The sequence below is a fragment of the Haemorhous mexicanus genome, chromosome 6 (assembly GCF_027477595.1).
Source record: "Haemorhous mexicanus isolate bHaeMex1 chromosome 6, bHaeMex1.pri, whole genome shotgun sequence".
Taxonomy (NCBI): domain Eukaryota; kingdom Metazoa; phylum Chordata; class Aves; order Passeriformes; family Fringillidae; genus Haemorhous; species Haemorhous mexicanus.
Window position 1 is genome coordinate 9858011 of NC_082346.1, and position 70103 is coordinate 9928113.

The following is a 70103-nucleotide window of genomic DNA, read 5'->3' on the forward strand; positions in this document are numbered from 1 at the left end:
AGATTCTTTAAAACTTTCCCAGAGAATAGCAGTGACCTTGCAGATCAGATAACCCATGGTCTCCAAGAGTTCAAATATGTCATCAAGACTTTATTTTACTGCTTGATGTTCCTTGGCCTAGTTGCTTCAACCAGGCTAATTGCACCACTCCCCCACCCAAAAAAACCCCTACAACAGGACTGCACAACCAGAACCAACGTCAGCAGAGCAGAGCTGGGCACATGGCAGGAACAAGGATAAATGAGACACTGTGTGGAAGGCCGGAGTTCTGCTGAGTGACTCTAATCTGATGGGTACAACATATTAAAGCCAATGGAAACATTTGATTAAAAACCTGCTAGATCTTTGCTCAGGGTCTTATCACAAAGCCCTCACAGGCAGGCAGCCAGCTAAGTGCTGAGCAGCAGCACAAATGGTCCATGATGGAAATCCACAGGCCCCCAAGTCCTTCCACAGAAAACCTGCCTGAAGAATACCTGGGCTTCTCAGACCTCTGCTGCCTTTCAGTGTGTGCAGTGAGAGACTGAGATGTGCTATCACCAGCCTTTAGAATACAGACAGCTCTGTGAGCACCCTCTGCCCCAGCCCACCTCCTCTTGGGCTGGGTCCAGGAAGCCTCAGCTTTTCCAAGAGGCCACGTGCCTTTGTGTCAGGCCAACATCCTTCAACCTGGTTTTATTCCAGAAAAATTCCAGTCAGGAATTTCAGGAGACATGGGTGAGCACCCCAAAACTCCAGCATCTCCTGCATCCCACTGAGAGGGGTAAGCACCCCAAAACTCCAGCACCTCCTGCATCCCACTGAGAGGGGTGAGCACCCCAAAACTCCAGCATCTCCTGCATCCCACTGAGAGGGGTGAGCACCCCAAAACTCCAGCATCTCCTGCATCCCATTGGGAGGGGTGAGCATCTCAAAGCACCCCGTCTGCTCTCACTTGCTTTGCAGCCAGCTTGGTTTCACTGACACATTTTCTGTGCTGCTCCCTTCCCCCTGGATATCCCTGGCAGGATGGAAGAGCCCAGGAGCACAGGAAATAAAAGCATCCCAGTCGGCGTGAGAACTGCTCCCCTCTGTTCTGTCTCCAACAGGCTGGAGCTTGTGAAATCAAACAGGGACTGCATGTTAGCACAAAAGCTGACTCCAGCCCATCTCCGTAGATTTTAGCATTAACTGAGACTTTTACTTTCATTTTTATGAGAAATGGATGCTTTTCAAAGCTGTTGAGGAAGTAGCTGTTAATGTCAACAAGCTGCATTGGTTTTTTAACAAAGATGAGCATTTCAGAGAAATCAACCAGGAGAAGAATAATCACTTTCAGCAACAGCTACTGTCTAGACTAGTTTAGACTTAACTTTAAACCACACCCTTAGGCTTCAGTTTAGCAATGCATTTAAACATATATTTAATTTTTAGGCACATGTAAGTTCCAGTGTACTTACTTATTTAAATTTAGGTACACGTTTCAGTCTTTTCCTGAATTAGCTTCTAAAACATTCACAATTTAGCCTCACTTCCATCAGTGCAAATCATTGTGCTACATCATTTGATAACTGCAGAAGTAGGAAAAAATATTCTTGGTAATTTCTTTAGAAAAATTTCCTGCTTTTATACCAACATTCTGCTGGGGGGTTCAGCTTTTTTAACCAGTTTTCTTCTCCAGCCTGAACTCAAAAGCAAAGGTGGGATTTGATGAAATACTTTGGTTGTGAAGGGGATATGCTCCAACTATACACAGATTTTAAAGAGGAGGAATAAAGTGAGGGCACAGCTTTATCGAGCATTTCAAGCAAAAATGCAGCAACTCCCCTTTTCCAGGTCCTCCTTTTTTCCAGCTCAGTATTCTGGGACATTACCTGCTCATTTTGAGGCATGCTGTGTTCAGCACTCACACCATGACACCACCAGCTTGTGGCTGGAGAAGGTCTCTGTGGGTATTTTGGGTTGATGCAGTTGTTAATCAAAATTGAAATTAATATTTTCTTTTCTTTTTTTTTTTTTACTTTAATCCTTCTGAAATGGAATGCACAGTCAGAAAGACGATTCTTTTCTTCTTCTTCTCTGAAAAGAGAAATATTCACAGTCCAAAGTTGCAAATCTGAGCAATTTGGTCAATGATGTAAACACAAATGAAAATTAACCAACAAAAGACATTCACTTGAGTTAAATAGGAGGTTATTCTCATACCTTACATCCTCTTCTGTAACTAAATGGGGAGTGAGTTAGGGTAAGAACCAGCCAGAGGGGAAAAAGCAGCTACTGCTGACACTGTGTAGTGTTCCAGACACAGCAAAAAGAATATAAAATAAATAGGATACAAAGATGTAACTCTAGATTATATGTTTCCCCAAAAATATGCTATTCCATACTCATTTTTAACCAAATCAGACTGCACCTCAAGTAAATAAGAAAACTTCAGTTGCCACAAACAGCCCAAATTGAGTATAAATATTTCTGAAGGCTTCACTAAGACTATAATCTCATCCCTCAAGGTTCTCAACTCTTCACTTCCTTTCCTGATTTCTGGAAACAAGCAGACCAGATTCCCCAAATCTTGTCACCCTGCACCATTATTTATATTTTCACCAATCACGGGTGCTACAGATTTGAAATGGCAGCACCCCAAGTCCACTCCTTTGGCACACACATAAAAGTGCACACACACACACACACACACACACACACACACACACACGAGGCTAAAGGTGGTAGAAATCTGGGCCAAGTGAGTTTATTTGATTGTACTTATTAGTGCTATACATTAAGGGTTCAATCCTGCTCCCTTTGAAGTTGGTGGTATTACTCCCACTGAATTCATGTGCTCTGAAAAATGCCTGAGTTTTGCAAATTTATCATTTTGTCATCTATGCTTCAGGTCAAAACTATAATCCAGTGTTTTAGACTTGGTTCTGAGCCAAATGATTTTTACTAAAGGTTCAAAGAATGCATATTTGTCCTTCAGAGAGATGCCAATCCACTTTACAACCAAGGAGCAGAGTGCTTGAGGATCTCAGAAAGGTCTGAGGGATGCAAACATCTTGCAGTGACCACAGCAACCCCAGCTCCCAGGGTCTGCCCAATAGCAGCACCTCACTTTAACTCAACAGAAAGGATGGGAGACCATCCTTTCTGAGAGAGCATTTATGCAGTGGGTGTGATCCACACTGATTTACTGTCATTTATGGGGAATTACACCTAAAATTGCTATAAAACATCTCCCCGTGGTTTTGTTGCTATTTCTTTTTGTTTGTTTGTTGTTTTTTAAAGAAAAAGAATAACATAGTGCTTCAAAACCTTCTAAATAAGCAATTCAACAAATTTCCAATGGTATTAATTCATGTGCCTTTGGGATGACAAGGAGTGAGTGCCAGTTTGGGAAATAGAGAAAATGTTTCTTTACATTGTAAATCAAATGTAAATGCTCTACGTGGTCAAGATGTGCCTTTTCCTACCTCACAGATCCATATCAAACCCCAGTGTCTGTGCTGGCCATTTTCATGCTGATATATTACCAAAACATACTGTCAGCTGAGCAAAACAGAAACTGTAGCTGCTGGGTACAAAATCAAAATATTCTTCACTAAAACACTTTCGCTTTAAGGATGCTGGTGCTTAAATACATTGTTTATTTCACCTTGTTACTGTCTGCCAGGCTTCCTCTGGCGCCTCTCCCTCCACTGCCTCACTTCTGGCATGGCCTAACAGGAGGTTTTCCTCGATGAAGAAACAAAACCTTGCTCCCTGCTTCTTTCTTCCCCCTTTTGCATTTTCTTACCCTCCAGGACAAATTCCATTAGCTCTGGGTCTGTCCCTGCTTTTCTGGTCCCATCAGTGACAGTTCCTCATTTTGGGACCCCCCAGCCATCCCTATCATCCATCCCACCCAGACTCATGCCTCTCCTCAGCTTGGTGATGGCTCCCTTACAGAAAACCTCTGTGAGCTTTGCTCCATCAAATTCCTCATTTCACGGGCTCCCCACGGCTGCCCTGGGGTTTTGGGCACCGCAGGTGACACTGAACAACTCCAGGTGGGTTTGGGATGTCTCCAGAGAGGGAGACCCCTGCCCTCCTTGGGCAGCTGTTCCAGAGCTCTGCCACCCTTGGTGTGAAGAAGTTCTTCCTCCCCTTGAGGTGACACTTCTCGTGTTTTGTGTTTACGGCCATTGCTCCTCATCCTGTTGCTGGGCACCCACCGAAGAGGCTGGCACCTTCCTCTGGGCACCCTTGGGAGGTTTTTACAGTCATCGATGAGATGCCCTCGCAGTCTTCCCCAAAGTAACCCCGGCTCCCTCAGTCTCTCCTCTCAGGAGAGCTGCTCCAGACCCGCCATCGTCTGCCGGACCCCCTCCAGCAGCTCCTTCTCTTTCTTGTCCAGAGGAGTCCGGAGCGGAGGGGTATTTTTTGGGGGGGAGGTGTTCTCTTTCGTGGCCGCTCTCCGCGGCGTTACGGGGGCAGCGGCACGCCAGGAATGCGCGCTCCCGCGGCGGAGCCGCGGCGGCGCGCAGCGGCGGGGGCGGGATGACATCATGAGAAAGTGGCGGCCGGCCCCAGCGCCGCCGGCAGCGGGCGGGCGCTGCGGGGAGGGGAGCGCCGGGCAGGCAGCGAGCGAGCCGGGGAGGGAGCGAGGGAGGGAGAGCGGGCAGGAAGGAAGCGCCGTCGGAAGCCCCCGGGGGCGAGAGCGGCGGAAGCGCCCGCATCCCGCATCCCGCATCCAAGGATGGGCGGCTCGGGAGCGGGGCGGGCGGCAGGGAGCGCACCCCGGGGCTCCGGAGCGGGCACGGCGGCTCGGGCAGGCAGCAGCGGGCGCGGTCCCGGCGGCTCGGGGACCGCTCGGTGCTGCCACCGGGGCGAGAGGGGGCGGCCCGGCGGCGGCTCTGGCGCTGCCGCCCGGCCCGTCCCCTTTGTGTCGGCGGGACCGGGCGAGCCTCGGCCGAGATCTGCCCGTCCCGCCCGGTAACAGCCCCGCGCCTCCATTGGCTCCCTCGCCGCCGCTTCCTGCGGCCGCACCGCCCCGCGGGGGCTCCCCGGGCCCCGCGCCAGCCCCGCCCGCCGCCGGCACCGCCCGCCCGCCGCGCAGCCCCGCGCCCCGCCGCGCAGCTTTTATGAATGAAGCGGCGGCCGCGTGCTCCGAGGGGGGAAAGGCACCTCGGAGAGCCCGTCCGACCGGCAGCCACCGGGAGGATGCCGAGGAGCGGGTGCAGCGCCGCGCAGGCAGAGGGACCCGTGTGCCTGGGCAGCGTGGCCAGGAGGAAATGTTCAGAAGGAAAGAGCTGGCACGGTCCAGGGGAATGCAGCCGGCTGCCCCAAGGGGCAGCAGCCCCTGCTTCCGCAAACCAGCTGCTCACCAGAAAGGTGTTGGGGGTGCAGAGTTGGTAATTAAATAGGGTCCCCCAGGATGTGCATGGAGGCATGTCTGATTCTGACCCAAGAGCGCGGGGTCGTGCGTGCTTCTTCATTTAATATTAAAAACTTTCCGGCCAACTAAAGTTGTGGAAACAGAAGTGGACATCCTGTGCGTGAAGCACAGTAGGTGCAGGGACAGGGGGACAGGGGATGGCTTCCTCACTGAGGGACCCTCCGGAGTCGTCCCATGGGCTATGGCGTGCAAGGGGAACTGAGAGCGTGGGGCCTCCAACATCCTCCTCCTCTTCCTGACAGACAGACAAAATGGAGACAAATGGTCAAGCAAATGAGTAAATGAGAAAAGATGGGCAGACAGTCCATGCAAAGAGATTACATAAACACACAACTGTGCAACAACATGCCCTGTGATCTTTGGCACTGCTCTCCCTGCGGGTCACGGAGGAGAGATGCTGTGTCCTCCATGGCCAGCAGCCCCTGCCACCAGCTGGAGTTTCTGCCATCAGTGTGGTACCCCTGGCAGGTATTCAGCACCCAGGTGATGCTAAAGCACCGAGGCCGAGGTTAATCCGTGCACCCCAATTTACGGCCTTCCCACTACTCCCTGCGCCACTTTGGGGCAGGACAAGTCACTTCTCCCATGCATCAGCCTCCTGTCCAGTGTTCCCCAGCAGGCCTCAAGCTGTGCTGTCAGCCCCCAGGAAAGTGAGGCCTTCGGAGATGCCCTTTTTTAACAGAAACAGCATGAAGCAGAGCGTGCTCAGGTACAGCAGTGAGTTATTTACGGCGGGGCCCCGTCACACGTGGACAGAATGTCCTGGAGACACGGATGAGGCCCCTGCAAGCTCCGGCACCTTTCTCCCTCCCCACCAGTTCGTGTCCCCATAGATGCTGGAGGGAGCCCTGACCTCCATTGTGCTGCTCCACAGAGATGTTTTTCCTGGGTGGTGGTGAGCAGTGGGGGTGGGGTGCCGAGTGTGGCCTTCACTGGAAGGCTGGATTAGCTCTCGCCCTGTCCCCTGCCACCTCCGTGCCCCTCTGGGAAGGTGAAACCTTTGAAGTGAAAGGAAAGACCTAAAAAAAAAAAAAAAAAAAGAAGAAAGGTTGGAAAAATAACCATCTTGGCAGAGCGGTGGACTCCCCAATTTTTTAAAAAATTTGGTGTGCGGTAAAACCATCCTGACTGGGAAACAGGAGAAAGGTTTTCCCTTGGGATCAGCTACAAAGAGTAGGCGTTCAGGTTGGGAGTGTGCCTTTTTAAAGGACAGCATGGCCGCTTCGTGCCAGTGACAGCAATAATAATTAATAATAATAATAATAATAATAATAATAATAATAATATTGATAGCAAATAGCGAGGCACTGGTGCTGCTCCGCTCCCCTCCCTGGCGCGCCTGTAAAATAATACAAAGTCTCCTTGCATTTTTCTCCCTGGTGTCTGTGTGTGGCCTTAGCCCCATTCATCATTTGGCTCCCAGTGCAGAACTTGCTCCATTTTTAAAATTATGCATGATCCACTGAAGAGACAATTTGGGTTTCCCCCACATCTCCCTTGCCCTTGAAGAAAGCGAGCCCTTGTCTCATTTGCATTAAAACCCTGCTCTCTATAAGCTGAGCAAAGGGGAAGGACTTGAAGCCTATGGGATGGCTTTAGGGCTCTGCCCCTTGCTTTTGGCTCTCTCTCTCTCTTTCTCATTCTCTCTCGTGCTTTGATCTCTGCTTAACAACAGTAACGTCACTGGGACTACACCAGGAGTTTTGTTGGAAGTTAGAAAGTTTTTCAGCCTCCAGAGGGCTGTAGCGGCAGTAGCAGAAGCAGCATCCAAGGGACTCCTGGAAGGGGAAGAGAGAGAGCGAGCGAGCGACTGACTCAGTCCTGCTGCAGAGAACTGACTCGAGGCGACGAAGGCAGACATGGAACATCAGCTGCTGTGCTGCGAGGTGGAGACCATCCGACGAGCCTACCTGGATGCCAACCTCCTCAATGACAGGGTGCTGCAGACAATGCTGAAGGCGGAGGAGACGTGCTCGCCCTCCGTCTCCTACTTCAAGTGCGTGCAGAAAGAAATCTTGCCATATATGAGGAAAATAGTTGCCACTTGGATGCTGGAGGTTTGTATCTTTCGGGGACTTTTTCCTTGCAAGCTCCGGCACTGAAACGAATTAATCCGGGGAGCCGCTGCCCCATCTCCTGCCCCCCCCCCCCCCAACCCTTTCCCCCGGGATCGCTTCCCCGGCGCGGCATACGTTGCCTGCCCTCGGAGACGCCCGCGTGGAACGAGGGGAAGCGGCCCGAGGTGACGGTGGCCGCCGGCTCCTCGTCCCCGCTGCTGCAGCCGGGTCCTGGCGCCGAGGGGGGGCGGACGAGCCCCCCCCCCCCGCCCGGTGTCCCCGGGGGTCGGGGGTGCCCGGCACCTTTTCCGGCCGTCGGGGCGAGGCGGTGCCGGCGCGGGGAGCCGGGGCACAGCCGGCTCGGGGCTCCCCCGGCCCGGCGGGGAGCGGCTCCGGCCCGGCCGCCGAACCCCCGGCCGCGCGGGGCCGCCGCCAGCCCCTGCCAGCCCATGTTTTCTGGGGATTTTATTTTAAATTAATATCCTTGTACACGTATGCAAGCGGCTGCCCGTGCCAGTATTATGCGCCATCTTTGTTCTTTTATTTGCAAAGCAAAAGTGTTTATTAATCGGGAGAAAAACGAAGAAAGTCCCGGGGAGCAAAGCCAAGGGTGTGTGTGTGGCGGGGGGGAGCGGGGGAAGGGGCCGAGGGAGGAAGGTCGGGGGCCGGGGGACCCCGCTGGGGCTGCGGGCAGGGGGACCGGCCGGAGGGGCTCCGGCATTTCTGGGGGGAGTTGCAGGGTGAAAGTTTCTTTGTTCAGCGTGAAGAGAGGCTGGAGCCGCGGTCACCCCTCAAAGGCACGCTTGTGCTGCGGCAGCGAGCGGCAAGGTCGCCTGGGAAAAACCAGTTGGAAAGGGCCTGGTCCCTGGCGGGACACGTCTGGGGGGGCTCCCAGAGGGAGCCCCAGGAGCTGGGCTACATTTTCATGCCTTTTCGGAAGCCCTGGGTGCCCGCGATGTATTTTTAATTAATTTTTGAAACCGCAGCGCCCTGCCTTGCTCTGGGAAATGTCGCGCCCGGCTGTGCTGCAGGGCGAGAGAGGGAGGCGGTGGATTTCACTTCGGAGGATCCTCCTGGAGCCCCCCAGCAGGACCAGAGGCACGGGGCTCGGTAAAGGACCCCCGCCGCTTCATTTTAAGCCTTTTTTGAGAGCTCGAATAATTTTTTAAATATTTTTAAATATTTTTTGAAAATATGACGTCTGGGGAAATGAGGCTGGACGCCACCTTTGTGTCTCGACCGGAGGGGAATCGGCAGCACAACGGCAATTTAGATGAAAAATAAAAGCGAAATAAATAAATCCGGGGCCGAGCCCGACTCTGCACCCCGTTACCGACCACGGGGGTTAGCATTTTCCTCCGCTTTCCTTCTTTTCTCCCCTTTTTAAAAATTTGTTCTTAGGGGCTGAAAAACTGGGCACAGACCTCTTCTTCGATTACCCTCCTCCCCTTTTGCCATGCGGGTTTCTAACGCAACATTTCCCCCCACTTTGTCACTCGTGACTTTCATTTTCTTTGATGCCGCTGCTTTTCCCATATTTATCCATTTTCCCCAACTGCGTTTCCTCCTCGTCTCCTTCAACCTTGCCCTTCAAAGCCTGGGGTTGAAGGAGGAGGGAGGGCGAGAGCAACGGAACAAGCCTGGCTTTCGCCTCAATTAAATTATTCTTCAACGATCTCTCTCCTTCTTGCAGGTTTGCGAGGAGCAGAAGTGTGAAGAGGAAGTTTTCCCCTTGGCTATGAATTATTTGGACAGATTTTTGTCGTTTGAACCCCTCAAGAAAAGCCGATTGCAATTGCTCGGAGCTACCTGCATGTTTGTGGCTTCAAAAATGAAGGAAACTATTCCTCTGACCGCAGAAAAACTGTGCATTTATACAGATAACTCCATTAGACCCGACGAATTACTGGTAATTTCACGTTCAATCACTTCCAAGAATAAAAAAAAAAAAAAAAAATCGAAACAAACATTAAAAAATATATATAAGAAATACAGAAAAAAAAAAAATAACGGCCACGCCGCACGTTCGGAAGCGGCGGGCGGGAGCTGTGGATGCGGCGGCGGGCGGGAGCTGCGGATGCGGCGGCGGGCCGGGATGGGGCCGGGATGGGATCGGGAGCGGACCGGGCTCCCCCCGCGCTGCCGGCCCGGCGCTGGGCGGCCCGCGGGCTCCCCCTGCCGGCCCCAGTGGGCTCTGCCCCGGCGCGGGGAGACCTCCGCAGCCCGCCCCGAGCCCGGCACAGCGCTGCTGCTGCGCCCCGGCACCCAGTGCGAGCGGCTCTAACCACGCTCCCCCATCCCCCTTCTTCCTCTTCTCTCCTTCCCCCTTCCTGTCCCTCTCTTCTCTTTGCAGCAAATGGAGCTGCTGCTGGTGAATAAGCTGAAATGGAATCTGGCTGCAATGACCCCCCACGATTTCATTGAACATTTCCTCACTAAAATGCCTCTGGCAGAGGACACCAAGCAGATCATCCGTAAACATGCTCAGACTTTTGTGGCTCTGTGCGCTACAGGTATGAGCCCTGCACGTTGCGCAAAGTGCGTTGCTCCCCGACACGCGCCCACCCCCTGGCTTGTAAGGCTTCCCGTAGCTGTTGGTCTCAGGCGCGCTCGCAGAGCTGCGGGAAGGTAGTTTAAGCCCCGATTATTGCCCCTTGTTTGCAGAAGGTGGATTACTTTGCCAGAGGTAAGTTTTTCTTTTCAGAAGATATTTCGCTTCTGAGTCGGAGTTTTGTGTGGATGTCAGGGAGGGAGAAGGACCCACCCCCCCATCGCTCTCTGTAGCTCAGCGTGGCGTGATTTCCTCACCTCCCCACACAGGGTTCATGTGGGGGCTGCAAAAGGCTTACTGCCCGTGCGGGGAATCCCTCCCTGTGTGGATTCATTCTTTAGGACGAGTTTTTAAAGGCAGAGGGAGATTTTCCCTATGAATGGCACTGCGTGGGGGTTTTAAACCTTCCCTCTTCAAGTTGCCTCTTCCTCCCCCCCCCCCCCCCTCGGTGGCCGGTGGATTGGAGGAGGGCCACGCGGCACAAGGCTTTTCCTGGCACAGGACCGAGCCGCTGCCATCTGCACCCTCGTGACCACGTGCTGTGCTGGAGCCATGAGCAGGGCCAGCCTCCAAAGACGCCAAGGAGCCGTGGTATCCACGCTCCGAAACCTCGGCGGGACGGACGTGCGCGGCCGGTGGCACCCACTAGTGCCGTCTAGCCTTGTTTTCCAGAGGTTGGATTTGGTATGGAAAGATTGAAGGAAGATGGCAGGCGCTCAGAAGGAACGAAAAAAAAAAAAAGTAAAAAAAAGTAAAAAAAAAAAAAAGTTTAAAAAAAAAATAAATTCACAGAACCAGCCCCACTGCGAGGCCTAAAGGTAGAACAACCAAGCCATAAAAGAGAAGTTTATAAACACTAGCATTGCTCTTCATCTTGGGCCTAAAATCAGCGTGAGGGGCAGCTCATAGGTGAGGTTGCCTGGAGAAATGCTTGGTGCTGGGAGCGCCACAACCTTCAAACCACCGGCAGCGACATTTTGGGAAAGTCCAGTGTGTCCCTCCATGCCAGGTTCTACCAGATACAAGGCTGCTGCGACTCTGGAGGCATGATTTGCTAAGTTTGGAGCTAAAAAGAACGGCCACCCGGGCTCCCCTTTGGATGTGGGGATGTTTAACCTAGGTTGTTGTGTTGGCAATGACAGGGATGAAAGCAAGAGTAGTTCAAAGGTTGGAGACTTGCTAAGAGTCCAGTACTTTGATCTACTGTTGGTGTTGTTATGTTTCTTTTAGGAAGCACATCCAGAGCCTTTATTTAACACTGCTACACACCACAGCTGGAGAATGGATCAGTAAATGAGAACCATGTTCTGGGAGTTTTACTGAGCTTTTAAAAAAAACAGTGCTTAGCTCACCATTTGGGGCCCTCTTCAGCTCCCTACTGGAGCTGGGAATATTGCCTGGGGAAGGAGCACTCAGGAAGGCTGCCACTAGGCTCTGTGTTTTTATTGTTATTTTTGGATGCCAGGGGTTTCTCTACCTTTTGCTTTTCTCATGACTTCTTTGTTGGCTAGTGAAGATCACATGTGGCTTAAGCAGCATCTGGACTTTGCTTTGCTGTTGCTGGGTTGTGCTGCATTTCCCCTTGCCAAAACGAACCTAGATGGACTGCAAATGCCTTGTGCTGCCTGGATGCTGTGGGGCCTGATCCAAAGTCCACTGGAAACACTGACAGCTCACTTAAGTGGCCTCAGGGGCAAGTGCGGTCTCTCCTCTGCCTGTGTCCTCTTCTCTAAAGGAGGTTCTCCTGTGAAGAGACTGCAAAATAATGCTTGCTTAGAAAACACTTGGCCAGTTGGCTTACCAAGGTGAAGCCTGTGGAAGTGTTGTAGATGAGTGTGTATGTGTTTGCTCCAGAAAAAGAAGGTTACGCTGCAAGGTGAAGTTGAGGGGAATTCCTCCTAGGCTCCCTCTCCAGTTGTCTGGTTAGTAGAAGTGGATTTGTTTGATTTGCTTTGGTTTTGAAAAATCCATTTTCACCAAAGGATGCCTTTGTGCTGTGGTAGGTTTGGAAGAAAAAGCTAAAAAGAAAAGAGAAAAGAAAAAAAAATTACCAGGGCTTGTTTGAAGTTAACACATAATTGAGCTTAATGAATGGGACTTTGGCATAGCAGAGCAAGGCAGGGAGAGCTCAAAAGGAAGCAGGCCTCTTTTGGCCCAAGTTGAGACCGGTGTTGAGGGAGAACTGCAGCTCTATACAAGCATAACAATGAACAGCAACAAATATTGGAGCTTCAGCATTTCATGATGTTCCTCTGGTTATCAAAACATATCAAGCTCCTTTTAATTGTTTATTATTATTATTATTATTATTACTATTATTACTATTATTACTATTATTACTATTATTATTGTTATTGCTTTGGTCCTCTCCGAAGGAGAAAGAAGGATCTCCCTTTGAAATGAGCATGTTACAATTCTCCCATTCCCTGGCCTTTATAAAATTGGAAGGCTCAAGGTATGTGACCAGTTGGAACCTGTTGCATCTTGCAGCAAGTGATTTATGTTCACAGTTTTGATTTGCTTCAATGAAAAGATTTTCATTCATAGCCCCCAGCTCTCCAGACGGATGGAATTGCTGCTCCATTTAAAAAGGAAAAGGGGTGACTCGCCTTGTTAGGAATTTTTTTAAAGCGCTGCAGCGCCTATATGCCTGCTTTGTCCTCCCTTCAGGGTGGCTGGCATTCTTCTCTCTCCTCCCCCTCCTCTCTCTCTCCCTCTCTCTCTTTTTAACAACGCTGAAGTTGTTTATTCTTTTTGGATGAAGTCTCAGATAGGCTACTGGGGATGTGTGCTTCAATTGATGGGGCCCCCTACCCCATTGTGGCTGTGTCAGGTCTAATTCATCTCACCGAAGCCCCCTTGTTCCTGAGTGCTCAATAGCGCAAGATGAGGCGATGGAGGCTGACAATGATGCCACACTCTTCACTTGGGGGCATCCAATTACAGGCGAGAGGGGCCCCCTGATTAATATGCTGAAATTAGTGGCCTCTGCCACAAATAATTCCTTGTTGAGTTGCAACAAAAAGGCAGTCCATGCTGCTTGTCTGGAGTGGTTATAGGGACAGACACAAACTGGTCATTTAAACTTCATTATCACTTTTCCACCTTGGGAAGAATGAGGGTGTGACTATGAATTCATGTTCTTGTTTACTGCTCCATTTAAAAGAAGAACACAAATATTAATCCCAAACGTGATCCTGTCAGGACGGGCTCATTAAAGTGACACATTTTGGTCATGTCCCGTTTGTGGAGCATCGTAAACAGTGTCGGGAAGGCACTGCCACTCTACCCCTCTGAGAGCAACCCCATCCTGGTGGGATCCCTGCTGGGAATCCCCCATTTCCAAAGTCCACCTGCAGTTCTGTGTCAGTATTTCAGTTCAGGACTAGCTTTGGAATGGCAGAGCATTTTTTTTTGGGGAATGACAGAAGCTTGCTAGAAGGTGGGTGTGTTTATATCTGCCTGGAAACAGGCAGGTTGGGAAAAGGGGGCAAGCCAAATTTATTTTGATGTGTTTATTTAAACATAAACAAGATGACTTTTGCTCAAGCTTGCCTTTTTGCTGGCAGTGCATCCTCAAAGCCTGGCCAGAATTTTGTGTATCAGTTTAGCTTAGGAGGTTTGCAGGATGCTGGGCCAAGTGCCCCTTTGGAGGTGGGTATTGGTCAAGGCCGCAGTGGAGTGTCAGAGGTGTCTGAATAAACATATTCAGAGCCAGGACTTCCATGGAGTCCTGAAGGCTTTAGTTCCACTGGTAAAACATTTACACAAAAGTTATTTTATCATAATAAAGGAGATGCATGATTTAATACTTAAACAGTTCCACTGAGCCCTCTAAGCTGTCCATTCCTTTGATTTCATTCAGGGGTTTGACAGATGGTTTATATTTTTCCAACCCAGAGGAAGTCGTATTCTGATAAAAGCTGAAGGAATGTATCTCAGGTTCTGGTGTGCATTGTGGTTTTTCCCTTTCTCCCTCACAAAACTGGACCTTGACTTGTGCCACTTGCTTCCTTTGTTCCCGATTCTCCTCCAAGGTGTTCACTGCCACGTATCAAATGCATTCCTGCTCAGTAGAAAAGAGTCTTATCATTAAAATGAAGACTATTATTAAAAAAACTAGAAAAACTCAAACCAAACCAAACAAACCCAAAGGAAAAACATGCTAAATGGCAGAGATAGCCCCTTAAGGGATGCTGGGAGTGGCTTTGTGGAGAGACCTACAGCAATGCAGTCTGGAAGGGGGCCCAGCCTCTTGTCAGCATGGTGTCACATCAGAATGTAACTGATTGTCCGCCAATTCTAGGGACCCCCGTCACTTAGTTATGCCACATTTACATTAAATCCCTGTTGCCAGGATGGATGGCAGCCACTGACAAGAGACTAGGTTGAGACAAAGCATTTTTAAGATGAAACCTTAATTTAAATATGGATTATCTGCTTCCTGACAGGGTTAAGCAGTCTTTCTCTTTTCTTTCTTTTTGTTGATGTTGGTGTTCATTAAAGCAATATTCCTTTGAGTGTCAGAGCAAAGGTTTCTGCTTTAAAGGGGCCCAGTACTCGTTGTTAGAGTGCACCTTGCATCTGACCATGCAAAACACTGCACAATGTGAGCAGGTTTTCTCAGATGTGCAGTGCCATTGACCCCCCTGGCATTATTCACAGGAGCAAAGTATTTAAACCTGGACAAACGGGGGCCCTGCTTATGATAAAAGTACCTCCAAGTGATGAATGGCCTCCCAGGCCCAGGGCTAGGAAGGGCCACTCTCTGCAGAGCAGTTGCTCATGTGGATAAGTGCTTGCAGGTTTGGACCTGTAAGAGTTTTACAGCAGGAGGCACCTTTCTGCTCACCATTTTCACTGTCTTTTTGGATGCAATAGTTGGCAGCTGAAAGCCATGCTGCTACAAAGAGTGTATGTGTATGGACAGGCTTCTCCTAAAGCAATCATTTCAGTCTTTTTTTTTCTTTTTTTTTCTTTTTTTTTTCTCTCCTTTCTTCATACAGATATTAAATTTATTTCAAACCCACCCTCCATGATCGCAGCTGGCAGCGTGGTAGCAGCTGTGCAAGGCCTGCATCTGGGGAACACTAACACTTTCCTCTCCTATCAATGCCTCACACATTTCCTATCACAAGTTATCAAATGTGATCCGGTAAGTGACTCTTTCTCTCAGTTGATCTCCTGCATTAAGGGTTTTTAAGAATGAATGCCTGCTTACTGCATGGGAGCTAATCTGACAGCAAATCTTGGGAAAGGTCAAGCCTCAGAGTGGGGGTTCTCCATGTGTTCTCTTGTGCCCAGCCTTCGTGTTGGCTCTTGTGATGCCCACGGTGATAATCTGTGATGCCCAGTGGGGAATGGCACATCCAGCTCTGGTGTTTTGGACAGGAGGAAGCCCTGCTCTGACTTAGGATGTGGCAGAGGCTGTCTTTGGCTGGAGCCCCTGTAAAACAAAACTTGGGGAATAAGACCAGGAAACAGTTGCTGAGACCTTGTGGTAACTCTGACCTTATCTTTGACCATTCTTGAGGCCTTTTATTGTGCCAAGTGGTGTGAAAAAACTCTTCTTAAAAGAGTTCTAATGATCTAATTTGGTTTATTACGTGCTAGACCTTCACAGTAGCTGGTATTGAATTCCTTTTTGGAACGAGTGCTTGTCCCACGACTTTCTGACAAGGTAGATGGTCCTCACAGGACCCTTCATTTTCCCCTGCAGCTTCCAGGAGATGCACATCAGTAACTAGTGAGCAATAAACCTTTCATGAGTGAATGGGCCAGGAGGGGAGCCTACAAGGAAGACCTAAAGTCAATGATCCATGTCATAATGGTGTATGAAGTTGGGGCAGAGTTGAGCTTTGTTTTGTAACAATGTGGAAGACCAATAAATAGATGCTTTAAAAAGGTTCTTGTGAGGTCTCCAAGAGCTGGACAATGAGTCAAATAAAGACAACTCTGTGGTTAGGAGCAGAATCTTGGAGATGCTGTTAAATTATTTTACATGTTAATAATTTAAATGCATAGAAAACTGTCCCAGTCCAGCCAGTGCAAAACTGGGTTTGTGTAATTGGGCTTTGTTGATGGGATTGAGAAATTTCATTGCAATTAATTATTCTCAAATGAATATTTTACTTTTGATAGGCTGCGTGAAACAATTGCTGAAAAATGCAGTATCTCACCTTATTATTTTGTGTTATCACCTGAACAGTGCCTCAGTATTGAGCACGTTCTTTTTCCACTTACATCACTGCAGCTGAAGCAATACAGTGTGGAAATGTTAAATGCTCTAAGCACCCGAAATGCTGAATACTCTGAGAAATGCTGAACTAATGGGCTGCTCAGTGTGGTATGCACCTGTGATGCTTTTAGTCAGTTTGTGAACAGTGCAGATAATTCCAGTGTAGGGTTGGCCACTGCCCAGGGTGAGATGTTTAAAGCAGGTACTGAGGGAAAATGCTTGTTATCTGTCCAGGCAGCATCTTGATTCAAGCAAGATGATTTAACCGTTCCTGATACTGGGCACTGAAGTGGATTCTCTCACATCATGCAGAACAGCAGCCTGTCCTTATGTGACTTGACTTAGTTGATGACAGAGCTCTTGAAAAAGAAAACAAAGTTGCTTTAGCAAGAAAAGAGGATTTTTTTTTTATTATTTAATTTTAATTGTCCTGAGTCATTGCAAGACCACAGTCTGTTTGACCTGGGCTTGGTTAACAGCTTGAAAAGGGAGTAACTCTCCTCCAGCTTCCAGTGTTAAATATATTCACGTGTTAGGTAGAAATAAGGATTTTGTATGGATTGCTACAGAAAATTAGCATCACAAAGTTCTGTGAATGTGCAGGTATATTGTTGTGTTTGGAGTGGAATAAGGGAACAGCAACTTCCACTGCAGTTGTTCTGGGAGAGGAATCTGCTTGGTTTCATACAGAGCATGATTCCCCTGCAGGGAGACTTTCCCAAAATACCTGTCTGCGTAACCCATGGTATCAAATGCCACTCCTGCTATCCCATTTCACTAGGATTTGTATGGAACCAGTGATGGCTCCCCTTGTCAGGGAACAGGTTTTATATTGGATAGTTTTGGAATGTTAAGAACAGGGCTGGTATTCCCCCTGATGATCTGTTAGCTGGAGCACAAGTCTGTAGGATTTCAGGTTACATAATTACACTTTTTTACCTTTAGTCTCAAAAAGAGCTGAATTTAAAGTAAAATGAATATCACCTGATTGGAATTCCTTTATGGTTCATGTTTATATCTTGGTAGGAGTCCAATTTCCCATTTTGCCTTTGATCAGGGGTAATTAGAAGTCAGATAATCACAATTAGACGTCTTGGGCTGTCTTCCATCATTCTATTCTTGACCCCATCATCCAAACAGATGGAATTTTACCTGACATTCATTTCCAGGCCAGAAATTTGCTGAACTAGATTAGATTGGGTCTCCATGCTGTCTGTTAGTGCACTGGAATTCGCCTCCTGCCTGCCCCTTCTCAGAGGCACCTTCAAACATGTGCTTGTTATCCAGAACGGGTCAAACAGGAACAAAGGATTTCCAAGCAGTTCCTTTTTTGTTGTTGTTTGTTTCCTTTCCTGTGTGACCCTGGAGTCTGATCATGTCCACTGTGTCTTAAAGGTATTTGACCACATCAGTTAAGCTAGCAAGTCTTTTTTTTTTCTTTTTCTTTTTTTTCTTTTTTTTTTTTTTTTTTTCACTGAGGAGCTTAATTAATCCAGGAAGGGTTTATGACCTCGAACAAACTGTGGGCATTGAAAATTTGGGTACTGAAGCAGAAAAGTTGTTGGGAGAAGTTATCAGAGTAATGCACAAGTTTTGTATTTGCTTTTCTGTGTTGGGAAGTACTGAGAATGAAAACAGCTTTGGTGAGGTTGTTCACAGTGAATTTTATGTTTTGCAGTTGTTTTTTGCTAGCTCTAATGCATTCCTACAGGCAAACTATTTATCTAATAGCTATCTAATAGCCATGTGAATAAGACATGGACAAAATGCCTTAAAGAGTAAAAAAAAATTTCATTCAACTGTAGCTTAAGACAGTCTGTTCATAATATATTGTAAAGATTGTTTTTAAATAAACATGTACAGCATGCTGCACTCTGAGAATTTTAAATGAAAAAAAAATCTTGTGGGCAAAAAGTACCTTTAAATTACATAGTTCTATGTAATTATTCATAACTGGACTCCAGAGGGAAAAGAATAGGTATTTATAGAAATTCTTTTGAATGGTTTTAGTTTTCAGAGCTCAAACACTATATATGCAAATGATCAGGACTAAAAAAAAAAAAACCCCACAAAGTTCCCATCAAAGCTCACTATAAAATCTACTCCCACCTGAAAAAAATACCCCAAAACAAAACCCAAGAGGATTCATTTTGCTCTGCAAAGTTAAAATGCTTTCAGTTTGGACACTGAACGTGCTAAAGGAGAATTATGCCCAGAACCGGCTTTGTAAAGCCATGAACACCTAAAGCTGTGCTGGTGTGGACTCTTTACTGTGTCTGTGGTCCAAGGGGGAGCCTTACAGTCAGGATTGATCCATCATATCTGGAGGAGGGCTGGGTGCAGGGACTTCATAGAGACCTTATTGTGGAGGCCAGAGTTATGCAGGAGCCAAAGGCATGATGACTTTAGGATATGAGGCGTTTCTTTTTGTCATTTAAAACGCTGTGTGTCTCTGTCAAGAGGAAATATTACACTAGGCTTTAAACCAGGAAAGGTCATAGGTTATGTGTTTTCAGTGAGCTGTAACTGATGGTCTGATCTGCTTAGAGGTAGGATTAACCTCCCTCTCTCTCAGAAAGGACTTGCAGAGAATTGTTTGCTTGGGTTTCTAATCTTATTTTACCCCAAATGCCATGTGCCCTTATTGGTGGCAGAGGAGATTCTTGTGGTAGTGGAATCAGTGAAAAGCTGGTAGATCACACAAGAAGCCTCTGAATGAAGGCAGAATTGAAACTGGGAAATAAAGAAAACAGCAGGCAGGTCACCCTCTCAGGAAAACAACATTCATTCTCAGTCATGCACATCCTAACACTTTTGACGGCAATTTATCATGGAAGACTGGGTTCACCGCAAGGGCTAACACATGTCATAGGTTAAATCAGAAAAGGCAAAGCTGAAAGGAAACTTCAAAGTCCTTCATACACAGAGTTAAAGATGTTGGGGGGAAAAGCTTACTGTGTTTGTTATAAAGATAAGGGTAAACAGCACGCTGGATGAGTTTCGGCAAAATGCTGTGGGATTGTTTGGGGCACCATTTGTGTGTCACTGCAGTGGGTGTACGGGGCTCCACAGCTTGCAGGAAGCTGTGCAGGTTGAGCTGAAAGGCCTTCTCCAGTTCTGGTTGCTGGGAATCTGATATCTCTCCTCACAGTGTGGCATAATGCCTGGGAGAAGTTGCCTTTCCCCACCACAGACAGACAGGATCTTTCTTAGTTCTTTATGGTTTTTTAATTTCCAGCAAGGCCTGTGCAGCCTCCTGAACTCTCAGGAGGAGCGTGTGCACATCCAGCTTGGAGAAAGCACTTTGGAAATGAGAGGAAAATGTCTCACCCTGACTGAGATTTCCAGGTGGTTGTGGTAGCACACAGGAGGCTTGGATGGGTTTGGCAGTGCGTGGTTAGGGAGGCGGTTTGTGGTGCTCCTGAGAGACCTCTCCCTTTTGGGGTCTGATGGTCCAGTCCATCTCTGGAGATGCTTTCAGGGTTAGGGATTTATCAGCTGCCCACAGCTGGACATTGCAGCAGCTGGCAGGCAATCTCAACATATAGATGGCATTTCTATCATGGGAATTTAGCCTTGGGAAGAAAGTCACTGCTGGCGAGCATTGCTTCTAGCAGACTCTGCTGCTGAAGGGTTCCTGGGGTAAAAGTAGAAATCATCACAGTTGTGGGCAGTGGGCTTGTAGGGAACTGTAAAGAGCACAGGCAGAGAAGCAGCAGTGCAAGGTACAATCTGCAAAACAACAGGCTTCCTCAGCCAGTCCTCTCATTGTCGGGTGCTTCTGCTCTTCCCACCCTCCTTTCCAGCCTGCTGCTCTCCCAGATAACCTGGTGACATTTCTCTTGCTTTGTCAAGAAACCGGTATTTTGGCCTCTGATCTTTCTAAAGGACTCTTGGGTCTCTCTCTCTCTCTTCCCCCCCTTCCATTGCACCCCCCTGCAGGATTGTTTACGAGCCTGCCAAGAACAGATTGAGTCCCTCCTGGAGTCCAGTCTACGCCAGGCACAGCAGCACAACGTATCCTCAGAAACAAAGACTGTAGAGGACGAAGCAGACCTCTCCTGCACACCTACTGATGTGCGAGATGTGAACATTTAAAGAGGACTTCCTAAATGGATTTGCTTGGCAAGAAAAGCAGACAAAGAAAGGGCATCTGAGAAGGAATCGGCATCAGGATCTCCCCCCCAGAAACCCTTTTCTCCAGGACATTTTTATACCAGAAGGGAAAACCAGTCTCGTTATATTTTTTTTCTTGCTCTGTCTCCCTTCCATCTGTGACTTCAAACAAACAAATAAACAAAAAATACCCCAAAAACTGTCTTAAAAAAAGAAAAAATAGTATTTGCATTACCCCCAGGGGTTTGTGCTACAAAAATAGAGGATTTTATACAATAATAATCATCTAGTTTTTATATTAAAGTGTTCTTGTCTGTATGTTGTAAAAATAGGCATTAACACACGAAATGTCTCCAGGGGAGGTATTAGATTTGATTTCTTACATATAAAACAAACCAACCAACCATTTTTAAAGTAGAAGAGGGTGTTTTTTTTTTTTAGATAGTAAATGAAATATTCTTTTTCTTTAAAAAGCATAGCTTTAACGCAGTTCTAGGCTTTTCTGTATCTTGCTTGCTTATGCATTTAGTCACTTTATAATTCATCTGTAAATGTTTATTTTATTTCCTTAGTTTTTTTTTTTTTATCCTCTTCACCTTATAAATGGTTAACGTAACCCATAAGTTAGTGTATATTAGTATGCAGCATTATTATATGTTAATCTTTTTTTTTTTTTTTTTTTTTTTTTGTGCCTGTGGATTGCCTGTGCTTTGAGGCATTTGTAGGGTTCCAGCTTAGTGTGGTTGGGAAAGGCCAATGTACTACTCATACAGGACCCTATTATAAAGAGAAACCAAAATAGTGACATAATATATTATATTTTTGTAATCTTCCTATTTTTGTAGTTACCTGTGTAAAAATGCTGTTCTGACCCCACAGATATTCAGCCTAATTATGGTCAGGTTCAATCCACAGTTCAGTCTTTTTTTTTTTTTTTTTTTTTTTTTTGTTCGTTTGTGATATTCTAAAACCATTCCATTCAAAGCACTTTCAGTCCATTAGATATAGGAAATACATTCTTTTATTGTATGGGAATTTTTTTTTTGTTTGTTTGTTTTTTTAATGGAATGGTTTGGAAATATATAAAGTGCTTGTTGGCAAACTTGGAATTGCAAAGCAAGTGCATTTAACTATGGTGTTAGAGGAGAGGTGATTCTTTTTTTCCGAAGGTTGTGTTCCAGTGAGAGAAAATTGCATTCACAAATTGCCAGGATATCTTCCTTTCCTTTTCTATAGAAAAGTTTGGAGTTTAGAATCCTTTGGTGCCAACTCATCCTTATAAATTAGGGGCCTTAAAGGTTCACATATAGGACACATAGTTTTAAGGATTATCGCTAGATGTTTTTACAACTGAAGGTTTTTAAACACTAAAATATATAATTTATAGTTAAGGCTAAAAAGAATATTTATTGCAGAGGATGTTCGTAAGGCCAGTATGATTTGTAAATTAATGCAATCGCCCCTTTTGAAAAAGAAAATCTTTCTACCCTTGATGTTGCAGTTTTAACCCAGCTTATTAAAGCAAAAAAAGGACACGCTTCAAAGAACAAACCCAAAACCAGGCAGTCTATTTGGCCCCTTCCTATACATTTTCAAAAGCAGTCTAACCATGAAAAAACGCCATAGTTAATAGATATGAAAATTGGAGTACTTGAAAGAAGTTTTTATTCCAGAATATGCCCCGTTTGTTTTTCTTTTTTAATTTAGCTACAAATAGAAAATTTGCACATCTTGGCTATGTATCTTTTTATTATTATTTTAGAAAGTAGCTGAAGGGACGTGGACATAGCTGTTGAGTTGATGCTCGAGGAGAATGTGATGGTGAAATGTATGTGAGAAAACTGCCGCTAAGGTGTTGATTGTAAAAAAAAAAAAAAACAGCAACAAAAAGAACAAAAAAAGGAAAAAAGATAAAAATTCAAAACATAAAAAAAAAAGAAAAAGACAAAAGAAAAGGAGTGGATGCTCCGTTTTTATTGAGCTGCTATGGATAAATTCCCAGCATGGTTTGAAAAAAAATTAACATTGCTTTTCTGTATCTTTGTCATTGTGTTTTGCTGCTATTTTGTGGATCAGTTTTTTTTTTTTTTTGTTATACAATGTCATATACTGCCATGTAATAGGTTTTAATTTTCTCATAGAAAATTATATTATTGACATCATTTTTTTTGTAGATTTTTTTATGTGATCAATTTTTACTTAATGTGATTACTGCTCTATTCCAAAAAGGTTCCTGTTTCACAATACCTCATACTTCAGTTACCCGTGTCTAGACCAGGTTTTGATGTTCTTACAGTGCCTCATAGTTCTACTGCAAATGGAAATGCATCGAACATTGCTCTGAATGGGTCTCTGCATTAATTTAAAAACTAGCAGACATTTCAGAAGATCAATTTATGTCAAGGGTTGGTTGTTTTTTGGTGGTTTTTTTTTTTTGGTTTTTTGGTTTTTGTTATGCATTTTATAAAGCTGGATACTTTGTCTGATCTGGGGTTTATTATCATAGTAGTTTTAAGTTGTGTTACTAGCCACATTGATATATGAAAGGTGCATTATAATATAACTCTTGTGTGCCACCTGATGTGGTTCTCCCTCAGCTAGGACACATCATTTGGTATGATAGGTTATCTTCTGGAACTCTAAGTATTTTGTGTGTTTAATCTGTTATGATATACTAGGGTTTTTTTGTTTGTTTTGGTTTTTTTTTATAATATAGCATAATGCTAATTTAAAAAAGCCTATAAATCTCATAAATAAGCCAGCTAACAGAGTTGTATGCTGAAGAATAATCTAGCTGTTGCCTGTATGCTGCTAAACCAAAACAGAATTAGAATTCATTTTGAGGCAAATGCAGTTAAGATCCTACATAGTGCATTAATAAGCATTGCAATGCTTCTAGCAGTCGCAGGACCCAGGAGGACTGGATACATTCTGTCCAAATTTCAGGAACGTTTCTTACTGCTTACCTCATAAAACACTTCTGTTTGTGGCATCTCTGTGTCTCTGAACCAAACATGATTATTGAGTTTAGCGCTTGTTGGTTTTATTATGTGTTACACTGAGTGGTAGTGTGTACTGCAAATTTTTTTGAAATATTGTATGTACTGAAAAAGGCCAAATCCAGATAAGTGGGTTCACGTGCCAACAGAGATGCTTTATTTGTCACATTATTATAACAATCTGTAGTAAGCAAAAGCAATTCAGATTTGTACATTTTTATATTGTACTTATTGGCATCACTGGTCTGAAATGCACATTTTCACCAACAGACCTGTAACAGACAAGTTTTCCAGCAAAAAAATCTAAAGTCTAGAAATAAAATTGGTAAAACCCAACTTTTGTCATCTTTTAATTTACATTTAATTGCCTTGAAAATGCTGAATGGTTGTAACTCCCTGGTGCTGAGAGTAAAGCACGTGACATTTTCTAGGTTTGACACATTTGAAAAGCTGAAGACCTTTTGTTGTTATTTTAGGAAACTGTGGGTGTTTCAAGCCATGGGTAGGTAACTGCCTGCCTGTCACACCAATGTGTCTTTTTAAAGAAGCAAAATATGTTTTTCCCTGCCTGAAGACTTTATTTTTTCACATTAAAAGAAATTAGTCATAGTAAAATGCCCTTTGGTTGTTCATGTGAATAAAGGGTAAAACAAAGTAGGTGTTGGATGGCACAGAATGCTTGCTGGTATTTTCTCATCAGTGGAAGGTTGAGAAAATCATCACAGAAGAACTTTACAGAAGACAGTTGGTTTTAAAAGCCAGTTGGTTAAGCTGCCGCCTTCTCTGTGCCTTGCCCTCAGACAGCTTTTACAGCTAAGAGAATAAGGAATAAATCTGAAAAACATTAAAGCCAACTAAAAGAATGTAAAAAAAGAACTGGACCTAGGACAGGAATTAGATATTATTACAAAATCAAATGAGAAAAAAATTATAACCTCTGTTCCAATACACAGTCCAAAATATCAGGGGCTGCACATTATTTTTTATTATTATTATTATTATGGCTGAACACGGCAGAAGCAGCTTATTTTCAGTGGAGATGGTCAAGCTTATAACCTATGTATTTCATTATTTATCCTGTGAAATGATTTCTGCTTTAAAAAAAACTTATGTAAAAGGCCAAGTGCTTGTCCTCCCTGTCACAAATTAGAAATTTGGTATCTGCCTTCTGATTTTCCCACTGACTAAACTTCATGTTACAACTGATTCTGTGCAGCAAGTGCAGCACAGGAAATGAAAAATGAAACTGCAGAGCTAACTTCTAACGTGTTAATCGTTGTCTAGTGCAGAATAAGCTCCTTTCACGGCAGTTACCACTTGATGGGAAACCACCTGCATCAGAAGAATCCCAGATGAGCCTGTGTGAGCTCGGTGGTTTCCCAGTCATTTCAGCCAGAAACCTGAAGCCTGTGTGGCCTGCTGCAAAATCCCAGGTCAGGTGGGTGAAGTAAAACCAGTACAAATGGGGTCTGGTTTATTCCTTTAGAAATGGGCAGTTCCTCTGTACAGTGAGTTACACTGGGAGGTGTAAAACACTGAAAGATGACCCCTGAACTAAACTCACAGGGACTTCAAAAACACATCAAGCCAAAGCTTAAATTGGTCTGGGCCAAAAATGATTCATTTTATCCCAGCATAAAAAACCCCAAAACCCCAGAAAGAACAAATAGCTTTCTTTTGTATGACAGATGGCTCATCCCTCTGACCTTAAGTGTTTGAAAACCAAGTGAGGACACACTGAGGGGATTTTGACTTCTGACAAAAATCTTGTGCTGATAAAAACATTACAGTCATTCAGTGAGAAATGTAAACCTGTGTTTGGTTGAATGTGTTAAGTAGGTTTTGCCATTCCCATCTCTTTTATAAATGCTGTTAAACTAAGTGTTGTGACTTAAGTAGGTTTAAGCCCACATAGTCAGCTCTATTATTTACATTTTCCTTCTCCTGAACATCATCTCTAAATGCAGACTCCTAAACTTGAGTGCTAGGTAAACTATGCCAGTATTACTCACATTGCAAAGGGCAGAAAGACAAGAATGTAGCAAGAAAAACAATTTACTATGGGCTGCAAAAAATATGCATGTTCAGCTAGACTATGTTGTAGCTTATTAAAGGGAAAACTACTGTATGTTTTTGTATCAAATTGAGACATGTACGAAGAAAAACCTCGAACAGGCCTCCCAAAAACCTTCCCAGTTCCACTGCTGAATTCAGGCCATTTGACAATCTTGGACCTTTTATGAACATTTAAATTCAAATGCTCTTCATTAAACAAGAACTAGCAAATGAAAACACCTCCAAAACCACTTGCATTCAAGCATAGCTGGCATTTTAAGTGATAGAAAACTCCAGAAGATAGAGAAGAAAGAGAAAGTTGGAGCTGATGTTTTTAAAAGAGTCACAGGAATGACCCATGCACGTGGGCTACATACGCTGAGATTCCTACAATGGGACAACGGCAGTAAAGCTGTAAATTATGACATTTTAATGAATTCCTGTTGGCATCATTTTATGCGAAATGTATCTCTTCAAACAAGCAAGGTATTTTTATGATCCCACAAATATAATTGCTCATAGTAATTGCATTGTCATGGCCAGCATAGATTCCCATGTGTCTTCTGACTGAGTCCCACACCACATTCCAATCAAGTGATGAGAAAGGGAATGCAAATTAGTCAATGGGATTGCACTGATAATGGGACATTTGCCAGACTTCTAATTTTGTTCTTTATGGCCAAGCAGGACCAAATGTAGGAGGAAGGCAAAAGTTATCCATTTGCTTTTTGATTGTCATAAACATTTAAGAGTGAAACCAGAAATAGTTCCTTGCTGATCCTATAGCACCTGCAGAGCCCTACCTAGACCTGTCCTCCTTTCTGCCTGTGCGAAGACTGGGTATTAAAAAGTCTCATATTTCAGGGAATTCACAGGCCCAGATCTCCACCAGCACCAGGAACACTGAACCGAAGGAGGAATTGTGACATGCAGGGGCCAAGCTCCAAGTCAGGACCTGACACATGGACTGGCCAGAGAAGGAATCCTCCTCTGGATCCGTGTGGGAAACAGAGGTCTAGAGCTCTGAGTCGTGCTTGTAGTGTGTGCATCACAGAATGGAAATTGCCATTCACTCACCCTTCCCTGCTGAGTAAATAAATTTTAGATTCTGCATTGCTGAGTGGTTTTGTTTCATCCATCCCACCTGGCAGCCCTGTGACATGGCTTAATTCCCCTGGTCTCCCGTGACAGCCACCACGTTTGCGGTTGGGATGTGATTTGTAGCATTAGCAGCAGTCTCCAAGGGGCTGGGCTGAGAGGGGCAGATCCTCACCCAAGGCCCACGAAAGCACCAGCAGGGCATTGTGACAACGCCCCTGAGCCAGCCCGAGGCAGTGACCTGGTGTCCTGAGCCACTCTCCGATGGCAAACTGTCTGCAACGGGCAATTAAGCTTTTTGATGTTTCATTTCTCCCCTTTATTAGATTGTATCACTCCAGATTGTTCAAATACAGGGTATTATTTTTGAACAGCTTTCTTTCCTTCCTGAACATCCACAGACCAAAGTTCTTTACATTTGGCTGTTTTAAATATGAAGAGCAACGCTTCAGCCAATGGATGCTGTTAAATTTTCAGAAGACATCATAAATTATTTACTCATAAGTAAACATAATTTCTTCTAAGTGTAATACATTTATTTTGTGGGTCTGACTTAATATTTCTGTAGCCATTTCAGTCACTCACTCTGACCATTTAATTCCTTTTAGACAACACATCCATTAGCCACATATTTTTTAGGTTTCTCTTTCCATGGAGACCCTTGGACTGTAAAGGATCAGAAGGGTTCTTCCCTTATGGATATGACTTTCCAATGTCAGTGAAAGAAGATTAATCAGCCTTCATTTCTGCATGACAGTGCTCAACAGTGTTACAGAGCCAGACAATGCAAAGCCTCATGTTTGTGGAACATCGTTTCTCTCCTTCACAGCTTTCCAACCACCAAAATTCAGCCCTCCCATGTTTTTAAATCCCTCTGTAAACCTGCTCAACGTGTCTTCAGGAATCTCTTTCCTCCATGTTTCTGCTGAAGGAGTATTTCAGGCAAATCACAAGACAAGGCTCCTTGAAAAACCTTGCTAACACCATTTTTTGCTTTCTCATTAGTTTGAGGAATAATAATGGTACTGGAATTTTCTGAAATTTGTCCTCTTCCTAATGCATAAGAGAACTTAAAAGAAGACCGAGACATAAAAACTATAATAAGCCAGGTTCTCAAAATGTGGCTCTAACAATGCACTTATGGTGAAGCAGGTTATAACGTAGTCCCAAACTGTGCTCCAATCATTCTCTACCCTACTCAGGTGTTCTGGCTGTGACACATAAAATGATGCCATAATCCATGGGGGTTTAGGTTTCCAGTGTACTTGACTACTCGCATCACCAAGGTCTCTTCAGGAAGGAAATACACTGCAGATGTAACTCCTAGCTCTGCTAAGAAATGACATTCTGTTCTGTCTGTTCTTAGTCTCAGAGTAATTTGCTTTTTAACTTGTATTTCAGAAACTGTCAAGTGCTTATTAACAATAACTTCTGTATGTGTGTGTTTTTAACAGAAGTAAACGGGGTCTCAAAAATTCAATGTCTGCACATACATTGCCCAAAAAAAAAAAAAAAAAGCAGGCCAGTTTAGAGAACAATGTAGGCATGTGTTTTTAAACTACTGTTCGTGCAGTCTGGTCAGGGCTGTGTGACACAGTATACAGTGTTTTGTCATCCAAGGAATGTCTTTGATCAAGAGTTTATGCAAGAAGAAAAAAAAAGCCATGAAACCCTAATCCGTTCCCACAGTCCAGTAAACGTGAGCTGGACAAACAGTGGACAATAGCAGCAAAGCTTGCTGCTGGAACAATGGCTGCAACTAAAAAAATTAAAGGGTTGCTGACTCACAGTTCCTACTATCAAGAAAGATTCCACATAGTGTCGATTATTCCCCAGAATCCTGAAGATGCTGAAAGTTAAAAAGTGTTGAGCTAAAGCAGCAAAACAGGGAGCTAAAATCAGAAAAGGAACAGTGGAAAATGCTGAGTTGATTCTGTCTGATGCACAGTCAGGATTCAGGGACTGAATAATCAACCTCCTTTCTGCTGAACATTTTACTAAAATAAAACTCCATGATTTTATTAGAAATAAGTATCAGTTAAATTTTATCAGACAGGAAGCCATTTCAGGTGTCACCCTAACAAATACTGCACAACTAGAATTGTGTAGCTAATTTTTCCAAGGCCATTTCTTATTCCTATTCAGAGATCTCCCCAAAACCAGATACACAGAATGCTGCACTAGTGCTCAATTAGTTATGGTTATGGAATAGGATAAAATAATTTAAAACATTGTGCAGCAAGCTGCTTTGGAATCAAGTGAAACAATGCCTGAGATTTTTTCACTTCTCATATATTCTGTGGATTTTAGGAAGTCTCCCACGTTTCAGATGAGCTTAGTGGCCATGTCTCCATCCACACAGAAGTGCAGTATTTGATAAGTAGTACTACAGAATTCTAGCACCAAAAATGCTGAAAAAATTAGATTACCACACTTAGGGAATAAACACTTCAGTGATTAAGGTGGGAGCATTCCCAGTGTAATGTCAAAGAGATATGCAGGTTAGCTACAAATGAACTGACTGTGCAAGCTTACAAAATAGCACACAGAGCTTTTATTATTATTTTTATTATCACCCCAGGCTAGGCTGGTCCTGCAGTTCCAAACCCTGGGACACACAGAAGTGCTTCTGCAGTGCTTTGCTCCAGCTGGCCTTTACACATCAGTCCCAGACACTACAACTTGCAACTGGGAACCTGCTGAAGTCCTCTCACACCTCCCAAATCCCCTTTTTCCTTGGTGATACATCCACTTCTGTGGGAATGTGTACTGTCACAACTTTATCCATTAAAAAAACAACTCTGGCAGACTGTAAAATGAGAATATTCATGGTTACTTGCCAAACTATGAAAGCTGAAGTTTTAAGCTGCAATTAGACCAGAAGCCATGGTTGTAAGAAGTTGCAAAGGGCACTATTCAAAAGGCACCAAGAATAGAAAGAATTAGAAAACAATACCAGAAATATTAAGTTCTTACTATAAAGCACTGTGGGATATTAGGGTGCAGGGTCTTTTGACAGATGGACTTCCCTTTATTCCAGTGCAGGAAGTTGCATTTCCAGTCAAAGTGTAAATAAGCATTCATAAATACAGGGCAGGCTCAAACTCTCTCTTTCATCTCTTCAAAAACCAAAACCTATATAAACCTTGAAACTGATTTACCGTAAAATTAAAACTCCAAATTTAATCTCATGTGGAAATTATCACAACCTTGTTTCAGAAAAACAGATCAGGATCCAAATGAGCCAGAGTACCTCTACAGGGCTGGTTTTAAAGCAAACAATTGCACACCCAGGTTCTTTTTTTTTTTTTTCTGATTTATTTCACTCATTTCTGTCGATTATAAATATTCACTCAAAGCTGGAATTTATCACTTTTAGTAGAGCTGACAAGAAATTGAAAGGAAGCTGCTTAATGAAGACAGAACAAGAATTGTGCTTGGGAACTTTACCAAATGGTATTCAAAGTTCACCTCTCTGCTGATGCCTCAAAATTCACCATTTCTTGTACTCATCACATGTTGCAGAAAGGAAAATTACAACTCTTCTGGATTGCCATGACTTCAGCAGCCTAGCAGTAATAAGCTGTATATCCACCTTTTAATAAAATTCCATATTCCACAGGCACAGCTGAGAGATGATCACAAAGAGACAAAACAAGCTAGAACGCAGTCCAGGCAAGTCAGAAATTGGTGACTGAAATGTTTCACACATTCCTCCCTAACTACTGAGCTGTAAGTAGGGGTGGTGAATGAGTACAGAGATATATACTGAAGTATTACTTCTGCAAAATTTCAGACTTCTTGGATAATCAGCACCAAGCCACAATCTTGATGTCCTGCTTTATTAATAACCAGTATCATAATGTACAAGGTTGCATATTTTTCTGTATCTTTATGACCCTAAGACAAAGACAAATGAATATTCTTGATGTAACCTGGGCTATAAATCAGGCATACATAAAACCTCAGCTGTAAATCAGGCATAAAAACACCTCTTCAGAGTGCTGGGAATGTTCCAATGCCACAGCACTGAACGTGAGACAAACCCCCACAAATCACTGCAGAAAACAAAAAAAATGGCACTGAAGAAAGCACATCCAACAGAATTTTGAACTGTACCTCATTTAATAAACCAAATCAGGTCCACACAGGGTGTGAAACAGCAGATATTCAGAAAAATACAGACTCATGGAAGAAGAGACTCCACCAGTGTGTCCACACAAATGAAACTTAATTAAAGACCTAATTAAAAAAAAAAAGACCTAATAGATAACCCTGAACTTGGTATATCCCGGCTGGAAATCCTAGTTGATACAATACTTATAGTTCAGTATATACACATGTATTTATATAACAATTTACTATAATATTATTGTTTTTAAATAGAACTAAAGCAACACAAGAAAATTAGCCACCAAACCAATTTTCCAAATAACAGTCACCACCTGACTGCCAAAGACCCTTTCTCTCCTGAGCTGAACAAAAATAATTGTGTTTGATCCAATCTCTGGAGCCGCACCTTGGCTTGTCACCCACATATCACACACTTCTATTAAACAAATGCTCCACCTGGAGCTCTCACAACCCTGCCCTTGCTTTTACAGACATTTTAGCAAATGAGGAAACAAGTAAAAATTAATTCCTACCTCAGTGTTACTTCATTGCAAAGATATTCTCCACATAATTAGAATTATCATGAGTGTGTGTGTTCTGTACTGTCTATTTTAACCACTTCACCTACACAAGTATTTGTGAGCTCCTACAATCCCACACATCCACTAGATGGCTCTGACACTGCCTGTGGGTATCAAAATTCACATGTAAGACAGTTAAACAAACCAAAAACCTCAAATCTGTCTTTGACTTTCGTATTTCATATCAAATTCATAAGGCTGAACTGTGCCATGCAGGCAGAGCCAGATGCACACAGGGCACAGGTGGTAAAAGGAATTCTGGAATTTCTCACTGGAATGCAAAGACATCCAGCAGCCCAAGGCAAAGCCTGTTCCAGGTACTCCTCTCAGCTAACACAGCTGGCAGCATCCATTGATTTGGAATGAGACTGAAGTGGTCACTTTTCAAGGCCGGCACATAAAAAGCTGGTTTGTGTAAGAGGTACTGATAGATACATTCAATGAGAATCACAGCTCTTCTGGCAGTCATGTTCATCTCACCCACCACTTGAACTGGGAACTCGTAGGGAGGGGTTAGATTTTCTGGAGATTGCTCCCTTCCCCCAGCAGTCTGCAAAACTGTTGGAAAATCCAGGTGCAAATTCCATATTCTGAGCAGGTATCTTCATCCTTCTCCTCTGCATTCTGACCTCCTTTGTCATTCCATCTTCTCCCCACAAAAATGTCTGCAGGGAATTGATTTTATTTTCCTTCACCCACAGCATGTACACATTGTGTAAACTGAATGATCTGCATACACAGATTTTTAAGTAACAGACATCCTTTAAACAAGGAAACTGTGCAAATGTTTGTTTTCCTTTTGAGGAATTATCAGTAAAAGACTAGCAAAGAATTACAACAAATATTTCTGTTTAACAGACTTACACACTAGTGTGTGGATTAACCTAAATAAAACTTGGAGATAATAAAGTTCAGTGATATTTCACTTCCCTTTTAACATCTCTTCACTATTTTGATTTTTTTTTAAATATAAAAGTAGATAGACACCTTCCCAGTTCTGTTCTTTTAATGTTTTTTTTTCCTTTGGTCATCCACGATTATCTTCATCTGTTGCATTCAAAATGTCAGTGAAGATCTCTCATTACCAAGTCTAAAATCAGACTGAATATTTAGCATTGAACAAACCTAAAAAGGAATACACAGAAGTGTTTCAGGGGGTCTGTTTTTCAAGAAGAATATTCCACAAAACTCCCAGTTGCTCCATTTATCTTCCTCTGATCCCACTTGTAATTCAAATTGCCAAAGATTATTTCCAACTTGCTTTTTAAAGATTTTTTTTCCTTTATTTTGCATTTGCTATTGCTTGGGAAATTTTCAACTATCAAGGATTTTCACTTGTGTCTCACATGTATCTCACTTCAAGTATTTTGCTATGATTGCAGAATGGGAATAATAACTGCTCCACAAAATTTTGGAGTGGCTTTAGAAACGAAGTATCAAAAATTAATTTATGTGCTAAAATTGCAACTTAATCCTACAAACCTGTTTAAATTTTCCTCTGATTTTTTCAAGATCTTCTTGCAGCTTATCATAAGTGGGGTCTTCATATGGGAATTTCTGAATCATCCCTATTAATGAATCCAGAGCCCTTATCTTTTTGCTAGAAAAAACAAAATTAATCAAATGAAAAGAAAACCCAGGAGTTTTTTTAATCCATCATTATGAAAATTATACTGACATATAATAATCCAGAGCTCAAAACCCAGCCCTCCATCCTTCTTTAATTCAACTTTCAGCCCATTGTCAGGTGTGTTCCATATTCTTAAATAAGAAATTCTCCAAACTAGGAATTATTCCAAATTGAGAATTAAGCACAACTGACAGATTTAAGGCTTCCACTTCAACCTACCAGTCCAAAAGCTGAAAAATATTCAAGAATCAACAAAAATACTGATTAAATGACTGGGCAAAGTAAAGAAATGCAACCAAAAAGGCAATTCTGGCAGACAGATTAATCAAAATGGGACAGAAAAAAAAAGATATGAAGAGAAGAAAGGAAGTCACAGTGAAATAACTTTAAGCCTTTTTAACCTCACCTGGTTTTTTCATCTGTGCATTTCTGGAGCAGACAGTGCCACGTCAGTGCAAACCCAAGGTAGCAGCCAATCTAAAATTAATTTAAAAGAGTCATGAGGGAAAGAAAAAACCCCAAAGGACACAGAGCATAGACAGTGGAACAAAAATAAAGCACTACACTGTGTCTCACTCTTTGGGAAACTAAATCCTGGGTACACAAACGTGTTTCCAAGCTGGAAAGGCTGACAAGTACAAGGTTACCCAAGCCACCCTCTTACTTGATGTGTCTAATCCTGCCCCCCTCTGGAGATTTCCCAGTATGAGGAGATTACAGCTATTCTCTCTTATGGTCTGTCCAGGACATTTTGTACAAACCATCCAGCTCTGGAAGCGGCTGCTTGGCAGTCTAATCCTGTAGCTGTGACAAACTGGAGAGGACATATGGGACAAGTTGAGGTGCCTCCCCACCAGTCTCCAGCCCCTGAATTCCTAGGAATGGTTATTGATCCAGGTGTGCCAGCACACAGAGCTGCCTCTGTGTGCAGAGGAACCATGCCACAGACCCTCACAGCATCACAATTAACAAAGAGTGCACGAGACACACAGAACTGCCTCTTTGTGGCTCAAGATTCCATGATTTTCCCATTGCTGGGCCACAGCAGATGGTATTGGGGGGCAGCAAATTTAGCCATAAATTTGACAAAAAAAGATTACCAAAGCTCCATACACCAAATAAGCTGAGAAAACACAAGTGCATCTACTGAACTCTCCAGCTCAAGCAGCACCTTTTAAAGCAGTTTTATGGGTCCTCCTGGACACAGAGCAGTGAAGCACAGCAGGTCTCAGCCTGGAAATTTCTGTGCGGCTGTCATTTTGTAATGATGGGAAGATTGCAGTGCTGGAGAGTTTCCCTGCTTACCTCCGAGCCCATCCTGGCTCCGTGGAGTGCTCCATGCCTCCTGCCCTCAGCCATGCCAGCGTGGCTGCCCTCTGCAAGCCCCTCCTGGTAGCCCTCCCCGTGAAACCTGGGAGTGCAAACCACAGCTTGGTTAGTCTCCTGTCAAGTCACACTGCACACAAGTGGCCCCAGGCAACAGAAATGTGCATTGCCTCCAAAGCTTAGAAATACCACATAAAATTTAAACTCCAGAATCACAGGCTTGTTTTGGTAGGGAAAGACCTCTGAGATCATCCAGTTCAACCTCTGAATGATCATCACTGTGTCAACCAGCCCAGTGCCCTAAGTGTCACATCCAGCTGTTCCTTGGACACCTCCAGAAGTGGTGACTCCAGCAGCTCCCTGGGCAGCCCCTTCCAAGGCCTGACAACATTTTCCACGAAGAAAATTCCTCCTTATATCCAACTTAAACCTCCTCTGGTGCAGCTCAAGGCCACTTCTTTTTCTCCTGTCACTTGTTAGCAGGGAGTAAAGTCCAGTTCCACATGGGGTCTCCTGTCAGGGAGTTGCAGAGATAAAGAAGGTTCTCTCTGAGCCTCCTTTTCTCCAGGCTGAGCCCCCCCCCCCCCACCCCAGCTCCCTCAGCCACTTCTCATCCGGCTCTGCTCACAGCCTGCCCCAGCTCAATTCCCTTCTCTGGGCACACTCCAGCACCTCAAAGTCTTTCTTGTAGCATAGGACCCAAAACTGGCCCCGTAATTACTCAGTGGTGACCAGAACAGGGGGATGGTCACTGCCCTGGTCCTGCTGGCCACACTACTGCTGATAATGACAGGACGCCATTGTCCTTCTTGGCTACCTGGGCACACCTGGGCTCGTGTTCAGAAATTCTCGGCCAGCACCCCCAGGTCCTTTCCCTCTGGGATGCTTTCCAGGAACTCTCCCGCTATCCCGGAACGCTACAGAGGATTGAGGCGGCCCAAGGGCTAGACCCGGCACTCGGCCTTGCTGACCCTCTCCCCGCTGGTCTCAGCCCACCAACTCGGCCTGCCGGCGTGGGTCCCACTCTGTGCGGACACCAATTCCGCTGGTAGCCTGTTCCAGTGTCCAACCATCCCCTGGATGAAGAACCGTTCCCTGATATCCAGCCCAAACCTCCCCCGACTCAGCTCCAGGCCGTTCCGCGCTGCTCGGTCCCTCAGAACGCGCAGGGAGGCGAATTTTCCCCGCCCTCCTCCTCGGGCTCAGCACTCGCCCTTCTTTTCCTGACGCTCTCCTGGCAGCACCCAGAGAGAATTGGAGGCCCAGGGAGCCCCGCGCTGCCGAGAAGCCCCTATAGGGCCGCTCCAGGCTCGCTCTGTCCCCTCACCTCTGCTCGGCCATCACGATCCCATCGAACAGGTCGGCCATGGCGGCGCGAGGCACGCCGGGAGCGGACGGCGCGCCGGAGAGGGCGTGGTTCGTAATCATAGACCACGCCCCCAGCGATAAGCCACGCCCATGGGCGGCCGTGGCGTGCAGCCACCAGGGGGCGCCCGAGCGCCGCCACAGATGCCGGCCCCGGCCGTCCATGGGGAAACGTCATTTTTGGGTGTCCCAAAAATCCCGCCCCTCCTCCCAGAATTCCCACCCTGTGCCTCAAAGCGGTGTGCCAACGCTCCATAAGTTCTGCCCTGCCATGCGGAGCCGGGTCCAGTGCCCCGGCACTCTGTGGGTGAGGAGCCTTGTCCCGGTGTCCAACCTGAGCCTGCCCCGAGACAGCTGCAGGCCGTTCTCTCGGCTCCTGTCGCTGATCACGGAATGATAGAGTTTGCACATCTCTCTCACGTGGTATCTGTGCCTTTCCAGCAGTGTATTTTCGGTGCGTATGTCCACAGTTCGCTGTGAGGGTGGTGGGGCCCTGGCACAGGTTGCCCAGAGAAGCTGTGGATGCGCCATCCCTAGAAAGTGTCCAAGGCCGGGTGGATGGGGCTCAGAGCAACCTGGAAAGGTGTCCCTGCCCCTGGAATGAAATGATCTTTCAAGTCCCTTCCAACCCAAACCAGTCTGTGATTCTAAAACATAAATATTTTTGGTGTTAATACCCACCCAGACTGTAGTGTGCCGTTCTAGGCTGCTCTATTAAAATACTTAGGAGTTGTTACAGATCAACGGTGGTCAAAGGAAACGTTTATGCTCATTTACAAGGACATGTTTTAAAGTTAACTTATACTATTATTTTCCAGATACTTAATGAGAATGTGGCTCTGGGTCACACTGTTCTGCCACCCTGGTGCTGGAATATGTATATTTTGGAGGGGGAAAAAAAGGGAAATTTATTTATCAAGTTGTTCCCCATTCATATGAAAAGCACACTGGCAGAGTAGAAAGAGGGGCCCCCAAATTTTCCACCAACAGGGTTTCAGTGATTTGAGCAGAGGTAAAGTGAACAGTATGACTTTGAATTGATTTATAGATTTTTACACTTCTCCAACTGGAAATGAAGACGCTCAGTATCTCCTTTCCTGCAGCCTCCCCGCTGCTCTAGCAACTCGTATTTGCACATCACAGCTTCCAGCCGAGACTTCCCAAGGAGACATTTGACACCTGAGCTTTAAAAACGTTTCAGGGCTGTAAAACGTGCTGCTGCAAATGAAAGCACCTCCATTGTCCTCCTGCCTTTTGAAGAGCTCTGGTGGGCAGGGGACGGGGCTGTGCTGACGGGTGCTGCTCGTGTTTACATTCCCACAGAACCGAAGGTGCTTTTGGCAGGTTTCGCACACCCAGTTCCTGACCGAGTCAGGTGTCGCAGGGCCGGGGAAGCATTTCCCAGCAATCCTCCCACCTCAAGCCGAGATCTTGTCAGATTTTATAAGCAAAACAGCCAGGTTTGGTCAGAGCTGGGATGGGAAAACTCCAACGAAAACTGAAGCTCTCCAGGAAGTGGTATGGGTTAATTTAGCTCCTGGCATTCTTCCCTCTGTCTGAATAAATATTGAACCAACCTCTAACCATGCTGTTGCAGGAAAAATCATTGTGCTGCCGGTGGATGAATGTAAGTCAAAGGTGTCAGCAAATAGGGTCACGAGAGAGCTCAAGATGATGTTCCCAAAATGTGAGGTTGCCTGTCTTTGCAACCTTGAGAAATATTCACAATGTTACACCCACTTAAAAAATCTCTCACTGGGTCATTTAAACGGTGTAGCCTCCGAACTCCATTATTTGCCATGTTTCTTGTCAAATCTGTGCAATTTTTTAGCAGAAAAGTGATTTTTCTTTTCTTGCCCAAACTTGAAAAGTTCATTCTTATATTATTTTGTTTTCTGTTTTGCTTTTTTGTTTGTGTTTTTTTTTTAAGAAAGGTTTTGAAAGGTGCTCAAAGAAAATATAGTGACTGATCAAAACTGGAAATGAAACCCCCTGAAATCTGAAACGTTTTGGAATAAAACAACCTGAAAATCACAACTACCTCTTCCAGCAAATAAGGAGTAGGAACCCTCTGATGTGTGGCAGTGGCTCTGTACAAAAGAGAATGGGAAAACACCATGGGAGATGTTTGCCAGCCAAGAAATCTGCTGTTCCTGTGTCTCACAGCATTTCCCAACGGAAACATTCAGGCTCTTTTCCTTCCAGAAACTGACATCTTTTTCAGGCAAAACTCACCACTTTTCTCCCTGGCAGCACTGCTTAGAATGGTTCCCATTTTTAAATGGGAGCAGCCTTCTACCCACAGGATTTTTTGTCAAGGGAAGTGGTTGAGTCACCATCTCTGGAGGTATTTAAAAGATGTGTGGATATGGCGCTTAGGAAGAGACAGAAGAGTCAAGCAGATTTCAGTGTTGAAGATGATTTTCTCTTTTATTGCAAATGTACACATTACATTAATGATAATGCACAGAAATTTTAAAATTGGCTAAAATTACAGCTATTTAAAAATTGGATATTGTTGGCTAAAATTCTGTTGATTACAAAACTGCACAAGATTTGTTACAACTAAAAAACCCACCTTCAGAAGTATATAAATAGAATTTTGAGCATAAATAACAGTAACAAAATAAACAGATGTATGTATTCAATAAATTAATTATAAATATTGCATTGGCAATGAAGTGCTAGGTCAGAAGAACACCGGTATTTCCAGTAAAGCTTTTTTTTCTTTTTTTCTTTCTTTTTTTTTTTTTTTTTTTTTTTTTTTTGGTACAGAAATGTCCCTTATAAATGAACTTTTGGAAACAAGTAGAATCCCTGAACCATCCTCTTTTTTTTCCCCCCCCTTTGGCTTCACCTTGGCTATTCCTTCCTTGAATCTTTTCAGAGGGAGGACAGAACTTGAAGACATTGTGTGCTTTGGCCAGAGGTCCTCACAATCCCTTCTTGCAAGGAGAATCCTGACCCAGTTCTGCAGTTTTAACTCACTAAACCATCTCTCCACTGATTCCTATGGATGCTGAATCAATCTTGGAAGTGACTTGAAAGAATTCCTGGTGGTTAAAGGTTGAACACAAAAACCTATTTTACAACTGATTTGACCTATACATCCGTTCTCAGTGTTTTCCTCTGTTTGCTAATGACATATACAAGCTTATATACAACAGAATCTTCATTTAAACATTCATTTGAGCTGCTCATTCCCTACCTGATGAACATCAATTCTAGCCCTGGGCACTCTTCCAACCACACACTGAATCCTCACTGGTTTTGATGAGAACTCTCTGCTGGGTCATTCTGATGCCACAGAGAACATAATTTAGCCTACAAAAGAAATCAACGATCAAGTTTCCCAAAGCACCTTTTAGCAGTAAGGAAAGGGAGAATTTTTTCCCTTTCTTCTCTTATTTTCTAAGGGAAGAAAAAGCACAATATACAACCAGATTTGTTTTTTCAGTAGTATGCTTTCCATAGAAGGTTTACCCCAGAATGTTGTTAGCAGCCTTTTAAGAAGCAGCATTAACTCAAGTTACATCTGGTAGGATGTTTTCCTTCATCTGGTTTTGGTCCAAGTATTTGAGTTTAGATCTCTGAAGAGGAAAAGGTTTTCTGTATTTGCTCATATGAGCAGCTATAACAGGTGAATATATGTGGAAGTGAAGCTGGTGTAGAAAAATTACAGTTATTTTATCACCACCTATGGAGGAATTCTGATAAGGCTGCTAAACTTTTCGCATTTAATCCTCCTTTTTCTAACAAAACTATGGGCAGGCAATTCTTTAGACTATAGAACAGCCTCTTGGCACTCATCTCCTACAGGTACAACAAGGACGAGGCTGGCTCCATACTCAAACACACAAAAGAGTTCCCAAATATCACTACACAAAAAGCTACAAACCCTGCAGTACTCTTCAATGTTTCTGTGAAAACATGTGTGGGAGCACAGTCAGTTCTGGAAGCTGGGGCTCTTCACTGGGGACAGTTTGGAGGCGATGCCAAAGGGATCCATGCTGTCTGTCTCCAGGGGCGAGGAGAAAGCCTCTGGCTCGAAGGCCTGGCTGTAATCACCATATTCACCAAAGTCTGCTGTCTCCACGGGCACCGTGTTGATCATGGGCAAGAAGTGAGACAGGGGAAGGAAATCTTTCCCTTTGAACTGCTGTCTTTGTTTGGCACTGCTCAAAGACACTGATATTCCATGTTTTTTGGATCTATACACGTTGTAGCCATCTGGGCGAATCTCCTCCTCAAAGGAACAGTCTTCAGTGGAATACCTGAGCTGAAAAGCAAGGAATAGTGAGAATGACAAATATGCCCACCAGGTTGGTTATATTCAACCACAAAACAAACCTTGGATGGGAAAAATCCTAGTCCCTCAGTGGTGGTATCCTGGCTTTCCCTATTCTATTCTATTCTATTCTATTCTATTCTATTCTATTCTATTCTATTCTATTCTATTCTATTCTATTCTAGAGCCCCTGAAGTTCTTTCCATGTCCATCCCATTAAATAAGCTTTGAATCTTGGGATGTGCTTCTCAACAGCCACCACACTTTTCCTGCCTGAGCACTGGGAAAAAAGTCTCAGATGCCAGAGGAGGTTTAGATGAATTGTCCTTAATTGCAGTCTTAAATCCTAGTCCAAGTATATAACTCCTGTTCTGTTAGAGATCTGCCTGTGCAAGGGCTTCAGGATCAGGTCTGTAGAAAGGCAGCATGGCCAATCAGTAAAACAATGCTAAAAGGCAATTTCCACCTTTTTCCACTCAGAATTTCCTGAAATTGCAAAGGACCCTTGTGATCCAAGTGTCATTTTCATGTGAACATGAGAACTGTTTAATTAATACCAGGACAAGTTAGAACTTTGTACAGAAGAATGTATTTTCTTGGGTATGAATTTGTAGGATTACATTTGCAATGGCCTGTACAGATATTATATACCTGTAACATCTTAAGTTTTAAATATGAATATATATATATATACATATATACATATATATGTATATATATTATATTATATTTGTATCTTGAACCCATATCAGCAGGTCAGACATCTCTAGATCTTTACACCAGCACTGTGTTTCTTACAACTCTGTTGCTATTTCAGTCTCAGCTACTGCAGGTGATTGAACCTTGGCCAATAAAAGAGAATTGCTGATTATGTCTCAGTCTGCAGAGACAGAAAAGTCCTTACATGAATGTTCTGCCTGTCTGAACAGAGAGCATATTTAATACTTTTGGGCCTTTCTCAGACACCCTCAGTAACATGGAGTAAAATTAAGGGGGTGTGCATTTGGTTATCTTTCAAAAGCATGTTTTAAATTAATAAAGTAATTTAAAAAATGTTTTCTTCAAATAAAATGGTCCTTCTACACACATATCTCAGAAAAATATGTGTATATGACAAAAAATTAGGGCTGGATTATTGGCTGTCTTTATGAGTGCTCAGCCTCACTAAAAAAGATGATGAAATAAAAAAGATTCTTGCTCAAGAAGTGCACACTACAAACAACAGATATTGATTGAGTCCCTGTGTATCAGCTATACCTTTCCCTCTTCACTACACTGGGATGGTCTTTAGTCTGTTTTTTTAAACAAGGACCAAACAGACTTTTTAAGTATTTCCAGATTTTTTTTTCCCCACAGGAGGGATTTTTTTCACAGGAGGAATCACGGTATGCCAGTAGATTCAGCATTTCCCCTAAACTACTGACTACAGCACACAGCACATTCAAAAACCAACCCCAGTCATCAGTTTTCCGGTGTCAAAGCAGGCCAAGTTGCAGGAGCACAGGTTCAGCCCCCAGACACCGTGTCTGCCCTTTTGTTCTCCCGGTCCTGAGCGTGGTGCTGATAAGGTTGAGATTTACCTGCAGAGCTGCCTGGCTGGGCTGTGAGCACAGAGGTGACAGCAGGTGTCCCCAACACAGAGATGGGACAGCACAGCTATGTGCTGTTGTGCTTTCAGAATAAAACTCCAGCCTGCATCTAATACACTGCACCAACAAATGCTGTTCCAGTCAACGTGTATGCCTTCAAAATGATGCTACAGGAATGCCATTTTAAAATTCTGTGATTGCTCAAGTTCAGCTGGTAGCTCCAATGGGAGCAGAATCCAGACTCTGATTTGTTTTGGATATACATTAAAGAATTAAGCTAATAATTGACCTACCATATCATCTGAACCTATGCACCTCATCTCAGCCTCGACTGATTTGAGCCCAGAAAAGCAACAAAATTCAGAAAGAAAAGCTTAATTCTGTATCCCGAATTCTTAATTTTATCCACATTCAGAAACATCAGTGTTGCTGTTATTAAAGATACTCGGAGTTTTGAGAATGGGCCAAGTCCTTTCCTGATCAAAATCAGCAGAAATCTTGCTGGAGTAACCAAAAAATAATCAAGCTGTATATTTACTGTGGCATCATGAAAAGCCATCACTCTGTGAAACTCAGGCTTCTGTACAGACTAAATCTGAACTGCACCTGTCAAATTCTAGAGTCAAGAATGTATACACATGCCTTAAAAACTAGAGTTTATGTCAATGACGAGTTGCTAAACCTAGTGAAAAAGCTGATCTAGTGGCATCAGAGGGGCACGTAAGTCCCCAGCCCCTCAGAGTCCCTCGGCTGTGCTGCTACAGCAGGGCAGATGTGAGGCAGTGGAGAAGCATCCTTTCCCCCTCAAAATCCTTTTCCTGTCTGCAGCTTCCTAAGAGATGGCAACCCATGTTCCTGGGAGTTGTATGCCTGGCAGCCAGGTGGCTGCAACTTTTCCAAAGGAGCAATCTCTTTTTAATTTTTTCCCCAGAATACCTGACCAGAACAGTGAGAAATTACTCACATTCTACGGCAGAGCTTAATCTATTCCTGCAGCAGAATCACAGTCTCCCACGGATGAGAATTACTGTACTTTCGGTATATTTTGGCAGGTGACACGCAAAACATCATTTACTCTCTAAAGGACGTTTTCTTTCTGCCTTCTAACAATCCCCACAGCCTTTCGGGCAGTGACGGTGACGAGGACCGCAGCTCCTAGGGAGAGCAGGCGGGGGAGGTGGGGGAGGGACGGCGGCGGACACCTGGAAGCTTTGTTACCGCATTATTAGAACACGCCGCTGTTCAGAGTGGAAAATCCCCCCAGCGCGGTTCTCACCTGCCCGTGCAGCCGCCCCGCCTCGTCCATGCACAGGTACCGGGAGCTCTGCACGCCCTTGATGGCCACGGTGCGCACGGCCACGGCGCGGATCTCCAGCAGACCTGCGGATAGACAGAGAGAGGGGACAGCGATGTCACCCCCGCGGCCCTGCCCCGTCCCCGTCTCCATCCCCGCCGCCGCCACTCACTCTGCGGGCTCTGGCTGCCGGCCGCGTCCACCCGGCCGTCGGCGCCGATGCGCAGGAAGCAGCTGAAGAGCCCGTGCTTGCTGGCGGTGTAGAGGTGCCGCAGCCGGATGGGCTCCCCCCAGCCGTAGTTGAGATGCGGGCCGGCGTCGGGCAGCGGCAGCGGCAGCGCGGAGGCGGCGGCGGCCGCCAGACCGAGCAGCGCCAGCGCGGCGGGGCGCAGCCCCATCCCGGCGCGGCGCCTCGGGGCTGTAGCGCGGCCGCAGCCGCCCCCCAGCCTTTTATAGCTCGCCGTTATCAGCTCCATCGATCCGGCCGCATCCGATATAGGGCCCATTTCATAGCCGCATTGGTCACTCCCCCCGAAAATATTAAGCGGGTGACACCCTAAAGTCGCTTCCTCCGCATCCGCATCTCCGAGATCTCTGCTCCTGCCAGGTTCCGGCCGCGGTCCCGGGGCACTGCACGTACCGCAGCCTCGATGTGGCTCCGGGACGGGGACCGCGGGTGGGCGTGTGTGTACCAAGCCCACCCAGTGGCAGGAGGCTGCCCCGCTCCCCGCCGCGGCTCAGCCCCTGCCTTCGGCCTTGCCCGTCCTGTATTTCATTTCTCTCTTCAGAAATCAAGAGAGTGGCTGCCTAGACCTGGGCTCGCCTCTCCGGTAGGGTCGAACGCTGGGGGAGCGGAACAGCCGCTCCCGGTTCCAGGCCGACCACGGCGCTGGTACAGCCCGGCCCGGCGGTGCAGAGCCCGGTCCGGCCAGGTACCGGCGGCTGAGGGTGTCCCGGCGCGGCTCCGGGCTTAATCCCCAGCCGGCCATCCCCGGCCGTGTCACTAGATGGAGCCTGGCCCTTGGGATGCGGCTGCCTCGCCTCGGGGGAGCCGATCTGGGGGCACTCTCCAGCTCCTGTTTGTCCCCCTTTCTTACAAAGAGACCGGGGGGGGGGGAAATCCTGGGTGAAGTAAAACTGCATCGCCCGATTTAAGCTTCAAAAAGAAATTTTTTTCTGGTCTGCGCATGGATTTTTTTCCATGTGGGCTCCTCCCAGTGAGCGCGCTCAGGGAGTACCCCTGGAAAGAAGACAAACAAATTTGGGGGATTTCCACTGTATTTGTGTCTCAGACGTATTTAAAGGGATTGCTGCCGACTCTTCTGCTGTACATCCAAAGTGATCATTGAAGGAATTTTCTCAGATTCCCAAAAAGAAAACTGGTAATTTCATAAAGAAACACCCCCCCCCACCCAGAACATTAAATGACAATTCAACAAGACATAACCCCACCTCCCGACCATTTTATCTGAAACACATAGTTTCATTCAGCTTCCACATACTGTTTTTATATTTTGCTTCTTGTTCACTTTCATCCTTCTGTCCCTGTACTTGCATCTCCCTCCTGCAAACACTCCCACAAAAAAATTTTCTTCATAAGCAATCTTAGCTCAGTGATGAGCACACAGACAAACCACACAAAAATACAGAGGCTTGTAGGATGATATCTTGCCCTTATTTTCATGTGCAACTTCAGGTGTATTTAGCTGGAGTTAATGGCATTGTTCAGTCCACATTTGGATGATCAAGGTCTTGCATAACAAACTCACTGGGAGCAAGGGATTGAATCTTATCAATCCCTTCAAAAGCAGCTACTGCTTTTGATTAGCTTTGGGCATTTTTTGGTGATCAGCTTGAAACACCCAGAAAAGACCCTAGTTTTTCCCTGCATGATTGCTGAATAATTAATAAGGATTTAGACCGCTTTTCATTCAGGTGTCCTGCTGCATCCTCCAAATCATGTGTGGGCTTTCCTACCAATTCTGGTCTTCCTTACATCACGGAAGTTCACAGTATTATAAGCCCAGTAAATAATACTAAGGCATGCAAGTCTCTAATTCTTTTTTTCCTCTGCAATGTTATTACATGGCTGCTACAAAGGCAGTTCCTGCCCTGCAACCCTGGGCCCCACAGCAGTTGTGCATGTAACTCATCCTGACATTCTTCAAGGTACTCAGCACCCATCACACACGCAGAGGTTATGGTCTGAAATTAATCTGAAGGGCTTCTTTAGCTCAATTTTTCTGTGCATCTCAGTGAACAGAAGCTGGTTTATGACCACTGCTTCTGCTGTACTGTAGTGGGAACAATAATCATAATCGCAAGTTTTATTTTCTTCATCAAGAAGTTCAGGCTTCTTCCAATCAGTAAGGAATTGATGCTTGGAACTTGTTCATTCATCTCTGTGAGGATCAAAAATTGAGGCAGAAAGGACAAATCACTTGCACTAAATGATATTTCAAACCACTGAAAAAGCTGGCTGTAAAGGAGAATTTCCCAAGAACTGATAGAGAGCCTTTAAAGATTATTTTCACTGTTGCTGTTCCTGATGTTGCAGGCGCTGATGTTAAAGGGTTAGTGTCTAAACAAATTAAAACAATAATTAAGCACTTAACTAATTTTTTGGAATGGCCTCTCTTGTTAGGGGAAGGTTGCAACCTAAATAATTTGTCCAAGTTCCCCTGTAGTCCCTGACAGAGGTAAGTGTCTGCAAACACTTAACTAGACTGAATGGTGCCAATGCTATCACAAAACAGCTGCTGAAGAAATTTGGGTTGAGTATACCCTGGAAGTATTAATTTCTTATTGCCTCTGTAAAGAAAAAAAAACAAAGCCTAGATGATTAACTCAGATTCAGGTAACTTATTTTTAGCTAGAAACTGAAGATAACTTATTTTTAGCTAGAGATAAATGAGCTAGGGAATGTCACTGAATTAAAAATACGAGAGTTGTGATGCATTATTTTAATTTCAGTTCCTGTCTGTGTCACTGAACTTTATGATTTATTGGCATGTTTTATCAAAGTTCAATAGAAAGACATGTGCCTTTGCATGTTCCTACAAATGCATTTGCAGGAAAAAATACATGTTTGCAGAACAAATGTATTGTAGGGTAAATCCCACATTCACTTCCAATGCTGGACCTGCTTCCTGCAACAAGGAAACCTGGTAGTGTCAGATTTTCTGCTTCTATGAGGATAGGAAAAACAGCCGAAAACCCAGGCGGAAGGTCTTCAAGAACAAAAATACCTCCTAACCAAAGAGGACACAATTGCAAAAGCATTTTCACCTGTTGCAATGGATCATTTATTTCCACTGCACTTTTCAACATTTATTTCCACTGGACTTTTAAATGTCCCAGTGCAATTTCTGCAGATCGAGAAGTCCAGATTTTGGCAATAATGAAGTGAATGTGTTTTGGAAGAATAAAATTAGTTATAATTAAAAGTCAGACATCCAGAGATCCTGGAACACACCAAAAAGGTAACAGAAGGCTTGTACTAGATAACGACATCATTGAAACCAACTGAAAAGAAACTAAGGAAGGTGGCCAAAAAAAAACGGTGAGGAAATAGGGCAAGAATCACCCATGAGTCAAAGTTGGTCATAGCAGGCTACTTGGAGGTGGAGATCAAAGAAAGAATTATATAGGTGAGTCACTCAAGGCTGAGTGAGGGTCAAAATGTGATAAACTGGAGGTGTTTAGGATGAAGAGACATTTTCTCAATTATGGAATATCTTTGGAATATGATGGTGAAAGCTTTGGTTGTACGAGTCACTGAAGGAAGAGGGAAATACCACAGAAACACTGAAGACTTTCTGCTTCCTTTGGGCTGTCTTTGGGACCTCCTGCAGATTTTGGAGTGGGGATTACACGAGTGTGATCTAATATTACTTTTGTGAAGAGATCTGTCAGTCTTCCCCTCTTTTCTCTGAAGTCAGAGGTGGGAGAATTACAGAGGCTGCAAATACTCTGAGGGCAGTAAGGTTCCAGGCAGGGCTGGAGATGTCAGTGCTAATGCCGCCGGTTTCTGGTTTCTGCTGTGGTTCCTGCCAGTCATCCCAGAAGTGACAGAGAAAAGAAAATTATTTTACCCATGGCAGAGAGCCAGCAGAGCAGTCCAGCCTTTTCTCTTGCTACTGGTGGAGAAGAATATGTCAGGAGAATGAGGGAAGGCAGAAGTGAAGACACAGGACTCCGATACGCAGTTACTCGAGCACGAGCTTGTTCTATAAAGAGCCTTATCAGCACAGCACAAGTTAAAAAACCTGCCTAAGAAGGAGAGGTTACTCCACCATATGTCAGGGACTGCTCTGCTTCCCAGCTGCTTCTGCAATCCAAGAGGCATGGAGGTGACAATATTTCTCCCCAGGCTGTGAATGAGTGCAGAATTGAGATTCCACAGCTCCCACTGCGCTCACCCACTGACAGGATGTCATAGGATGGGACGAGCACTCACTGAGTCTCTTCCCTGATACCACAGTCCTCAGTGAATTTGTAGGATTCAAGTGCATCAGAGACTCATAGATTTTCCAAATGATCCACTTCCAGAGGGGTTCTGCTTCTAAAACTGCTCTGCTAAGGAAGGTCAACGCGCTGGGGAGATTTTTGCTACTGTAATTGGTGTGTGTTGTTGCTGGTTTTTTCCAAGGAGCACAGCGAGACAACCAATTTCAAATATCTCTCACCATTCTGTTATCTAATGCTTCCTCAGCTATTGCTATCAGTCAATGCATTCCAGAGAGCAGTACTGAGCCTGGAATCGTCTTGGAGCTTGCACAGCCAAATGATACCTTCTGGTCAAGTCTGCTCTAAAGCTCACAAAATTCCCACCAGCTTCAAATAGTCTAAATGCTTTTTTTTTCATCACTGCAAGCCATTATTTCATGTTTTAGAGGTATTTCCTCCACCCCATCTTTTCTGTGTGCTATGAAATCCTTCATAATTCTGCTATAGAGGAAACCTTACTGATTTTATGGGATCATATTTGGTTTTCATTATGCTTCTCCAGCACTAAACCAACAAAAGCTGTGTTTTTCTTACATTTTTTTCCCTTATGTTTTGAGCAGATCTTCGTCCTGCAACAGAAATGAATAATTGCAGGTTTCTTTGCCAATAAATTATATTTTGATTTCCAGCTTGACCTAGGGAGTAATGCCCCTGGACTTTGTTTCACAGTGTGTTTGTGGAAACCATAAGGGAAGCTTTTCTAGAAGAGGGTGACTCTAGATCATCACCTTCTCAGTCAAACATGGTATCCTCGGAGCATTTACCGAGGATAAATTCTTTTCCTGACGGTGACTAAATAATGCTGTCTTTATGACACAAGTTCCAGCTTCACTGGAAATATTTTTCCTTTAATAGACAGAGAACAGTAGAAGAAGATATACTAGGAATGCTTCAAACTTGCAAGAGTGCATACTTGGACCTGTGGTCCTGTACAAATACATCTGGACAGAATTAATCAAGTGGTCTTAATCAGGCTGATATAGTGACAATTCCCACAAAATCGCCCCTGAAGAGCATAGTAGGAAGCCAGGATTTGCAAAGACTTTGGCAACAAGACCAATACAGGCCTGAACAAACAGGCCTGTTAAAACAAACCTGACCCCGGAACAATTTCACTGAGTGAAATCTGGGATGAATTTGTCCCACAGAAGTCGAACTTCCACTGGAGGTGCATTGTTAAGAGGGACACTGAGCCAGGGGTGCTCAGGTGATGGTTTTTTGGGAGTCAGAAGTAAGAAGGAGGGGTATGAAAGGAGTTTAGCTCAGCCTGTTTGGTGAGACACTGAATCCCTCCTTTCCCTTGAAGTTAAACCACCTCAGAAATGTGATTGTACCTTTGTTTTAAAGGCAGATGTTTCTCAAAAACACCTATGATAATAATTCTGATTTGTTATAAAACTGATACTCCAAATTCCTCTAGTCATGAAGACGATAATAAATTACATCACTAAAGGTATTTATTATGCTTATGACCATCTAAGTGGTGTTTTAGCTAGAATCAGTTAGGCTCGACTGAGAAACTGTGGGAGAGTTGTTATGGTTTTTGTGATGCCAATAATCAGACCAGCCTACAGGGACAGATTGTCCCTACACATGTTAGCTCTGCATGGCTCAGCCCTGTTAAGACTGAAGGATGTGAAAGGTAAGAATCCCTGTCTGGGAAATTCCCACTTTGGGTAGTTGTGGCAGGTTTTTTTTTTTAATTATTTGGGCCTCAAATACTTGATGAAGATCAGAGAAATATGAGTGTGTGCTGAACACATTACAACAATTTCCCATATTGTGAAGTAAAAAAGATAGAAAGGGAGTTAAGGAAGCCAGCTAAAACTCATGGTTTTCTTGCTGTCTGTATTTCATGCTACACTGCTACTTAGCACTACTAAGAATTCCAAGGCACCAACAGAACTGTATAAATTGGTAAGAGATGTAAATGATTATCAAATTCAGTTCATGAGTGCTTATTGACCTGCTGTCATCACCTTTGATTATGATGATACTGCAGGAAACCATGAAGCCCTTTACAAAACAGTCTGAACAAATGTAAATCCAAAAACTAGTACAAAGTTTCCTGATCATTTTGCACACAGGCATATCCTCAGCTTCTGGAAAGCAAAACCATTCATCTGAGTCAACAGATATCTAACCTTTCACTCCAGCTCATACTGTAGCCCTACAACCCTGGAGAAATATCTTAGAAAAAACAAAATTCTCATGCAACTCCTCCAAAATCTGTTTAGTACATGAAATTACACCACCTGGGTTTTAAAAAGTGCAATGATATCTTGCCTTCTTTCTAAGAAGATTGTCGGAACTCAGGACATTCCTTTGGGAGTCCGGAGTTTCCTGGGACCCTTGCCAGGGGGCTCGGAGACCCTGGCACACAGCCCAGAACACCAGTGGGTTCGATTATGAACCACGGAATAACTTGTCACCTTTATAGAAAGAGATAAAAGCCACAATAGTGTAAATAGTGTAAGAATAAATAATTACAGAGTCTAAATGTAGGTTTTAGGATTTTTGGTATAGGGGTTTCTGGTGACAAGATGGAGGGATTTGGGCGTGTCTAGCCTTTCTTCTTCTTCTCTACCTCCATCTTGTCTGGTGATGTTGGCACTTTTAGATTGGTCTAAAGTAGAAACTCACTGTCTAATATAGATGATAGGTATTGGAAAATAACTGTAAATATTGTACACGTAGTTTGTAGTATATAAAGATAACACCGCCCTGGAGGAGGGGGGAGTGCCTCTGGCTGTCCTGCCAAACGGATCTCGGCTGGACAGGGAGAAAGAACTTTATAGATAAGATGCAATAAACAATCTTGAGACCGAAAAAATGAAGAGCCCTGACTTCTTCTTCAAGCACCGGGCTGGGAAAAGAAACTTTCGAACTTTAGTCGGGGTCACTCTGACCAGCTAGAAAGAGAGACCCCGGCAGAAGATCCCCAGACTCAGTCCTTAACATTGGTGACAACCATGTAGGAAGTTTTACAATGGCTCTGCTCAAGAGAGAGGAAGATTATTAATAAACTGTTCTTCCTCTTGGAGGCCATTGGAAGTAATTTTCATCTGAAATTAAGCCTAAAGCATAGCTTGGGAGTAGCTGCACAATTTGCTATGAATTGAGTAACTTTCTCTGATGTTCCTTATTGCAGCTGGTCCCCTTTGCTGCCACCAAACATGGCTGTGGCACATTTAGGGTCAGGAATTGAAGGGCAAAGGTTACTGAAGCATCCTGCCAATGCAGCTAAAAGTGACCTTTAGCTGACAAAGCAGAAGTGACACGGGATCTAAAAGAATGGTATTCAAATAGCTAGTCCATCCAAAACATTGCATTTGGATTGATCCTAATCAGCCATAATTTCCTACTTTAATGGCCAATTAAAAGGCCATTTGAAAGTAAGAGAAGCAGAACAAATCAGCATGGAAAGAGCCTGCATGGTCTTTCAAAAGTAATTCAAGTTTACTTAGGTTTTACACATCTGACTAGTGAGGAAACGAGTGAGTAATGGATGTATTTCTCCAAAAGTAGTTCAGCTTCATTAAATAAGTTGTTTCAGCAAGAGATAAAATCTGAAACACCACTGGAAGGTAAAATGAAATATCTGCATTGCCACAAGGTATTTAGCTACCTAAACATCACAAATATTGGAAGGAATGTAGAATCCTACACTATCTGGCTATTGTGTGTTATGTACATTGACTTGCTATAAGAAGCAGAATTAAACTAAATGGTTTTTGTGTGTATTTACAACTGTGATCAGACATATAATCGTCATAACAATTCTATTTTGCCATTTTTAAACACCAAATATTTTTATGTCAAACACATCTTAGATTTGTTTTCCTTTTTCTGAAAACAAAGCTCCTTGAACATTTCAAGCTGAAGGTGAGAGCCCCATTGCCTCTGGTTCTTTCATGTCTTGAGGTAGCAGGAAGATCCTTGCATGACCAGAGGCAGAGAGCCCTCAGTTGCTGAAGTGAGCAAAGCAGACAGATGTGCTGAGGATGGAAAGGTGGAGTCCATGGTGGCTCTTTCACATGGCTCAGTATGCAGTTCATACACTCTGGGTTGTGGGTCGGTGGATTAGGGCATTCCTTTTGCCAAGGGGGCTGTAAAGACAGTCACACAGCACACACACACACACCCCCCAGTTAATTCAGAATTTACCCTGGTTCAGAACATTTACAGAGCAGGGCGGGAATCCTTGTCTCCCTGTGGGGCACTGAGGTTTCAATCAATAGCAAAGGCTCCCTGAGACCTGTCTATTGCTCTTTATCAGAGGCCTCCAGCAGATAAAGCCTGTCACAAAACAGCTACTGATTGCTGCCACTGCAGCCTTGCTGCAAGGAAGGAAGAGCTGCTGCTGCAAGGAAGGAGATGCCCTTTTTCCCATTGCCTGGACTAACAGGACACAGATTGCCACCAGTGTGGTTTGGACTCAGCCAGGCAGATGTTCCATCAGCTGGATAACAGAAAGAAGGAAGCAGTCAATGCTAATAACATCGAGAACAGCAGAACTGTGACTGAGCCCTGCACAAACCCTTTCAATTCATGGCTCCAGTGGCAATAGCAGCACCTTTCTCAAAAGACAGTGATCCCCAAATTTATGAGTTTTTCTCACACACACAGGCAGCAATGACAACCCTTTGCACAGCAAGTAGCAGATATAAAACCCCACTGATTAATCATTCAACCCTCACTCCAACTGCCTGACTTATGTCCCCTGTAGAGCTGCAATTTAAATTGATATTTGTAGCTTAGTCCTGTTGAAGCTTCATGAGAATGAGGGCTCCATTTTGCTTCATATCTTTATGAGCATGAAAAAAAAGCAACGAAATCATGTTTTCCCTTCCTCACATAACAAGTTGCACAAGGAGTGGATTTTGTAATGCCCCAGGCTGCATATTTATTCCTCAGGAGAGTCTTGCTCCCATTACAGCTGTGGACACACATGGCTCCAGCTTTTCCAATTTCAGATCAATGAGCCACCCAGCAAAGAGCACAGAGTTGGCATGTCCTCGACATTCATCTGAATGAAATGAAAGGGAGCTCAGTTCTTGGCTCCAATTTTCTGTCACTCCATTGTCATTCAACTAAATGGACCAAAGAGAAAAGCGATCAATCCATAAACTCATGAAGCCTCAGTCTCCAGCTGTCATCAGCTTTGAGTTCCCTCCACTGATCTTATCTGTTGCAGAGTGATTGAAAGTAATTTGTTTTGGTTGAAAGTAATTTGTTTTGGAGAATAATTAGATTGTCTCTTGGGGGGCTTCCTACCTGGTGACCCAGCGTTTCTCCTTTGCTGGCTGCTCATTAACATCAATTACCATAGAGACACTCTTCAAAGGAAGGCTTGCACTGCCCAGGGTGGGAAACCTATTAAGAAATATGCTACTCATTCCTGCTAGGAGATAATAAACCTTCTGGTGTCACACAATTATTTGTGGGTCAGATACATATGATCCCACTGGGGTTTAAACCTTCCGTTTGCCATTCCGTGTGAAATGTTTAGCAATTAGGAAATGAGCTGGATCTCTCTATAATGGTGTATATTGATTGGAACGGGCTCAAGCATAATATCTGGGAACATTTCCTGACACTGGATGAATATCCCACACTCGCAGAGCTATTGGGGCAGCAAATAAAGTTCACACCTGTAGGGGAAATTGCATAGAGGCTCAAAAGTTTATACTCTGATTCTTGTCTCCAGAATCACCTCTTTTTAACTGAGACAATTTATATGGTTATGTAAATGACACAGCACTGATAAGCGTCATCAAACCGGTATCTATTTTTTTTTTTTTTTTTTGCAAAAATGTGGGTGCCAAATGACTCGTTGCCTGACTGGGACATTTACTGGTAGTGATTGCATCATTGCTTCACTGTTCCATTCTACAGAACAACACAAAATAACCATTGTGATCCACCTTTTGGACTGGGTCTCTTTTCAGGCACAGCATGTCTGAGTAATAAATGGTCTTGGTTATGCCTTCATTTACCAATATTCAATCCAAAATTTTCTCTTGTTGCATCTGATTTCTGTGCTGCTCAGGAAGTAGAAAAACACATAGAGGGAGGAGAAATTATCTCTAAAGGTAACGTTGGCTAGTGTAGATGTAGTGTAGAGGTCCCAGAGTCACCGAAAGCCCCAGGTTGGCCCTGGGCATGCAGGATGATCTGGTATTGACCACAAGGAAGCTGGGGGAGAAAGGTGGGGAGAACATCCTTGTTGTGCAGGTCATGGTTACCTGGTCACCTAGGGAGAGGAGTTTCAGTTGGGACAGCCTGAGTCACAATGGCTGGGAATCATCACCAGTGCCTGTAGTCATCAAACCCCGCCCTTTTAGATGATCCTGGTTCTCCAGGTTTAACTCCCTACCACAAGTGCTTTAAATGGCTTTTCTTAAAAGCTGCTAAATGCTAACATCTGAAGTAAATAACTGCCTCCTTTTTTTTTTCTTTCATTTGTCTTGTTTGAGTAATTAGGTTACTAGATCTGAAAATGATTGTTTCATGTGTGCTGAGAGCGAATAATGAAGACCTCTGATGAATCCAGGGAGCAGCATGTAAATGTGGGGAAGGAATGCAGAGGCAAAGGAATGACCTTTCTGGAACAGAATTTCTCCCCCTGCCACCATTTTTATCCACATTAAGGTCAGTTACTCCATTTATTTTTCCTGCTGTGTGTATTCTTCAGTGCTTCCTTTTCCTAATAAAATGCACATTGTCCAAACGGTTTGAAATGTTCTTTAAATGGCTGCTGCTGGCTTGTTTGTGAGCCAAGCCAGTGGCTGCTTGTACAGAGCTAAATGTTTCCTCTTTCAACAGCTTTCAAGGAATGCTTATAACTAAAATATTTCATCAGATTGCATTTATATAATGTTGATATTAATGCTGAGCAATAAGTGATCTGTAGCCACCTCTCCATGGTGAGATCCTAACCATGGAGATAAATGGAGGTAAAAAGGTAAACTGATTTTATTATTACTCATTCACGTGGTAGTTAACAAATAAAACGCGAGGACCAAATATGGAAAATAAATAACCTTTCCCTTCTCAGGACTGATCCTCACAGGCAAGGGTGGATTGATTTATTCCAGTTAACAGCTGACATGAGTGACTCTGGGGTGTCTCTCTACAGCCCAGTGAAACTGGGCTTTTGTTTCTGTGCAGCGGAAAACAAAAGGTCTGTTTTGGCATCGTTTAAGCTGGAGTCAAAATAAATGGTTTGAAGGAAAAGACTTCCCTCCTGGCCGAGCTTCAGTTTGCTTTTAGGAGCAAGTGGCCTTGGAGCATGGGGACTGAATTCTCTTTGGAATAAACCAGGCCTGGGTTTGTGCTCACTGAGCTCCCCTGACATGGTGTTAGCCCCAGTGGCCGCTGAGTCCATGGGATCAGATTAGACCTCACCCGAAGCAACTCCCTCCAGCCATGTCCAGTGTGGGTGCTGGGTCCTCATGGGATAATTCAGGATATCCACAACATCTTCTGTCTTCTTAAAGAAATACTTTCTTTTTTGCTAGGACATACAGCAGGTGCAATAATTCCAAATCTAGATCCATGTTGCTCTGATTCTGAAGAGTAGGTCTAAGGAATAATGGGGGTGATTATCACTGACTTGAGATTAATTACTTGTGGGAAAGCTAGCAAAGTAACAATGCAAAGCAGACTGCTAGGTAAAATCAAAACCAAAACATGGATCAAAAGAGATGAAATCTATGGCCAAACCCCTGAATTCCCAATGGGGAAAATCACAGTTTTCCCAACCAGAAAATTGAAAATTGCTCTAAGTTATAACAGGGGCATGGGGCAGGCCACATATCTTAGAAATATCGCGGACAGATACCCTATTTACAGCTTACAGTTTTGAGTTAATTGAGGGACTGCAGAAAAGAGAAACAGAGTTTAACGAGTGAGCCTCCTACCTGCAGCAGGTAGGAGCGAATTCTGAAATTATTTTCTCAACCACAGAACCACAGGACAAGATACTTTCTCAATAGTTTTGTTAGACCTCATGTGGGTTTTGTCGAGGCTCCTCTGGGCCTTAAATCTCCTGTCTACAGAAACACTCTGTCCCTTCTTGATTCTCTGCTGCTATAGTGTAAGAAAGGAAAAGATTAAGTGACATAGAGCCACCCATTCACATATTTTTACCCACTGAATTACTGACCATTACAAATGTAATGGCCAAACTATTTTCTCTGCACACCCTGGAGAAAAAATATTGTTTGTGTGGGTGGTTGATCAGAAACTCTTTAGAAGCATAGCACAGAGCCTTTTTGAAATGTGCAGATTACTCACCCAAGGCAGAAATGCCAGGGTATGAGTTAGGGATCCACTTGTCCAGAAATACCATGTATGAAAGTAGGAAATACCATGTATGTTCACATCCTAAATAGAGAAATTTCAGCAGTTTTTCTCTTTGAGACAGGTACCAGTCACAGACCTGGGTTCACATTGGAAAGTATCCACTGACTACTGTTTGAACAAGCAATCACATGTTTATTAATTAGTCAAAGTAATCAAATCTCTGTGGGCAATTTACTAAATCCTATTTGTTGCTGTCATGGCACATTCAACCACTCTGAGCGAAGAGGTGACTTCTTAAACTCCAGAAAACAACATAACCAAATTACAGAATGCCAAATGCACTTGCAAATTACAAAATGCCAAATGCACTCTTTGCACTTGCAAAGAGTTTGTCAGCTCATGCTTTCCCTTATCCTGAGATTTCAGCCTGGCCTTCTTCCAACATTTCCAATTCATGACCACGGCTTTGCCCACCATACCCTGTGGTGGCTTTGTTGGCTCTGCCTTTTCCCTCTTGATGTTGCAGGATAAGCTGGGTCAATTCCCCACAGGAAGAACAGGGCTGGGAGGGATCCTAGCAGAGGAAAATAAAATGCCAGCACCCTCTTTATTTGGCTGACATGAAGGTCCTGTACAATCTGGTTCATTAAAGGGATGTCACAAGGTGGTGATTACAGGGAAAGTTCAGCTGGTTTCCCTTTGAAATACAGAAGGGTGGTGCTCAGGTAATGGATGTGAACATCAGTGCTTTTGATGTCTGCAGGCTTTCCACCTGCACATCTGGAAGCCTGGACACCTTGCTGCCACGAGCCCTCGCAGCTGGCTCTACAAAAGGCCAGCAGGATGCACATCACTCTCAAAGGCCACTCTCCTTCCTCAGCTTGCCTCAAATTGTACCTTGTTACCTTGCTTTGGTGATGGCTTCAGTAATTTCTTCCTTACCTTCAAAGAATCAGCAATCTGGCCCCACAGGTTTTGCTTTGTTGCTGGAGGGATGGTCCAGCCTTTGTCCTAGGAAGCCCGTTCCAGCCCCACTGAGGAGCACAGGAAGGCTTGGCTGTGATGCCAGGTCCCCACAGCCCACCATGAAAGAGCTGAGGAAATCAAAGGAGATGGGCTGGGATAGGTGTGGACACAAACCTTACAAATTTCAGTCTCTCTACCCCTGTATTTAATTACTTTTTACTTCTAGATTCAACTTCAGTGCATAGGAAGAGTGACAAAACCTCACTATCATTCAAAAACTCTGTTATGGAAGCAAATCTCTTTGTGTCAGAGCTCAAAAGCAAAATGCATGTTCTCACCAGAAGTGGGGATGGCCATCACTGCTTTTTTAAATCTTGGGGGTAAAAATGCCTTTGCATTTAAGACACTGTTTGAGTTAGAGAGTTGGCCACCTCTTGCCTGGTAAATGCTGGTTTTGTTATGCTGCCTGGCACCAGGTCCCCGCCTCAGGAGGTCTGAGGCTTTAAGATTGCTGTGTTAAACATTAGAGCTTCTTCCACAGGACATCATTTTCCAGACTGACAGTTTTCCTGATTTCCAGTTGGGTTTTATGTAGAACCATCTGATTTAGGGATTGGTTAAACACAGAACCTTGGTGTTCAACATACTTCAGATATTTTGCTGTAACTGGAAGATTCTGTCTGGGGAGATTTGCAAGGACCTAAGTTTGGCTGGAATGAGTCAGGTTGAAGATGAGTTTAGTGCAGGATCATGTCAATTTGGTTGTAGTTGGCTACAGATAACTACAGAACAAGACAAAAAGGAATGTACAGAGTAATTCTTCAGCCTTGGGCAATATTTATTAGTGGGACTTTTTGAAACAAAGGTTACAGTATTTTTTTCCCATTAGAGTTTCAAACAAGGTATCCAGTGATAATTATTTCCTGATTTCTTTCTTTTTTAATAGCCTTCCCTTGACCCCTTTTGAAAACAGGCATCACATTTGCTCTCTTCCCTTCCTCTGATACTGAGGCTGGTCAAGTAGTAAGTGTCATATCCCAGACACCAGTTCAGTGAGTCCACATCTGAGCTCATCTCAACTCTGCTATCCTTTTGTCAAGAGCACTGTGGTTAATCACTCAATTGGATTTGCCCCAGGATGGAAAGACAATACAATGGATGGATGCTTAGACAATTAAAACATTATTTATATGGCAAAATGCACAACAGCACGTCATCAGCTCATCTCTTTGTGGTACTCAGGGTGGTCTAAAATCTCCATCTAAATAAGACCTTTAATACCTTTTTTTTACATTGCTCACCCATTGCAACTTTTTTTTTTTTTAACAAACACATAAATGAAAGAATCTCACATTTTCTCTTCTAATTTTTGAAACATAAGGAAGAGGAAAGTGCCAGATGTTTGTTTAGACAGGTTTTCAAACTGCTGGTTCCCATCCCAGTGTGCCCAGTCCTCCCTCTCCCTTTTCCTTTTCCTTCCAGGAGCACATTCCTGCAGGAGCTCAGCTGAAGGGGCTTTGTTGTTTTCTGGTGCCCTGGCAGCTCGCAGCCCATGCCATGACACAGCATTCCTCCTGCTTTCCCTGGGCTGTGCCACTCGGAGTTGACATTTAGCAGAGTGGCATTAATGCCTCCCCAGACCAGGGCCCTTGTTGAGTGCAGCCAGCTGAAGCTGCAGATTTTAAAGTGGCTGTGGAGCCATGAATCCCAAAAGGAGCTCCCCCTCCCTTGGGGGTGTAGGGTTCGTTTTGCCATTTCCTCTGAAATGGGTGTAATCCCAGCAAGATGTACAGCAGGACACCTGTGGGATGGGACACATGCTGGATATATTTCCTTTCCAGCATCTGTTTGGGGCTTGACTTCAGTGAAGGCAGTAGAAGGATCCCTACTCACTCCAGTAAACTTGAGTCAGGGCTGCAAAATAAACTGTTCTGCCACTTATAAGGTATAAAAGCATAATAACGTTTGTTAATTAATCAGTGCTGTCACATCTTTGAATTAGCAGCAAATGCTCTTTTAAAGCCATCACAGGGAAAAATTTTCACAACAAACCATCCTCTCTGCCAAAGGAGGCTTTTGCTAATAGAGGCTTGTAGGTGTTAGCTGCAAAGGAGAGCTAAGTAGTAAATGTTTGCTTTCTACTTAGCGAATGTCTGTCATAGCCCTGCTAAGTAGCCAGAAACAAATTATGTGTGAAACTCAGCATCCCTCTCTCTCTTTCTCTCCTGTGATTGATATTTGCTTATGCAGCCCAAGTCCTTAATTTAATTAACAGGAATATGCTTATTTTACAAATTATAATGTTGTAATCTCCTTAGCAGGAAAAAAAGGAGTGTTCTTATCACTGACTATTCTTTGTTGCACATCATCTTATTGCCAACATTGTTGTGGCCTTCTATTTCTTAAGAAAACAACTGTATTAGACTTCCTTTTTATTTCCACTCTCTTCCAAGTGGATTTTATTTGCAGAAATTTTATGAGGAAGACACAAAAATTTCCTGAGGCTGTGTGTCCCTATACAGACTTCTAGAACAGCTCAATTTTTGAGTGCTTGTGTCAAATATAAAATGGAGTAGCGCTGACTTATTTTTAACATTTTCTTTAACAGAAATATTGAGTGGATTTGCCACCATTTTGAAAAAAACCTGTGAACTGTAAACTTCAGTGAAATTTCATAGATGCCCATGACAGGTGAAAAAAGAATAGGTGTTGATGGGTAGCAGAGGTGTTTTTAAGTGGGTGCATGTGTATTTACATCTACAGACACATTCACAGGGCTGTGGCTGTTGTATTTTTGTGACCCTGTATAAAGAACCTGTGCTGCATCTGCCTTAAACACGGATTTATGGTTGCCAGTTCATTCACTCTTCCCTTTTATCAAGGATAATATCCTTCAGTGCACTCCCACCACCAAGACAAAGAAATATTTTTATTGATGGTCACGTGCAAAGGTAATTCTGTTAACGCAGCACCTTGTGCAGTGAGTGCCCAACTGTCCCTGGCAAACTTGCAAAGGGAGTGGGGCTCTGCAATCCAGGGGACAGCATCTTTGCTGCTCCTATGAATAGAATCAGAACAAATTGGCAAGACAAATGCATGTTTGCTTCTGTATTTTCTTAATTAACTTCTGGAGAGTGCAAACAATGAATAAATGCAAATTTGTACTTTGTCTTCTTCCAGAAATGTAATGGAAAGAAACTTCAGATTTATGTCACGAGGGAAAGGGAATGTGGTGATTTTCAGTCTGCAACTCTGACACCCACATGAACACCCAGAGCTTTTTAGTAAATGTGTATCTGGTCCTTATTTCTGCATCTGCTTGCCTTTCTGTAAGAATCAGAAGGCAATTATAGCAGAATGCTTCCATGACTATTAAGCTTTAATTCAGTGTCATTCAGTGCCTGCACTGGTAGCCTAATTTATTTCCTAAAGCAGAAGAGCATAACTTATTTAGAAATTGAGGTTTAAACTAACAATTTAATAAACTAATAATGCCTCCAAGCAGATGCCTTCCCTCATTCTGTGAGGTCACTACCTCACTCCCACCTGACTTGCAAGCACAGAATACCAGGTGTCCCTTTATACCCCAGATCTACCTGAACAGGTATTCAGTGATTTTTCAGCCTTTATTTGCAAAGTGCTTTAAATATATTTTTCCTGTTGTTCATTTTGCTGCACCCCTGTGACTAAGAGTAAGCTGAGGCTTCCAGGGTCCTGATTAAATCCTAATGATATGTGATAATTATTTTATTACAGTCACCCAGGTTGCAGAGGAGGACTTTGTTTAGAAGTGTGGTAATTACAGTCTTATTTCTAATGTGAAGATTTCCATTGTGGTATTTATTTGGTAATAAAAAGTGTAAAAGCTCAAGACTGAAATGAAATGTCTGAATTTGTAATCTCAGGGTATATTTTGATAGACTTTCATCACATTAACATTTGTGCTTGTGTTTACTCCTTTAATTCATATGGACTAAGATACATTCCAAAATCATAACATTTACTGAATAAGCTCTAGCCTAGTATACCCCGAGGAATAATCACATGATATCATCTTATTCCTTGAAGTCACATTCTTTGCTCTTTACTAACCATTAATCCAAAACATCAATGCCATTAATTATTTGTCAGTGTTATTTTATGGCTACAATACCCATTAAATAATTTAAATGGTGTATCTCTGTTTATATGTACATTTAAATGAACAAAATATATAGCAAGAATTAATTTAAAATAAATCACTGCCTTGGATGTGACTCGTATTTCTAAAGATTTGCAGAAGATGCTGAATTTCTGACCCTCGAGGTCAAAGACCTTGTAGTAGGTGTTTATCTTATTCTGTGATTTCTCAGGTTTCCATTTATAGATCTGACCTCAGCAGCAATCAGATTCTTTCCAACACAATCACTATCAATCCCTATTGAACACAAAGCCACGTGAGGTGGCCATCTATGTAGATATGTTTCTGATGAAAGACATGATATAATGACTTTGCTGTCATTATTCCATCAGGGCATGCCTCCTCTGCAGGGCATGAGACTAGCACAGCTATATTTACAACTTACATAGCTCTATAAACACTTTAGTGCTTTTCCTTGACCACCCTAAGCATGCTGAAAAACCCTGTGGTGAACTGCCCGTGCTGTAATTGCTAAAACAGATACAGCCCAGTGAATCACATCTGATAGCTTATCAGAGAGCCTGAACAACCTGGTTTTTATGCCCTTCTGGCTAGTAAGCAGACACTCAGTGTTCTAGTTCCCCCTCCAGTCAGGGTTCGTGACTGGTACACCCTTGCTCTTCCCAGGGATGTGTTGAACTCTTGACAGGCTGAGCTTGGCCATGGCTGGCTCAAAATTTCCTTGGTCACCTCTGCAGCCCTGAGACGTGGGGAGAGAAACTGCAAAGGACTGAAGGAAAGGAGATACATGAGCCAAAATTAAATATGGGCAAGTCAGAAGCTCCATGCTAAACTGAAAGGAGAATTTACTGCAGAGGATGAAAACTGAGGGCAGATACAGATACTGACCAGAGTAGAAACAAAGAGTTTTAAACTTAAACGGGGTAAATTCAGACTAAATATGAGGAGCAACTTCTTTAAAATGAAAGGAAGGTGGTCAACCACTGGCACAGGTTGCCCAGAGAGGCTGTAGATGCCCCATTCCTGGGAGCTCTCAAGGTCAGGTTTGGCAGGGCCTTGAGGAACGTGATCTTGTTGAAGATGTCCCTGCTCACTGGACTGGATGAGCTCTAAAGGCTCCTTCCAGCACAAACCATCTCGTGAGTCTGTGATTCTGTGAAAATAAACCCATCCCGACAAGAACATAGCAGGCAGTCCATGCATATTAACATCTGCAGGAACAAATCTGAGTCATGGGGTTGGATGCAGGTATGAGTCGCTCCCACACTGGCAGAGTTTGCATCAGTGCTCTTCTGACCCTGCCTGGCCAGCAGGCAGGTCCTGGCCAATGCTTGGGGAAAGCTTAAGTGTCTTTTTCCCTGAGTTTCCTTGGCCTTAACATGGTGCATAAGGTCTCCAGAATAAAATCTACACAAAAGAGTTCAAGGTGTAGAAAAAATGGGAGAGAACTGGAAGGTGATCAGAGAGAACACAACTGAAAAACATCAGGAAAGGTGGTAGAGAATCAAAAGAGGAGTGTGTAAATGTGTCAAAACATTTACATCTTCCAAAAACGTGGAAGAAGGAAGGGTGTTGAATTGGATGGGGGATGTTTCTGGGCTCAATGTGAGGAGGAAGCTGAGCACAGGCAGGGCTTCCGGGGAAAGGCAATGCTAGTCACCCTGCCCTGGCAGAGGAAGGTCAAAACCAAGATGAAAAGCAAGGTAATCTTGCCTAGGAGGTGTGGAAAAGCTGTAATAAATTTCAGCTGAAGTTCTGGCAGTTGGCAGGTCACTCCTGTCCAGGTTCCAGAGCGCACTGCAGGAGACGTGGGGTCGTTGTATTGGAGTAACCTCAGGGCAGCAGCGCCTGTGCCCGGGGAGATCAGCCCTTATCTCAGAGCTCATTGAAGGAAAGACACCGACAGAAAGACACTCTGGCTCCAGAGTGAGAGCACACCGGGGAGATAGGGAGCTAACTGCCTAGTTAATGTGTAACTCCTCGTGGCTGAGCTCCTGCTCATGGCAGCATCAGGGCGCCTTGCAGCAGGATTCGGGATGGAAGGTGAGCTCTGAAGGGCTGTATATGCCCATTCCCAGAAAGGGGAAAGGTCTGGAGCACAGTGGTCTCCCTCCCTCCAGGAGGAAGAGGGGATTAAGTACCACTGCTCAGCCTGGCAGAGCAGTGGTACTCACTCGTGGTGGAGGAGCTGGGTCTTTCCTGGCTGCTGGGGCTGCCCTGCCATGGGGCCAGGAGAGGCTTGAGATGGGAAAGGGCCATCACAGTGCTGGGTTTTAGTGTTGGTACTGGGCATGGGGAGGCTCTGGAGCAGCCTTGGCTTGCTGAGGAAGGAGCCCTGAGAAGGGCATCCATCCCACTGTGCTACTCAGCCACGAGCCAGCCTGGGACCATCCCCACCCTAGACAGGGATCAGAGTGGGGATCTGGTTACCATCTGGCCAAGAGAAAGAGTTTATAAAAGGTCTGTCCACCAAAAGCACCTAATTGCTCCTCATGGGTGAGCCCTCCAGCTAGCCAAGCCACCCTCACTCAGAGGTGCATGGCTGGACATTCCTTCTAATCTCCTTTACAGACATCCCCACAGGATTGATTCTCTCCCGTCTCTAAGGGATGCTCATCCCGCAGGTGGTGCTGCTCATCCCGCAGGTGGTGCTGCTCATCCCGCAGGTGGTGCTTCTCATCCCTTTCTTCTCCCAGGCACCCTTCCCCTCAGTGACATTCACCAGCTGTATGGGCCCCAGCCAGCACTACAAACACCTCTCCTGAAGGCACTGGAAGCAAACAGATGTGGCTGCAGAGATAATGAAAAAGTATGTAAATAGTAGCTCCCCAGAAACCACCGAGTTTTACCAAGTGGTTTTGACACTTGCCAAGTACCTTTAAGCTGATAAAGATCTGATTTGTACTTCAGAGGTAACCTGATTAGCAACCAATTTGAGTCTGGAATATGGTAATTGGTACAAACATCACTAAATCACTTTCTTTAACCTATATGGAGCAATGTGAATGAACGATAGTGGAGGTCAAGACAGCCTGGGGAGTCATGGAGGATGTGTACTCCTGTATCTACCCACAATAAAATAGTATGGTTACTAATAAAATGCAATTGCATGTACACACAGAGAATGACATACCTGAGGTCAATCCAGCACTCAGAATTTAAGAAAAACTCAATTAAACCTGCTTTGAAATGAAAATCTGGTCATAGACCACCTTTTTTTTGTCAGGAGTCCTGCCTCTTTCAGTGCCCAGTGTGGAGGCTGTTCAATAAATGAGCACCCATTCCTCATTTGTTTGGCCCCAAGCTGACTGACCTTGTGTTCTTGCAAACCCAGAATCTTCATGTCTCACAAATTTTGATGTATTAATGAACATGTTTTGAAGACTATGGCAGCTTGAAAACAAGGAGCTAAAAGCACAGGGATATTAGTGTCAAAAAGTTGAATTAATGTAAACTGCTCCAGTTCAAGCCTTCCTGGCATGAATTTTTGTAGTGCTTGTCATTATCAGATGTTTATACCCACTGCACAGCCACAGCTGATTTAAGTTTTGGGTGCTCACCATCTCTGTCACACTTCATGGAGTCTGGTTGAGCATTCAGGAAGGAAGGGCTGGACCTTGCTGTTGCTCCACTTGGAGAAGAGGAGGCTCCAGGGAGACCTTAGAGCCCCTTCCAGTGCCTCAAAGGGTTTTGGAAGAGATGGAGAAGCACATTGGACAAGGGGACAAGGTGGCAGGACAAGGAGAAATGGGTTTAAAAGGAAAGAGGGCAGGGTTAGATGGGATATTGGGAAGAAATTCTTCACTGTGAGGATGCTGAGACCCTGGCACAGGTTGCCCAGAGAAGCTGTGGCTGCCCCATCCCTGGAAGCATCCAAGGCCAGGCTGGAAGGGGCTCTGAGCAGCCTGGGATAGTGGAAGGTGTCCCTGCCCCTGAGATGGTGCTGGACTGGGGGGTGCTCAGGAGCACAGAATCATGGAAAGTTTTGGGTTGGAGGTGACCTTAAAGCCCATCTCATTCCACCCCCTGCCATGGGCAGGGACACCTTCCACTATCCTAGGCTGCTCCGAGCCCCATCCAACCTAGTCTTGGAACTTAGGATGAAAATTATGATGTAAGCAAGCAACATTGTTTTGCATTAAGGACTTGTTTGCCCGAAGTGACTGGTGGTAGACACTTGGATGATATTTTTAAGTAATTAGATTTTTAAACGAGACGGTTCAGGGAAATGTTTCTTGTCTGAAGTCTGGAAATCATGACTCATATGCAGGGAACAGAAATTGTGCTGTGTCCCTCTTTTGCATGTTGTATTTCCTGATAGCAGCTTGGCATTAAGATTTTGCACTCTGCTATCCCTTTTTAGATTATTTAGTAGAAGGAGATCTGGGGCGGTTTTTTTTAGGTGGGGTTGTTTTGAACTCCACACTGGCTTTTCCACATTAAAAATCTGTTCTCATCTGTGCTTGGCAAGCAACAGTATAGTGTCATATAAAGCGAGCTAAAGCATTTCAGGGAATTCCTTTCAACTCTCTCGCTGCGGTGCTCACTAGTCATTATTAAAAGTCTCCTCAGCCCTTAGCAGAGTGCCTTTAATTGGCCCCTTGCCTGGTCAGTTCACAGGCTGCGGTGGAAACCAAGTGGTAAAGTGTGAACAACCCACTCTGGCACCATAAACTCGGTGACCACTCTGAAAAACCTGTGGTTATTTATATACAAGGCAGTGTTTTGTCATGCTGATTTTTACTAGCACAGATCAGATACAGACTGCTTGGGAGATGTCACGGGTAAGTCACAAAATGCTCAGCACAGGCTGGTTAAAAAGGCAAGGCTGCAAAGGAGGGACGTGGCTTGGTGTCTCTGTCCTTCCCCTGGTGAGCAAGGGCACGGTGCAGGACCAGGCTGGCACCATTCCCCTTTTGGTTATCCCGCAGGCTGGATCATCCCTGGGTGGAGGGAAATCTGCCTGGCTGGCAGAAGCTATCCTCAGGAAAGGTTTTTGGTTGTTCCTTGCAGATAAATGTTTGGTGGGTGGCAGGAACTTTGGCCATGGCAATGCTTCCAGCAGTCTTAGAAACGTTGCAGCCCATGACATATCAGTGCCTTCTTTTGGAGGGTTAAAATTGATTTTTACCTTTAATGCATTGATTTTACTGCCTCAAAGGGTAATGTGAGGAAAGTTTATCCCTGGAAGTGTTCAAGTCCAGGCTGGATGTGGCTTTGAGCAGCCTGGTCTAGTGGAAGGCGTCCCTGCCCATGGCAGAGGGTTTGGAATGAGGTGGATTTAAAGACCCCTTCCAAGCCAAACCATTCTATGACTCAATAATTCAATGATTCTGTGATTCTATGATATTCTATGATTCTATGAAAGCTGGCTTAGCAATGAAGCAAAAAATGGGTGATGCCAGAGGAGAAAACTTTCTCCAGGGTCCTCCGTGACATCTCAAGCTGCTCCGTCTGTGGTGGCCCTTATATTTTCCTGTGGGTAGGACACATGTGCAGCACCATACTCCAGGTACTATGAACCTGCAAACCTACTGCCCTGAAGTCTCACCTTCCTAACAGCCAAGCCTTAGGATTTATCTCCAGTCTTAAAATTGTAATTGGTAAAATTTCATCCCCAAGGCTGCAAAAAATTTTTTTTAGCCCTGGCGACAACTTTTTGTTATAATTTTGGCAGTCCTGGCAGTGATACATTTGTGTTTGTTTTTTTTAGAACATTGTAAACAAAAAAGTTAATTATGAGAAATTCTTATGTCTGCCTGGCTATTTATTCTGGCTCTATTCATAGCAGTATTAAATATGCTGCAGCTATACTTGTGCAGTTATAAAAACTCCACCTGTGCCACATATTTATAGAGCCTGTACAACTTTAGAGAGAAATTGCCCTTGTTCAGAGCAAGGGCACTGGACATTCCCAGCTCATCCATCACCTTCCCCTTGCCAGGAGCAGAAAAAGGAGCATCACTCAGTAGAAAATGAGGTGGAGAAGTCTGTATGATGGGGTCTGGATTTCTGTTTTGTATGGTCCTTACAGAGCTGGACAAATTCTCTTTGCTGCCAAGGTGTGGAAAATCAAACCTGAGTGCTGTCTCTCCCACTGTGAAACCCTTCCTAGTCACAGGGAAGGGATAAAACTGAAAGCATGGGAATTGGACATGATGTGTATATGCGTGTGCAATTGACACCTTGTCCCCTTGTCCAACGTGCCTCTCCATCTCTTCCAAAGCCCCGTTAGGTACTGGAAGGGGCTCTAAGGTCTCCCTGGATCCTTCTCTTCTGTGTGAGTATTTACAAATAAAAGTTGTGCCAAGGAATCACAGAGTCTTTAGGGTTGGAAAAGACCTCCAAGATCATCAGGTCCAACCTTTGACCAGACATCACCACATCCCCTAAACCATAGCAGAAAGTGCCACATCTACTAATTTTTTGGACACTTTCAAGGACAGTGACTCCACCACTTCCCTTGCGAGTTTTGATCACTCTTCCAGGGAACAAATGTTTCCTAATCTCACCATATGATGTCACACAGCACTTCAGATTTCTGTGCATTTGTATTGAGTATGAACACTAATTTTATAAAGATCCTATCCCAAACCAAACAGGTTTCTTGCATGGGTGCTGTCACACTTCACAGAGAGAGCAACCAGCGCTCAGTGGAGCCAAAACCAGGCAATCAGCTTTGTTTGCAATGTTAACAATGAGCAACAAAAACCTTGCAGCTGGTTTGTGTCCCTGACCATTAATTTTGGATGCTTCCATTGTTAATAACCAGGGAAATAACACCAGTGAGAGCAGCAGCATGTGGCAGATGCAAGAGTGCATATCTGTTACCGAGCTTGGAGCTGGGCTTTCCTGGACAGCTTCCAGCTTTGGCAGGGGGAACTTTAGCTGAGTAAGAAATCCAGGCTGTCAGTCCTGGAGTAGCTGGCAAAGGTGCAAAGGCTCCCCAGGCTTTGGGAAAGTGAAATAGCATTTTTTTCTTCTTTTCCTTGCTGGATGCATTCTGTTGTAAAGAGTTAAAAATCAATATCAGGGTGTCATGCATTGTAAACGTTTATCATTTATTATGCATTTAAGTGTGCACAGCACATACACCACAGTCTTGAACAGCACCTGTATAAAACTACAGACAGATTCTGGTAAATGGTGAAAGCTCATACCATGTAACATTGTTATCAAGGTTGCATCACAATATTTAAAAGTTACAACAACTACCTCTGAACATATCTTGTGCGAGGTGGTTGGTTGTGGATTTAATGAAGTGAAAAGTGGCAAAGAACCATTCCCAGAGAACTTTTGTGGTCTGATTTTGCTGTCTGAAATCTGGAACAAAATCATCAGTTGTCAGAGGTAGTGGTGATAAATACACAATGATTACTCACATATAGAAAACATAGAAAGTACAGAAAATTCCCAGTTTTACATTAAAAAAAAAAATCCTTAGGCATGACATTTCCTTTTCCTTAGTTATTTTTGCTACAAGGGCAGCTGCCTTAAGGTCTGGTCCTGATCTGCTCTGATCTTATGAACTTTGGTGAATAGAGTTGCTCTTCAAGGTCATGTATAAGTAGAGGATACAGGCAGGTCTATACCATTACTAAGGAACCAAGGCTTTTGTGTAGGAATGTAAAGAGGAAAAGAAAAAAAGCTGAATCAAAGATTTGTGTGTAGTCTGAAATATTTAGTTTAGATTGGAAGATGATCTGTAAACGTCCTCTAAGTCATCAAACATTGTGGTTAGTCCTGGTTCCCACTTAACATGTTGATGCCCAAAAGATGAATGATCTTTTAAATAAAAAATTTAAAAAGGGAAAAAAAAATAAGGAAAAAGCAAAGACACATGAATCCTTTTAGTGATTCCTCCATAATTAAATCTATCTTTTCCTTCATCACATTAGAGACATGAGTTGCACTTGCAAAATATATAAGAAAAAATATAGGATTACTTCATCACCATATAGTACTGCAGCCTGACAGCTGCCTGCAAATATTTTCACCATGATTACCCTTACTAAAAGTAAACCACAGGGTAAAGATAGCTCAAACGTGACAAGGCTCAAATAGGATGCAACCGACTCTATCCTGAATACTTTTGGCTACATATGGAAAAAAGAAAGATTTGGGATTATGATTGTTCCCCCAGGCCCTCCTCCAGAACTTGAAGCCCAAGCAGGAAAGTGGGCACCTTCCTGCCAAGCAGAATTTTTTACAAGACTGGCTTTGAGAGTTAGTGAGGTAGAAATTAATCTTCATCAGGGAATGAGACAGAAAAAAAAAAAAAGCAGCATATTTCTCCTTCCAAATACTGCAGCAAAAATAATAAATAGTACAAACCAACCTCAATTCCTTATCATCAATCTAAATTCTTGCTGTAGAGCTTGTGTTTGCTACAAACCATCAAATGTTTTTCCCTTGTAGAAAACTTAGGAGTGTTATAGAGCTCCCCACACTTTGAAAAATGAATATAATCTCAAAATAAGAAAGGGAATTTGGTTGGAGTGAAGCAGAGCTGGTTCATTGTTGTGTGTTCCACAGTGCGTTTGCTGGGGGAGGGACAGACTTTATATTTTAGCCTCATGACAAGCAATTGTGCCAAATAAAAGCTTCCATTAGGGCCACAGTTGATCTGCAGAGAAAACCTCAGTCCCAGCCCTGCTGAGCCTCCCCAAGGAGGAGAGGGGCTGCAGGGCAGTTCAGAGTTCAGCGCTGGTGAATCTAAAACCAGCTCTGCGGGGTGGCTGTGCAGCTCCCGTGCCGGGGTAAAGTGATCCTGCTGCAGGGAAATAGCCCAGGGCATCAGGCATTGTGTGTGACTCTGTGCTGGCACCGGCATCCCACCCTGGCACCTCCTGCTCCCGGCCAGGAGCCGCCCTGGGAGCCACCGGTGGCTTGGGAACACTCAGGGGAGGACAAAGCCACCATAAAACCCTAACAAACAAACAAACAAAGAAACTCACACCTGTACAGCAACAAACGACACACAAACAGTGCAAAACGTTGGGAGAGCAGAACTGGATGTCACCTGGCTTAGGACATGGAGTAGCAGCACACCTGGGATAACTCAACTGAATTAAATAAACCACCAAGCAGAAGACTTCTACTGTTGCACCATGAAATGAAAGACCTTGGGTCAGAGGTTTGTCTTGTTTTCAGATGAAAATAAAAAAAAAAGTAACTATAAATAAATTTTGTGACAATATATACAGATTTAAATAATTAACTTAAATATCTTACACCTACTCTTGCATTAAACTCTCCAGTAAAAGTGCACCATGTTTCTTTTCCCCAAAGGTGTTCTGTTCTGTGTCTTCCTCTGTGCTGAGGTAGGTCTGAAGGGAGATGTCTCAGATTCTAGGAAGAAAATGTGTCACTGTCATTGTGGGAGACACTTTATTGCCTTTCTTTGTTCTTCCATTTTTGCTCAGGGCTATGTACATCCCGGGATAAATCCTGGATTCATAAGC

At 44.1% G+C, this 70103-nt stretch overlaps 4 protein-coding genes and 2 long non-coding RNA genes across 8 annotated transcripts in view; 2 read left to right on the forward strand and 4 right to left on the reverse strand.

The window, feature by feature from the left end:
- Positions 1-5435: 5435 nt before the first annotated feature.
- LOC132328321 (uncharacterized) lies at positions 5436-6428 on the reverse strand. Its single transcript, XR_009486737.1, has 2 exons — positions 6267-6428; positions 5436-5648 (listed from the first exon to the last, which is right to left on the reverse strand). It is a non-coding gene; the product is annotated as an uncharacterized LOC132328321 (long non-coding RNA).
- Positions 6429-7052: 624 nt separating this feature from the next.
- On the forward strand, positions 7053-23710 carry CCND1 (cyclin D1). 2 transcript variants are annotated; one of them, XM_059848412.1, is made up of 5 exons: positions 7053-7470; positions 9164-9379; positions 9824-9983; positions 15028-15176; positions 20202-23710. In XM_059848412.1, the coding sequence occupies exons 1-5, from the start codon at positions 7273-7275 to the stop codon at positions 20355-20357; spliced, it is 879 nt and encodes a 292-aa protein (XP_059704395.1). In that variant the 5' UTR covers positions 7053-7272; the 3' UTR covers positions 20358-23710. The 2 variants fall into 2 exon arrangements, with proteins under 2 accessions (XP_059704395.1, XP_059704396.1); XM_059848413.1 differs by lacking the exon at positions 7053-7470 and adding an exon at positions 7951-8080.
- A 6923-nt stretch (positions 23711-30633) lies between these two features.
- On the reverse strand, positions 30634-35601 carry LTO1 (LTO1 maturation factor of ABCE1). Of its 2 annotated transcripts, XM_059848414.1 has the most exons (6): positions 35505-35581; positions 34510-34690; positions 34157-34262; positions 33258-33328; positions 32704-32821; positions 30634-32346 (listed from the first exon to the last, which is right to left on the reverse strand). In XM_059848414.1, exons 2-6 carry the CDS (start codon positions 34566-34568, stop codon positions 32278-32280), a joined length of 423 nt encoding a protein of 140 aa, XP_059704397.1. In that variant the 5' UTR covers positions 34569-34690; positions 35505-35581; the 3' UTR covers positions 30634-32277. The 2 variants fall into 2 exon arrangements, with proteins under 2 accessions (XP_059704397.1, XP_059704398.1); XM_059848415.1 differs by lacking the exon at positions 34510-34690 and having other exon boundaries at positions 35505-35601.
- Positions 35602-35766: 165 nt separating this feature from the next.
- On the forward strand, positions 35767-38205 carry LOC132328516 (uncharacterized). The gene is made up of 2 exons (XR_009486803.1): positions 35767-35996; positions 37473-38205. It is a non-coding gene; the product is annotated as an uncharacterized LOC132328516 (long non-coding RNA).
- A 785-nt stretch (positions 38206-38990) lies between these two features.
- FGF19 (fibroblast growth factor 19) lies at positions 38991-43111 on the reverse strand. Its single transcript, XM_059848416.1, has 3 exons — positions 42886-43111; positions 42696-42799; positions 38991-39821 (listed from the first exon to the last, which is right to left on the reverse strand). Exons 1-3 carry the CDS (start codon positions 43109-43111, stop codon positions 39489-39491), a joined length of 663 nt encoding a protein of 220 aa, XP_059704399.1. The 3' UTR covers positions 38991-39488.
- Positions 43112-69983: 26872 nt separating this feature from the next.
- The window catches only part of FGF4 (fibroblast growth factor 4), a 3140-nt gene continuing 3020 nt past the window's right edge, over positions 69984-70103 (reverse strand). The window contains exon 3 of the mRNA XM_059848160.1: positions 69984-70103. This exon is cut by the window's right edge and continues 57 nt beyond it. Within this exon, the coding sequence (XP_059704143.1) occupies positions 69984-70103 (120 nt within the window).

Coding starts and splice junctions, on each gene's coding strand:
- CCND1 (XM_059848412.1), top strand. CDS start 7,273: ATGGAACATCAGCTGCTGTGCTGCGAGGTGGAGACCATCCGACGAGCC. Junction 7,471..9,163: donor TTGCCACTTGGATGCTGGAG/GTTTGTATCTTT, acceptor TCCTTCTTGCAG/GTTTGCGAGGAGCAGAAGTG. Junction 9,380..9,823: donor TTAGACCCGACGAATTACTG/GTAATTTCACGT, acceptor TTCTCTTTGCAG/CAAATGGAGCTGCTGCTGGT.
- LTO1 (XM_059848414.1), bottom strand. CDS start 34,568: ATGTTGTCAGGCCTTGGAAGGGGCTGCCCAGGGAGCTGCTGGAGTCAC. Junction 32,822..33,257: donor TGCACAGATGAAAAAACCAG/GTGAGGTTAAAA, acceptor TGTTTTTTCTAG/CAAAAAGATAAGGGCTCTGG. Junction 32,347..32,703: donor TCAGAGGAAAATTTAAACAG/GTTTGTAGGATT, acceptor ATTCCTTTTTAG/GTTTGTTCAATGCTAAATAT.
- FGF19 (XM_059848416.1), bottom strand. CDS start 43,111: ATGGGGCTGCGCCCCGCCGCGCTGGCGCTGCTCGGTCTGGCGGCCGCC. Junction 42,800..42,885: donor CGGCAGCCAGAGCCCGCAGA/GTGAGTGGCGGC, acceptor GTCTATCCGCAG/GTCTGCTGGAGATCCGCGCC. Junction 39,822..42,695: donor CGGGGCGGCTGCACGGGCAG/GTGAGAACCGCG, acceptor CTTGCTTTTCAG/CTCAGGTATTCCACTGAAGA.